This window comes from Panthera uncia (genome assembly GCF_023721935.1).
Source record: "Panthera uncia isolate 11264 chromosome A3 unlocalized genomic scaffold, Puncia_PCG_1.0 HiC_scaffold_11, whole genome shotgun sequence".
Classification (NCBI taxonomy): domain Eukaryota; kingdom Metazoa; phylum Chordata; class Mammalia; order Carnivora; family Felidae; genus Panthera; species Panthera uncia.
Genome location: NW_026057578.1, coordinates 56729056 through 56790003, shown reverse-complemented (window position 1 = coordinate 56790003; position 60948 = coordinate 56729056). Strand labels below are relative to the sequence as shown.

The following is a 60948-nucleotide window of genomic DNA, read 5'->3' as shown; positions in this document are numbered from 1 at the left end:
AAAATCATTTAGAAGTGTTTTGTTTTTGTTTTTGTTTTTTTGGTCATGAGGATTTTTATTCTCTTTACTAAATAACTTCCTTAGAATAGGGTTTTTGTTTTTCTGTTTTCTGGGTGTTTTTGTTTGGTTGGGGTTTTTGTTTTTGTTTTTGTTTTGTTTTGTTTTGTTTTTGTCTCTAGACATGTTTCTCAGTAAGGGTGCCATCTGGTGGAAAAAACATGAATATAAATTCCTGCACTGTCGCAGTTTTGAAACTAGAGCAAAGCACTTCGTTGTTTTGTGCCTCCTGTTTGCTCATTTGTGAAATAGGACAACCTAGGAAACCTGTGTTTCAAGGTTTTTATACGTGGAAAGACCCTGTCTGGTGTCTGAGAAAGAATCCCAAGATACATTTTTTAAAAAATTTTGCCTTTTGTTCAATACATATAAAACAAACTTAGTTTTAATTTTTTGGATTTTTTTATTTCAGAGAGTGGGGGGCAGAGAGCACATGGGGGGAGAGAAAGAATCTCAGGCAGGCTCTACACTCAGCATGGAACGCAAGCTAGGGCTTGATCCACAACACTGGGATCATGACCTGAGCTGCAATCAAGAGACAGGGACTGAGCCACCCAGGCGCCCCCCAATTCATTTAGCCACAACATAGCTTTTTCAGATTATGAAGTTTGGGTATGGAGGCAGAGGAGGGCATATTATCTTGGTGTTAACTTCTAAAAATGATAACTTTTACTTAATCCAGTTTTAGCAAGTCAGGATCTGACTAGTTATTTTTAATGTACACTTGACCCTGGGACAACACAGGTTTGAACTGCTCATGGTTCCAGGGTCACCTGTAGTAGGTTTCCCAAATATTAATTGGGGGACTTATAAGTATCATATGGTTATAAAATCAGATCTCCTCAAGCTAGTTTGTCAGAGGAAAATCTTTTCACCTTTGAGATGAGAATCTGTTAGTGTGGTAAATTGGGCTTGATGTGAAAGTCACAGAGGGGGTAGCAGGTGGGAAGAGAATGTTCTGGAGTTGGAATGGGGAAAGTTGTTCCTTTTTTACTTTTTTAGATGCACAAATGGATCAGGACAGTAGTCAAAATTCATAAAATACGAAAAATAGATTACACATAAAAATGTACATGGGGAGACAGGTGGGAGGGACCTCTTTTTGGTATGCCAACATTTATTTTACAACCAAAATATGACTTTGTGTGTGTGTGTGTGTGTTTATGCAAATATTAATTTTATGCAAATATTAGTTTTAGGGAGGAGAATTACAGGAAATAGAAGACACTATTTAAAGTGACTATTAGCCTTTCAAAACAAAAACATCCTCATCTAAACACATGTTGGTCAGGTTTTGGCTGATTAAAGTACATAAACCCTGTGTGTTCACCTTAAATCTGCAGCCCAAATATTAACACTGTAGTCAGGAACATGTGTAGTTGTTAGACCAGTTGAGCCTGTCCCACTTGAATCTAGCCCCACAGGATACTGTTGAGACTCCTCCAGGCTTGTGTTGGGAGTTGGGAGATTAATTTGCTCAGAGTGAAAGTCAGCGAAACTTGTTTTTCTCAGAACCTTTGACCTGGAAGTGATCCCAAGTGTAGCTTAGTTCATACTTCTGGGTCTGAGGTGAGCTGCAGGAATACCATTTCTCAAGGTTCCCTGGTTTTCCTTTCACTAAATATATCCTGAGAGAGAGAGAGACTCCTGGGACTTCTTTAGTGAGAGGGGATTGCATGTTTAACATCTTCCGTGGGAACCCCCTTCTGCTTCGCCCAAGTGGTTAATCCTGCCTGGCTGCCACTCCTGTTTCTCTCCTCTGCCATCTTACATCACTCATCCTGCTTAGCCTGAGACACATTCAGCTGCTCGGTCGCCTTCACAGCTGTGCACAGTGGCCATCCGTTTGGACACTACTGTTAAAAGGAAATGTACAATTCTGCCTTCTTCTGAGTTTTTATTTCTAAAACCTGGACCCCATGTCCTCCCTTATATTCTCAAATATAGGGGAGATATTTTTGCTCTCAAGTTTACTTTTGGATTATTTAAAAGTGTTAATGATGTGCCTCATGTTATGCCAGACACTGGGAAAATTCTAAAGTCAGAAAACACTTAAACCTTGACACAGAGAATAGTGTGAAAGGAGAAAGCACTTCGGGAAATGAATTCGTATGGTAGAGGGTCTTAAATCCCTGACTAAAATATCTGCCTTTTTTGATTCGGAGTTGGTATAAGGGAGCTATTGGAGATTTTGGATGGGAGAACATAAGGCATAAATAAAGTTGGCCGGGGGTGGGCATAATGATGCAGGGGAATTAGGGAGTAAAAGTTTAGGGAGGCTGTTGGCAAGTGGGGACAGTAATGCCTCTATGAGTTGCTTGTATGAGAACCATTTTTCTTAAATGAGTTTAAAAAAAAACCAACCTTTTTGTATTATGGAAACAGTATTGGTTTGAGAGAATGCAGAAATTTCTAAACAATACAAGTAAGAAAAATTCACCCATTATCTTACAAACTTAAAAATTATTACTAACATTTTATTGTCTTTCTATTGATAAAGCTGGGATCATATAATATGAGCAGTTTAACACCCTTACTTAGTAAAAACATTTGCCTATATTACTATTATTGGAAATGTGATTTCTGAGTGATGATTAAGCCTATCAGGTGAATGGTCTGTAATTTAGCTTTTCTGCTTTGATTGGATATTCCTTGATCTACTCCAGTAGCCTCCTACCTGGGGCCACGTTTCTCTACTTGCTACCTGATTCCTCATAACCAATTTTTCATGCTGTATCGAGAGTAAATTGCCTTTGATTTTATCTATTTATTTATTTATAAATTTTTTTTACATTTATTTATTTTTGAGAGACAGAGAGAGACAGAGTGGGAGCAGGGGAGGGGCAGAGAGAGAGAGAGAGACACAGAATCTGAAGTAGACCCCAGCCTCCGAGCTGTCAGCACAGAGCCTGATGCGGGGCTCGAACCCACGAACTGTGAGATCATGACCTGAGCCGAAGTCGGACGCTCAACCGACTGAACCACCCAGGCACCCCTGATTTTTTTTTTTAACTGAAGTATAACCTACATCTGGAAAGGAACACATACAGAAACAGGTCCATGAAGTTTCACAGACACGTTTTGTCCATACTGCCAGCATCCGAATCAAGAAAGGAAGGTGATCAGCATGGGAGCATCCCTGTTATGTGTCCCCCAAGATACTGACAGCCCCTGGCCCAATGGAAACCGCCATTCTGACTTTTGACAGCAGAGATTAATTTTTCCTGTTTTTGAAATTTTGAAATTTATGTAAATGGAATCAAGTAGTATGATGTCTGTTTTAAAATCTATTTTCTTTTGCTTGACGTTATATGGATGTGAGACTCATCTGTGAGATCTGTCCATATTGTTGCCTACACTTGGGCGTGGTTTTTATTCATGGCTCTATGGGATCCCATCGCATGAAATCAACCATACCTGTTTTATCTATGCGATTGTTGATGGGCATTTGGGTAATTTCTAGTTTTTTACAGTTATAAACACTACTGCTGTGAATATTCTAGCAAATGTCTCTTTTGTGAACATATGCATACATTTCTACTTGGTGTATCCCTCAGAGTGGATTTGCTGAGTTAGCTTCCGAAGATACTACCAAATAGTTTTCCTACGTGGTCGTGCCAATTTGTGTTCCCACTAACAGTATATGATAGCTCCATTTGTCCCGCATCCTTCTCAACACTTAGTATTAACAGTTTTTATAATTTTAGCCATTTTTATGAGTTTTTAATGCTCAATGTGACATTTAAAAATGCAAATAAGGTTATATTTCTTTTCTGCTTTAAATCTTCGAATAGCTTTTCATTTTACCTAGAATCAAATCCAACCTTCTTTTTATTGCCTATGGGCCCCTTCGGTGGTCTAGCTCCAGCCTACTCTGTGACTTCTTTTATCCAGCATTTCTGCTTATTCACTCTGTTCAATTCACACTGGCCTGGCTTCCTTTATGCTATTTTGAAACATGCAAACTCTCTCCTCCTTCAGAAATTTTGTACTAGCTCTTCCTTCTAGAAGGAGAACTCTTTCCCCAGATATCTATGAATGCTCAGTGAATGAGTGAATGAAGGGATCACCGAGCCTGGGAGGGGCAGGCCTAGCACCTCAGGAAACCCAAGCTGCTGCTTTTTCCCTCTCTGGAAGCTCATTTCATTCCAGCAACAAAAGCCTGGCACAGAATTGCTGCTGTACATTTCAAGTCTCCCAGAGACTACAAACGTGAGAGCTGAAGAACCTGAAAGGCATGAAGATCGCGGTAGAACTTCCACCCCCGCCCTCCCAACCCCAGCCTAATCCTGCATTTCAGAGCATTTGACCATTACATGTGAACATATCTCTGCTTCATCCTCACTGGGGAACTTGACGTGCGGGTTGGGTTCAGTGGGAAATCATCGGATATTTAGCTAGAACAAATAAAAGCCACTGTGTATTGTATAAAACACACATTCGTGTATATGAATACACATCACAACCTCGTCTAAGGAGCAAATAGACTGAAGGTAAAAGTCAACCCGGCTGAACTCAGTGATGCCTCCATTACAAAGATTGCTGTTTTACACCTGCTCTCAGAATGATGTAAAGGATCTGTGGAGAAATGGTTTCACTTCATAAAAATAAATTAATGAATAAATAAACCATTAGAAAGAGGCCATTAACCATGGCTTGTGCCCAATGACATTAACTTCTAAGAATCTTGCCATTGCAAAAATATCTGCAATTAGGGAAGACTGACAAGGAGGAGTCAGTGGGAGAGTGAGAATAAACTCCAGGCTCATCAAGTATCTCTTGCTGTCGGGCACCCTGCAAGGAGCGTTTCACAAATGCTACCTCTGAAAAGTGGGTCTAATCATCCCTCTGTCATACATAAGGGCTGTTGCTGGGGTTTGAACTCCCTGGCAGGGAGAGGACAGTGAGGTACCTCTATGCCTCCCTTTGAAAGCAGCTACATGAGACATCAGAGGCAGAATTTAATGAGTTCTCTGTAGATCAATAAAACGAAGGCAAATAACCAGGTGGGTAAAAGGGCAAAGCATGTGAGAAAACATTTCCCAGGGGACACATAAATGGCCAATGCACATAGGCAAAGATGTCCCATCTTACTAGGAATTCGAGAAATATAAAATAAAATCACAAGATAGCTTTTACATCACTAGACTTGCGATACTGGCAAAATGTAAAAGTCTGACATTATCAAATATTGCCAAGAACGTGAAGCAATGCAAACCTTATGCTCTAAAGGGTGTCTAATGTGGAGAAAATGAGGGATTTTCTAATACAGTCACAGATGCATCTACCCAGTGATGCCTCAATTTCACTCACTAGACAACCTCTCAAAAAAAGCCACACAAGAGAACATTACAGAAATGTCCACCACAGCACTATTTTTAAGAGCAAATATAAATTGGAAACAACCTGTATGTCTAAAGGAGAGGGATACATAAATTGGAGTACAGTCGAACAATGGAATATCATACAGTAGTGACCTTGAATGATCTAGAACTAGAACTACACTCTTCAAAATGTTTGCATTTATGTTGCTTAAGGAACACACACACACACACACACGCACACATACCGGAATGATAAGCACTAAACAGGATAGTGTGTTTGGGGGTGGGGGTGTGGGGGGGAAGGTATACAGAAACTTGGTCATTGTGATTTCTGAGTCTGGGTCTTGCTTCCATGACTTATGATTTGTTTTGAATTCGTTAGCTGTTAACCATTGCATGTTGCACCTCTAAAAGGAGAATTTTTAATGTGAAAATCAGAGAAGATGAATAAAGTGACTGAACTCAGGAAGTTCCCGCACAAAACAGCAATTTTCTCAGGGCCATCCTAAAGCAAGCCTGAGCTGAGCCACAGAAAAGCTCCATAACTACATTGTTTGAATTCCTACCTCCCCTTTTCTCATTAGCAAACAATGCTCTCCGGTTTCTCCAATCTTTCAAGGTAATTAAGGGCCTGCCCTAGATGTTTTGGCTTTCTGTTGTTTTTAATTGCAACGTTTACATCCTCCTTAAAAACATTTCCATCCTCCTGATAGGTTCTGCCTTCAGAGCCACGTGGTTCCCCCTCCACCTATCAGGAAACACAGGCCTAGAAACCATCCTCGAAAGTGTAAAGTGGCCGATCCAGAGCCTCACCAGAAAAAGGAAATACCAGAAATGTCCCTTCAAGGCACTGCAGGGGGGGGGGGGGGGGGGCTGGGAAGGCACGTTGGAACTTCTAAGCTTTGGGGCAACTATACTGATTGGATTTGGCACTCGTGACTACTGTCCAGCTATAAAAAAAGTAAGATACGACACAAACTTTTTTATAAGGCAGAAGCCGAACAAGACAATGAGAGTTAGGAAAAAAATGGAAATAACTTTTAACACTGCTTACAACAATGGTTCTGTATGTATGTCACTTGACAGTTTTTGTAGTAACACCTTTGTTTTGTTTTGGGTGGGTGTCTAGACCTTGCTGAATGTACATGTACTGAAGAACCTCATTTAATGCTGATGCTAGGGGAAAGGAATAAAGATCTCCATTTGCAGCTTACCAAAGGGGTCCTCCAAGTGTGAGAGGCCTAAGGGTTGCCAAGGTGTGTGAAATGAAAACCATTTTCATAATAGTATTCAGACCCTATTTATTGAAAGGGCGGGCCTACGCCGGTCGACTCCATCTTGTTCTGTGTCCTTCACCTTGACCAGCCTCCTCCCCTTGAGTAACCTCCCGCTCACCGGTTCAAACTTCCCGATCAAAACACGCCCGGCGACCTGCGTAACAGGACTCCGACCCTTCCCCAGCCAATCGGCCGAGGCCACAGCCATTACCTCACCAACTGCCCCTAGACCCCAATAAAACCTTTGTGCTTTTGAAACTGGATCTCTCTCCCCTATATCTCACCGCTGCGTCGGTGCAGGTAGGGGATGCTGCTGGAGCTAGCTCGAATAAAGGCTCTTTGCTTTTGCATCGGACTCGGCTCCCTGGTGGTCTTTGGGGATCACGAATTCTGGGCATAACATTTATCTTTTTAATTCTCATTCTCTCCAGTCTTTTGCTTGAAAGTGGATTTTTTCAGAGGCTACCTGACATGTTACATCCTAAGAGGTTTGATGCCGAAGCAGCTGTGAGAATCCAGCTGTCTTCTGTTAAGTCAGACATCAAAGAGACTTGGGAACATTAAGCAGGGGTATGTAGTAGTATGTAGAACAGTATGACTTTCCTCAATAAATTTGTTCTGGAAAGTTCAGTTATTTTTCATAAGATGCATGACGTTTATGTTAACACTTATGTTAAAGTCTATTGTTTGTATTTAAAATAAACAAGAAAATAAGCGTTTTAAATGCTCTCCGTCTTAATTTCTGATATAGTAAATATTGACAGCAGTAACCCACATAAACAAGCACTTTAGAATCCTCAATAATGTTTAATGAGAGTATAGCAACTTGCAAACCCCTGGCCCCCAGCTCATCACAGAAAGCTGTGCTGGTAATGAAATTGCCGAACTCCTGTCCTGTTCCTGCAGCTGCTTCTGTCTCACTCTCTCTAAAACCACAAAACCCGCCAGAGATAGCTTGGTCAGGAATCTGCTAAATGGAGATTACATTATGTATATGTGTGTGTGTGTATATATATATATATATATATATATATATATGTATTTTTTTTTCTCTTTCTTCTTCTTCTTCTCCTTCTTCTTTTCTGAGTCCCAGTGCCCTGCAGGCCTGTCTCTGGGTGTCTCCTGAAGGCCAGGGCAACCTGTCCTGGTTGATATCATCTTTGGAAATTTCACACAGGAGCCGACTTTGTGCTCAGGTATTTCAGGATCGCCCTGGGAGGTCTGCTTTACAGAAGTTAACAGCCTGACTGGGGCAGGGAAATGCTATTCCTCAGAAGCCATTTGGGACACCTTCTACGTTGGGGTATTCTGTATAGACCAAGCAGGGCATGTAATAACTGCTCAGACGGGTCTGGAAAGGCAAGAGTTCCTTTACGGGGACGATTCGGACTAGATCTAAGCAGACATGACTGCCGGTGAAAGATTTGTCAGCCGCCAGAAAATCAGGTAACAACGCCTTTAAACCCACTTCTTCCTGTGATGGCACTATTCCTTCCTACGCTCCCCTTGGGGAAGGTAGGCCTGCCCTGCCCACGGTGGCAAGGAAGTAGCGCGGTATGGAAATGCCACGCCTGGGTTCAGTGCCTGTCTCCCATTCTCCTCTCTCCACGGGATCCTGCCTGCTCCTGCCGGTCTGGCAGGTGGACACGGGCCGGGGTCTGCGGTTGAGCCAAGCGGGTGCAGCGCCGGCCGTCGGAAAGGTGTGGAGGGAAAGAGGTGTCTGGCTAACATGTGCACGACCGGGAGGGCGGCCCCCGGCCCGCCGGGCGACCTTGGGGGAGCGGGCTCCGTCTCTGGGCGAAGGTGTGCAGTTCCCGCTACCTGCCGGTCCGGCGGCGCTCTGGCTTCCTCTCCCTTTTCCGGCGGCCCTTTGCCAGGTCGGCCTAAGCTGCCTTCTCCCAGGTGAGCTGGTGGTGAGGGCTCCGTTTGGACCGCCAGGCCCAGGCGGACCCTGAGGCTAAGGCGCGCAGGGGAGAGGCTACGCGGGACGCACAGGTGGGGAGCCCAGGTGGGTGGCGTGCCGCTCACCCGGCGCAGGGCGCACACCCGCCTCGCTGCGGGTTAGCAGAGGTCACGCCACCGCGGCCGCAGGAGGGGCCAGGGCGCACCCCGGAGCTGGGAACCTCCCTCCCTACGATGATCACTTCCCGGCACCGCGCCTCCCAGCTCCTCCCGCTGATCCCTCTCCAGCCTGCAGGATTCTGGAGGTGGGGTCGGGAGCGGGGAGTCTTTGGCGGCACGTCGGGTAAATGTGGGCACCCCGCGAAGACAGGTAGGCCTGGGCTAGGACCTCTGAGATTCGTGGTCGCCGTCCCCGCCGAGCCTCATCCGCTCCCACCTTGTGTCTTCCTTGTAGCCCAACGGGGGGATGCTGGCCCTGTTGTTCTGCGGCGTGTCCATCGCGCTTCCACCCTTTGTCAGAGCAGGTACGTTGGGCCGTCCTCGGGTCTAGGCCACCCTCACCCACCTGCCTCCTTGCGGCTCTGTGGGAGCGCCTGCGCGGCCCATCTGGGGGCTCACAAGAGCCCCCAGCCTTTCTGCTACTTCCACCCCAGGGGACCAAGTGAAGTTAACGCTGAGTGGGGAAACAGCAAGTTCCCAGCATCTGACGCTCAGCCCCAAATGTCCCCTTTGGGTTTTGAGGCACCTTTGGGAGGGGGAAGGTGGGTGGGGTGAGGAGGTGTGGATAGGCAAATTTGGAAGTCTTGAGTCCAAAGGCTCAAAACCCAGCAGCAGAACAGAGTTCTCCCTAGAAGACACGCAGTGCAGTGCCATGCTATGTGGTTCAGTAGAAGCGAACTTTAACATGAGCAGATTTTTAAACAATCCTCTTTGGGATGAAATACTTGCACCTTTTATTCAAGACGGAGTGAAATAACTGGGTGGCAGAGCACAAAGAAACAGGACAAGGGGGCTCAGAATAGGAACGTGTACTCAGGCAGATAAGGACTCAGGGTCTTAGGAAAGAAGGGACAGAACAAAATCATCCCAGACAGAGAGGATGAGTCAATGTCTTTTATGGACACATTTTTGTCCATAAATCAAATCAGCAGACCATTTGAGGGAACTCCCACGCTGAGAAAACTCTCCAATACAATTTCAAATTGGCTAGAAAATTGAAGAGGCATTTGTTAAAACTGATAATAAATAGCACCAGAGTTCTCTTTCATGATTCCCCCACCCCTTTCTTTCCCTAGATGCATGCAAGGATATTAGAATGTACAAGGAGACACCTTCCGCCGGCCAGCCTTTTGCTTTTAATTGTATAAACCTGTCACCAATGTCCGGGAAAGTACATGTAACATGGTATAAATATCCTGGCAAAAGCCCAATATCCACAAATGCACAGTCCAGAATTCACCAGGAGCAAAACTGGATTTTGTTTCTCCCCCTGACACAGGAGGACACTGGGATCTACCAATGTGTCATAAAGTAAGTTGCTCATTTAAAATAGAACTAAGTCCTTCTTTCTCTCTGTCTCTTTTTCACACACACACACACACACACACACACACACGTGTGTGTATAATGTTATAACCATATATATATATGTGTATATATATATATAATTCTTTTAGGAAAATTCTTTATAAACTCTTAATAAACATAGAAAGCTCAGTGAGAAGAATAAAATACAATTTTATAACAGTTTGTTACCAGACGGTTTCCAGTGAACACATTTTACACTTGATATCAGCCAAAATGCCGAGAAGCGATCCAGTGAACACATTTTAAGACAGAACAGGTTTATAAATCAGTTGTTGGAACATGAAATGCGTCTTTTCCCATTGATCTAAGGCCACAGGCCAGACCAGCTTAAAAATCTGTTTCTCCCATTGTTATTGCTGCCTTCTTTCTTAGAATGCCAGAAGTTTTCATGACAGGTGGCACAACCAGATGGGGATAAACCTCCTTTGAGCACCTTTTTGTAATGGCACTACAATAGGAATTTAACAGTGACTGACAGATATGTTTCAGGCCCTGTGCTAAGTAAGCCTCATGTTAGGACGTAATGTAAATGAGTGACCCAGGGCTCATGGCAGGGAGACAGTTGAGCCTGGTGGGGGCTGTGGGGAACCAGAAAGCATATGTCCCACCAAAGGCAGCAATCTTTACAACTCAAGCCCATTTTCTAAGTTTTCAGGGATCCTGGAAATGGTGTGTGTGTGTGTGTGTGTGTGTGTGTGTGTGTGTGTGAGTTTTCAATAAGCTTTGTGAGTATGGCTTAAATAAAACACATTTGTGGACAAATTTTGCCCAACGGCCTCAATTTTATTACCTTTCCTTACTGGCTGGCATGCATGTCTTTAACAAATGATTTGATCTCTCTGAGCCTTGATTTTCCTGTCTGTAAAATGGAAGTAACGCCAGCCTGATAGGGTTGAAGGGACAATTAGCTGAGATTATATGTGAAATTGGTACTGGAGAAAGGTGATTGCGTTTGCCCAGTGGTACACAAGTGGGAGTGGCTGTGAGCCCCTGTTTCATGGCTCCTTTCCACAATTTCACTCACTGTATAGATTAAGGTGCTGACAAGGTGTCTTGTGGAGTCTCCTGTCCTGTTTGACTCTGGGTTATGACATAATAGAGCTGGAGATTGTGTGGCACACAAATTCATCTGGATGTCTGGGCTGGATTTAAAATACTTAAATCTGGTTGCTGTGAAACAGGGAAAGATCATCTTTCCTAGAAAGTAGACACAGATGCTGCTGTCATGGAAAAAAATAAGTGTGAATTCTCACAAATCATTAACATACAGATATGAGACATACTTAGTAAACTGTATATTTTTATGCTGAAGTAATTTCAAATTCCTGCAAAATTTGCAAGAATAGTATAAAGAACTCCCACCTATCCTTTATCTAGATTCCTCATTATTTTAACATTTGCCACATTTACCTTATAATTCTCTCTCTCTCTCTCTCTCTCTCTCTTGCTCTCTCTCCAAATATGACTGATCCCTGAACAACATGGGTTTGAATTGCATAGGCCCACTTATACATGGATATTTTTTTGATAAATATAGTACATTACTGTAAATGTATTTTCTCTTCCTTATTATTTCCTTAACATTTTCCCTCTAACTTTATTATTTTTTTCTTTTTTCATTTTAAAGAGAGAAAGAGAGAGCATGAGCAGGGGAGAGGGGCAGAGGGAGAGAGAGAGAGAATCCTAAACAGTCTCCACACTCAACGTGGAGCTCAACAGGGAGTTTGATCTCACGACCTTGGGCTCATGACTTGAGCTGAAATCAAGAGTCAGTCGCTCACCTGACTGAGCCACCCAGGTGCCTCTCTAGCTTACTTTACTGTAAGAACACAATATATAATACACATAACATACAAAATATGTGTTAATCCATTGTTTATGTTATCAGTAAGGCTTCCAGTCAACAGTGGCTATTAGTAGTTCAGGTTTGGGGGAGTCAAAAGTTCTATGTGGATTTTCAACAGTGCACGGGGTCCAGTGCCCCTAACCCCCTGGTTGTTCAAGGGTCAGCTGTGTATGTATATTACACGCAATATTTTTTTTCTAAGCCATTTCTTCTAAAACACTGGAGTTGTATGCGTCGTGTTCCTTTAGCCTTGAGTAGTTCCATGTGTGTTTGCTGCCAAGAATATTTTCTTAGTTATCATATTCAGGAACCATCATATAACATTTTTATCTAACTCCCAATTCACACTATAATTTTGTCAATCATCTCGATTTTTCTGACACATTTTGTTCCTTTCCTTTCTGGTAGAGCATCCAGTCTGGGATCATGTATTGCATGGGACTGTCACGTATTTTCAGTCTCTTTTCATCTGGAACAGGTCCTCTGTGCTTCACGACATTGACATTTTTAAGGAGTACAATTATTTTGTATACTATCCCTTCATTCGGGTTTGCCAGACATTTTCTCCTGAGTAGGATGAGGCTGAGCCTTCTTGGCTGGAATAACATGTAGTCTGTACCCTCTTCAGACAACACACTCAGCAGCTCATGGTGTCCATTTGCCCCTTGGTGGTGGTAATCGGTTGGATCACGTGGTTAAGGTGCTGTCCAGGGTTTCCACAATATAAATATTTTTTTTCCTTTTTGTAAGTAATAATTTGTGAGATGCATCCCACCTCGCTTGAGGCAGAGGGCTTGCACAATATCTTGAAGATGATTTGGCAATCTGGAGATGAGTAGATTCATTTGATTTTGTGACTGTTGGAGTTTACGAGGTTTCAATTTGCCATTTTCTTACAGCTATACAAACACCTGTCACAGAATCCATGTAAACCTAACTGTGTTAAGAAAATATTGGTATTGTTTTTCTGGAAACAGTCAACTGATTTTATCAGATGAATACAAACAAATATTACATGCCGGAAAAGACGACAGTCTTACCTGTCATCTGAACTTCCCACAGAGTTGTGTTTTGGATTCAATAACATGGTACAAGGTAAAAAAAATAATTTTCCTATGATATTTTTCTTCTTCTTTAAAACTTACTCGTTTTGGGGGGGGCCTGGGTGGCTCAGTTGGTTAAGCATCCAACTTTAGCTCAGGTCATGATCTCACAGTTCATGAGTTCGAGACCCACGACGGGCTCTGTGCTGACAGCTCAGTCTAGAGTCGGCTTCAGATTCTGTGTCTCCCTCTTTCTCTGCCCCTTCCCTGTTCTCACTCTTTCTCTGTCTCAAAAATAAATAAGCATAAAATTTTTTTAAACTTGTTTCTAGTTTAAGTTGTATCTTTTAAGGCAGAGTTGGTAAAGAGATTTGAGTACCTAGCTAATTGTTAGCTAATTGATACTGATAATTTTACCCACTGATTATTGATTTTAAAATTTATGGTTCTTATAACTTTGTAATATTTTATTCCTTGTATTCACCACCTCCCTGCTATTATATTTTTTGAGAACTATCCTTGGTTATTCTTTTATTCTAACAGATTAATAAATTTGTTTGAGTGGGCACTACATGCACATGATTCAATAATCACAAAGTATAAAAAGTCACTCCTGGAAAGTATCCTCTGCTCTCCTGAGCTGTATTTGCCCTGGGCCTGTCACACCTTTCATAGCACATGGCTGCTTTTATTGGTTTCTTCTATCTTTTGCATTATTTTTATATCATGCTATCCAAGCAAATAAAACTATTTCTTTGTCCTTCACTTTTTATGAAAACACGAAATCCTTGACTCACCTTTCTGCACCTTGTGTTTTCACCTTGGAGCATTCTCTTTTCTTGGCTGTCCCAGCAGATATTAATGTCTAAGACATAATCCTAGGCAGGGAGGAGAACAGGCTGGTTATTTAAGATAGGATTAGTCTTCCTGTAATTCTGCTTGTTAGCACCTGTCGGTACAGCCATCTGGGGCGTGATTTTTCTCTGTGGAAACCTTTTTATCACCTGATTCAATTTCATTAATGGAGAGACGCTTATACCAATTTCTCATTTCTTCCTGAAAGAGTTTTGGTAAGATTTCTTTTTTGTAGGAAATTGCTCATTTCATTTAACATTTCAGATACTCTAGCATGCAACGGTTTACCATCTTTGCTCTTTTGATGTCTGTTTCTGCCAGAAGGTTCTTCTTTTAATCCCTGTTACAATGTATTTCTCTCTCACTGTCTCACTGGATTAGTCTCTCATAAGAGAGGTGTCAGTTTTATTACTTTTTTCCAAGAATCCAGTTTTGGCCTTGTTGATCCTATTACATGTTTTGTGTTCATTTACTTTGTTTCCATTTTCTGCTCTCACAAGGCAATGAATGGCCTTATCCCCGTGTTTTAAGGCGCATTTGCCAGTGTGCAAGTTTTGTAGGCTACATTCTCATTAACCTTATAATTGTTAGATTGTAGGCTATGTATAAACTATTCAATTTCATTGACGATGCCAAGTTCCTTGACAAAATTTTTTATCAGCTTATACTCACCCCCTGCAATATCCCGGACTCCCTAAAACCTTATCTGGGACTTTGTATTATAAGACATATATTTTTTTATCAGCTTAATGGGTGTAAATGTTACTGTATTGTTGTTTTGGTTGCTTTTCCTTAATTATTAGTGTTAGTGAGATTGAACAACTTTTGCATACATTTACTGACCATTTTTGAATGCTCTGAACTGGTGACTCCTACCTTTTGCCCTATTTTTATTTTTTTCATTTTTCTTACCATTTTGTTACTGACTTACAAGAGACTTTATATATTTATATATTCTGGGTACCAATGTTTGGAATGCGTGAACAATTTCCATCGAGGTTCAGTGTATGTATAGAAAATACATGAAGCTTAAGGGGACAAGCTTGATGGATTATCAGAAAGTGAACATACCCTTTGGTTACCCCTTCCAGTGATCAAGGTCAAGAACTAAAACACCACCAGCACCTCAGAAGGCCCCCTTCTGCCATCTTCCAAAGAACTGTACTTCCCTAATCCCCTGACTTATAATAGCATAGATTAGTGTTGCCAGCTTATGAATTTCACTGAAATTTAATCATATCGTATGTAGTACATATAGGCACAAACCTGGCTTGCTTGGCGCAATAGTGAACTTGTGAGAATCATCATTTGAAGTTGGGATTGACGCGGTCTTCTTTTAGGGCCATGCTTTTAGCGGTTTAACCAAACTGTGTGGTCATTTCGATCCCAGCTGATGACTTGAGAGTTTGGCAGGACGTCAGGCCCTGACTCTAGCTTTTGTCTCCTACACCTGTATCTGTCAAAGCACTGTCTTATCAGTCTACTGGCTGTCACCTTCAGGATAATTTGGGGGGTGGGGCGCCCAGGTGACTCAGTCGGTTGAGGTTGAGCATCCGACTTTGGCTCAGGTGATGATCTCACAGTTTGTGAATTCGAGCCTTACGTCAGGCTCTGTGCTGCCAGCTCAGAGCCTGGAGCCTGCTTCGGATTCTGTGGCTCCCTCTCTCTCTGCCCCTCCCCCACTCATGCTCTGTTTCTGTCTCAGAAATAAATAAACATGTAAAAAAAAAAGAAGTATTTGGGACAGTTAGTTCTAAACACCCAGTTTTCCTTTAATGAGAAGTTCATCTTTACAGACTTTATAGCTACTGCCTCTGCCTTCTCCACTTACAATACTAATACCTGGCCCTGAGGAAATGTTCAGTAAGTTTCTACTGAATAGGTGGATGGCTTCTGAGTTCTTTCTATCTCCAATATTTTTTGTTTTTCTTATTAACTATTGGGCCAGTGGAAAAAAATTACGTGACAAGTATTCATTTAATATGTGTCGGGACATATAATAAACAGTTTGCATACTCTTTCTCATTATCCCCTTGTTAGCATTGGCTCTGACTACAATTTAAAAACTAACAACAATCCTGTTCCAAGGGAGGCCTGGCTGGCTAAGTCAGTGGAACATGCAACTCTTGATCTCAGGGTCATGAGTTCCAGCCCATGTTGGGCGTGGAGCCTACTTGGAAATAAAAAATTCCCTAACAGTATTCCTGTTCTGCTCAGAGGGTACTGATTGCCAGGCCACCGTCCCCTCAGCCTCAGGTGGCTTGGACTGCGGCATTACCCACTTTCCGAGTCCAACTTTGGCCTTCTCAGGATACGGGGTCACACGTTCTTCTCCGTGGCTTCTTGTAGACTCTTCCTCCAGCATTCTGTCTCCCACCTTTCAGCCTTGCAACAATTACCTCTTGGCACCAGCATTATGCCCCTTTAGAGTCTTATCAGTAGAACTCTTCTCGAAATTTTTTCCTCTCGGCTTGGGCCTGTTGTGGTCATAGATTTGAAAGCACTTGACATTTGTAGAGAGGTAGGTTTTTAGAATCAACTTTGTCACTACCTCAGTGTTAAGAGGATGGGTTTTTTTTTTTTTTAAAGCACTTGCTCGGACTTATCTTCTACTTCCTGAATCAGATTATCCATGGGTGAGGTTCAGGCATCTTTATTTTTAAACTATCTGCTCAGCTTGAGCAGATAGGAGGCTAGGAGTCAAGCAATATGAAGAAGAGGGATTGTTCTGAAACTGTTCCCACCAGTGACCTCAGTTATGGCTCTGTTTTTGCTACTCTCCAGTTCAGACCTTGAGTTACTTTTTGGGCCTCAGTGTCTTCTTCTGTCAAATGAGAACATTGGAATCAATTCTCCAAGCACTTAGAGCCTATTATCTGCCTGGGGCCATACCAGGAAATGCTTTGTGTAGGAGGTGAGCATTGCACTGCGTAAAGAATGAATAGCAATGAAGCTGGTGGGGAAGGGGGGGTGGGGGGCGAAAATGATGACAATTAGAAAAAACCCTAGCAGGTGCAAAGGGATCAGGTAAGAAAGAGAATGGTGTTTAGGGGCATTAGATAGAGTCTGGGGTCCATGTCAGAGTGGGGTAAGGTGATGCTAGGAAGTAGAAGATCTTGTTTGCTAACCAGCACATAGCCTTTTCCCCACTTAAAGTATGTCAACGGCCAATCACCCTATTAGGAGAATGACATACTCCACTTCTTTACGCGTTAGTGAAGTCCTCGTGGAGGCACTGCAGGGAATAAATTGGAAGGGCTTGCGGATGGTGGCGTGTGGATCATTGACGCTATTTCAGAAATTCAGTGATTAAACGAGGACCATTGAGGAGAGTGTATGAGATAGAACTGACAGAATGAGGGGAAAGGAGAGGAGAGTGAGTGGAGGGAACTCATTCCCAGTGGCCCCTCTTTTCTCCATTAATTGGAGGGAGATGTTAGGTGGAAATTTAGAAAGAACAGTGTAGGTGAGTAGGTGAATGAGGGAGTCGAAGGCAAAGAATTTCTAAGGTGAAGACCATGAATCAGTAGTGATGCCAAGACTCCTGTTGATGTGATTTTCTCTCATAATGTTCATCGGGTTGTAGGCATGTAAGAGAGGGACAATGGGACCAACCCAGGGTGGGTTTTGCAGGCTGAATATGCTGCAAGGATAAAGGGCGACAGCGTGGAGGAATTGAAAGGGGGTCAGTAAAGTGACGGCCACATGATGGGAAAGGAGATGATACCTGAAGGAAAGTGGTAATTAATACCAAATGGAGGGGTCAAGAAGACTGCTTCCAGCGAAGACAGAAAAATGGGTGTGATGGATAGAAATTTCAGGTAGAAGACTATAATGAACATGGTGGATAGATGTTCACTGTCCATGGTGAGCCTCTTTAAACACTAGAGAGGCTCTAAAGCTAAAAAGAAACAAATGAACAAACAAACAAACAAACAACCAAAGCAACCAAATACACACCCTACAGTTTTCCAGGGTTTCCTGCAGCTAATGTTCTGGATGTGACTAAGCTTCTTCAGCTGGCTTCCCTGAAGGGCTGAAAGAAGAAATTGTCTAGATTGTCTTGCTTTTTCTGCTGGACAGCATGGACATGGGGATTTTTCTGCAGCGGTGTTCCAGGGCCCAGACCTCGGCATTGTGGGAGCTGAGAAGCAGTGCATAGGCCCTCTGATGATGTATTTGTTGGTGTGGCTTTACTAGATGTGGCATGACTTCGCACGCTAGAGTTGCGTCGCGGCAACTCCTGGTGTCTGACTTTCAGGTGGGGTGTTTCAAAGTCTTGACTCCCACCTCACAGTTATGTCAGAGGTAGCAGGGATCCTGTGAGCTCGTTCACCAGCATGGTCTGGTTTAGATCTCACTGCCTGAGTGCTTCTTAAAATTTTGTAAGCACCTAATACCTGTGTTAAATCCTTTTCCCCCTAAAATAGCTGGGATGCTTTTTGCTTTATGCAACTAAAACCCGTCCAAGAGATAAGGCCTCACAGATTTGTTTTGAAGAGTGAATGAAATCATCTATCTGGTAAGCCCTTAGTTCAGTGTAGGTACATAGCAATTATTTAATAAATAAATATCACATGCTATTATTTGGTTAAAATAAAGGAATGGAAGAGATGGAATAATAAAAAATGATAATCAGAATGGTATATTTGTTTTGAGGAATTTAGAAACATAGCGGTTCTGGATAATGACAAAGCCCAGCTTGTGGCTGGGATAATTGAAGACCAAGAGGAATAGAGATGGTCCTTGAAATTGAAGGGTTATGGAGGAAAAGGTTCAGGTATTAACATATCCATTCTTGGGGTACCTGGGTGGCTCAGTTGGCTCAGGTCACGATCTCGCGGTTCATGGGTTTGAGCCCCGCATTGGGCTCTGTGCTGACAGCTCAGAGCCTGGAGCCTGCTTCAGATTCTGTGTTTCCCTCTCTCTCTGCTCCTCCCCCACTTGCATTCTCTCTCTTTCTCTCTCTCTCTCAAAAATAGACATAAACAAATTTAAAAAATAAAATATGCATTCTCATAGACAATGAAGTATTCACATTGGAAAAGCGGTGATGTCTCCATTTTTTTTTTCAATTCCAAACTACTTCTCAATACAATGATTTCTGCTCCACTATTAGGCTGTGTCTGTACTTCCTGAGATCATTCTCAAAGGCAAATATGATCGTCTCATTCCCTTGCTGGAAAAGCTGCAATGTTCGTCCCATTTTCATGGTTTTCTATGATTGGGCTCCTGGGTGCCTGACCAGTTCTATCTCTGTCATTCTCCTGTAGGTTCTGCATCTTAGCCAGACACTCTGGGCCATTCTATTCCTCCAACCACTGTACATGCTGGGCTCAAAGTGTTCTTGGTGCTTGGGAGACAAAATACATTCAAATGTTGCCTGCTCTCACTACTAATATTTTAAGTTTAGATCTTGTCAGTGAGATGTCACTTACAGATTTTTAAGTAACAGTCAAGGCCTTCTGAGAATTTAAACTCTACAATGATGCCCTAGTGGACTGTGGTAGAAGCAGTCCCAGTTACTGTAAAGGGACAGGAGCTATCAAGATTGCTTCTTAAATTATCAAGATTGGATTTCCATATGATTAAGTATTTGTACATCTTAAAAGAAAGGAAGAGTCGATCAGAAAGGGACTGGTCAATGACGGAAATGTAGAAAGGGATATATGGATCCACGTATTCTGGGCCTCCAGAGATTGCCCCTATCGAAGCCCTATCCAAGGAAGAAAGTTTTCATAGTCCAAGGACTCAATGCTTTTTGTTTGTCCCTACTCCAAAGAAGGTGGCATCACATTATGGGGTCTGATGCCTTCACCCATCTGACCCTTACTAATAATTCCCATTCTGTTTGTTAAGTAACTATCCAATTATAATTGGGTTTCCCATATGGGGAATAAGGTAAAACTTTTAGAAATTCACATGATAAATAAAGAAATGCTCGTTCTGGAGTTATTGAGTTTTAGCTTCCAAGGTGGATCCATTCACACTGTTCCCATGAAGAATGGAGTCTGCTCCTGAGCTAGCTACAGCTGACTCCGTGAGAAGAGAGCTCCAAACGCAGACAATTAAATCTTTATCAGGGTAAACCCTAAAGTTTGTCCTCTATATTACATGGTTGTGAGCTTTCTGAAGACAGGGACTGCATCTTATTCCTGCATGACACAACCTCTCACAGACTAGCAAAGAGCAGGAACTTGAATGCTTTAATGAATAAATGGGCTCAATAATTCAAGAAGTTACTCTGTTGAGTGGCACTTCCCAAAGAAAGGGGCAAAGTTTTGAGGAAATGTTCAGAAGGGGGTCTGTGAGATGGAAGAAGTGGCAGTTAGCATGAGAATGTGAGCTTCTGACAGACAGATGGAGGCTGAGGCCTGCCCTGTGGGTGGTTGCTGAGGATGACAAGCAAGAAAGGCATTCCTGAGACCAACCAAACCTCAAGCTGGTTTGGTGTGAGGTTGTTCTTGTCGATGCAGCGGCAGCGTGGGCGACGTAACAAGTTATGTGACATCTGCCCATAAGCCAAGCCATCATACTTTGACTATTGCTCAGACCACCAAGCAGAATGTTCTTGAAGAGTTATTTTGGACCTCTGTAAAGTCCAACCCCCGGCAGGTTGAGAAGGTGTATTTGGGCCTGGAACACAGTGGAAGCAGTCATTAATCACCTGGGCTTGCAGTTTTAGCAAAGGGTCATGGTGCCATGAGATGGTGGTCCACTGGGAGATATGGTCCCCTGTGAGTGGAAGGCATTCCTGCCTGTTCACATCCTCCTACTGTATTCCTCTGCGGACCCTACCCAATCCTCCTCCATCTAGTCTTCCTTCTAGCCCACTTAGGCCTCTCTCTTCTCAACCTCTGTTAGACTTAATATTTACAGCACTCACTGTAGCTTGCAACATATTCTTTGTCAGATCTTCTGTAGATATTTATCCATCTTTCTATCTATCTACAGATATAGATGGATATGGATGGATAGATAGCAGATAGATAGATAGATAGATAATCATCTTCAGTTAGATTATACATTACCCATGGTCTAGGGATCACATGTTTCTTGCATCTCCCCACAGTTCATAAGAGGTGCTAACTAGGAATGTAACTGATGCACCAAAATACTCTTTGAATTAAAACGTGTATGTATAAGGGCCCCCCGGTGGCTCAGTCAGTTGAGCGTCCGAATCTTGGTTTTGCTTCAGGTTGTGATCCCAGGGTCATGGGAATCGAGCCCCACATCAGGTTCTGCACTGAGCGCAGAGCCTGCTTGGGATTCTCTCTGTCCCTCTCCCTTCCTTGTACTCATTCTCTTTCTCAAATTAAATAAGTAAATAACTAAATAAAATATATATGTATATATATTTTTGTATTTAGGACTGTAAAGAGATTAAAGGAGGACGGTTTACTCGTTGGAGAGTTAAGCTCTCAGTGAGCAACGTTTCAGCAGAGGACGGAGGGGACTACGCATGTCAAGTCCAAATGACACACACAGGGAAGCGGTACACTATTTTAAACAGCATCACTGTGAATATCAGTAAATATGCTCATATCCATTGCCTTGGCTTCCTCTTGGCTCTGCGTGAGATGGCTGGCTTTGGGAAGCAGTGATTCTCAATCTTGATTTTCTTGAGGGTTAGCAGACTCTCAAAGTTGCCATTGTTAGAAGCAGAGGGGAGAAAGAGGGGGTGGTCAAAGGGCAGGAGGAGTTCAGTTTCTCATCTGGGAAAACAGAATACTCAACACACTTGGTGTGAAAATGAAATGAGAGCACGTATGTAAAGCAGGTACTGGGGTACCTGGCAAAGTATAGGTATTCAGGATGTGGTAGATATTATCGTTACTCTTATTTCCCTCAGCCATCATTACTGTGACTACTTTGCTGGGCCACTCCAGCTTTGGCCTCCCCTGCCCATGCATGCAGAGTTCAAGGTCTCTGGACTTGATGCTCATGGGGCATCAGTTCTCAACCCAAAGCAGCCAGTTGGCTTGAACATATGACCTGGAGACCTGAAAGCAGAATATTTGGGGTTGAAGAAACCCTAAAGATAATTCAGCTTAAGCCGTTAATTTTATAGAGACCCGGGAGGAGTAACTTATGAAACTTACAGAGCTGGTTGGTGACAGAAACAGGTCCAGGACTAAGGCTTTCAGTGGCCAGATGAGCATTCCTTCTTTTCAACACCTTCATCAAGGAGTTCTTGCTATTGCCTTTTGCTCTCTTGTCAGGAGGTAGTTGTTTTCTATGTTTATTCATCTAAATGGGAAGAACTGAAGACTGAATATTTCTTTGATTTGGACCATTATATCTGTCACTAATTTCTATCAGACTTCAAAACGCTGGGTGGTATCTAGCAATTTCTTAATGGTGTGGTTCTCTTAGGCACGTATTTAGCATGGATGGCTTCCTGCTTCCCACCTAGAACCCTTTAATTAAGAAAAATAATTGTATTACATCTGATGATTTTTATGCTTTTGGGTTTTACATCACCTGTTATCTCTCCAAAGGTAGGCGAAAGTTGTCTTGCTCAATCCCCCACACCTAGCCCAGTGCCTGGCCCAGACTAGGCACAGACCTATTTATTAACAGCATGATTGGCAACTGTCATGCTTTAGTTTTACATGGGTAGCCAAGGGATTCTTTGAAACACAACATTTCAAAGGTGAAATGAAGACTACCTCAAGAGGTCATTGAGCTTAATAGTCTATATTTCGTGCCATTGCAACAAACACTTATTTATGATCTATTATATCTCCCAAATTGTTAGAACCTGATCATTAACAAATTAAAAAAAAAACATAAACCCATTGTTTCTTCTGTTGAGAAGCTCTCAACCTGGTGGTAGTGGAGATGGAGATGTAAATGAATCATTTTAACAATTACGTGATAAGGATAGAGTTATAGATAGTGTCTGAGGAACAGTAAAAGAATCGGAAGTAGCCACGAGAGTGGCAAATAAGTGGCCTTGGAAGGCTTCCAAGAGGAAATGTCTTCTCAGCTGAATTTTGAAGGATGAGTTAGATTTATAGATGTAAAGAGTGAGACAGGGCAGAGAGAATGGTCTAAGACAAAACATAAAAGTGTCCACCAGTATAGTTTGTGTTGGATCTAAAACTAATTTTGTTGGAGCATACATAAGTATGCGGTAAGGAGCGGAGATTGCTGAGGCCATGGAGTGAAACAGGGTCAAGGTTAAGGGGCCAGTTACACGCAGGCTTTCCCATGGAGCCACTGCAGAGCCTTTGGATGCAGAGGGATGAGGCTGCATTTGTGATGGACAAGACCAGTCTTGAGATGGTTGAGCAAGAGTTGAAGAGGGTCTTGGAGCCTGCAGACCACTTTGGCAGCTGCTGCAATACCCAGAAGAGGGCTGATAATCAGAACTTGAGTGGAATTGGCAGGAGATTCTTCTTCAGGCGGTAATTTAGTGGCTCTTTACTAAGTGCCTAACAAGGCCAGGTCCTGTGCTTAGTAGAGAGAGCATGATAAGGAGGAAAACAGCCATGAGTGCTTCTCTGATGGAACTTTGAAGTCTGAGCAGGGAGGGGAGGCAGAGCTATATCAGATAAGTTGCTAGTGAGATGTGTAATTACCAAGGAGATTCAATGCAATGAGAGAATGGAAAATGTGAGATCAAACAGACAAGGACCTGTTGAGAAGTCTGTGGGTCAGGGAAAGCTTCTTGATAATAGTGACACTGATAGTCAGGAAGCATAAACTGAATGATGGAGTGGGTGAGATTTTTCCAGACTGAGGGAGCAGCCAAAATAAAGGCCTTGTAACAAAACAGACCATGGTATGTCTGAATAATGGGAAGTAGGCAGGTTGGCTGGAGCAATGCTGAGTGAGGGAGGTCGCGCTAGGTAATGAGGTTGGAGAAGTAATCAGGGGCCAGGAATTGGTGGGAACATGCAATCCAAAGCAGAGAGTGTGGAGTTTATTCCAAGAACAATGGTAAGCAGCCAGACGGGTGGAGAGCAGGAGAGTCGCATGATGTGACTTAACATTTCTGAAAGCTGAGTGTGCCTGCTGTGCACAGAATGATCCCTACAGAGGTAGGAGTGGCATGTAGGAGGCAGGTACAGAAATGCAGGTGAGATATCAGGTAGGTACAGGCAACATGGTGGCATTGAAGATGGAGAGATGTGGCTGGGTTCAAGGAATTTTAGGAGGTAAAACCCACAGGTGTTAGTGTTGGACTGAATATGGGGTAAGGGATATGGCAAGGTCAAGGGAGTTAGGCCTTTTGGCATATGCAGTGGGCTGGTTGGTGACATTATTCAATGAAATAATAGAACTCTGAAGGAAAACTGGATTTAGGAAAGAGATCATGAGCTTGGTCATGGGTAAGTTGAGTACTTGGAGGTGCCCATGTGGAGATGTCAAGTAGGCCAAGGCCATAGTCTAGAGAAAAGTCTGGAGATGCAACTTTCAAAGTCCTTGGCCTTTAGATGGTAATAGAAGGGTGGATATGAATAAGAGTACCTAGGAAAGAGTAGAGAGTGGAAAATAGAGGGGTTAGCTGTGAAGAAGGAGGCACACATGAAGAAATGTTAGGAGGTGAAATTAGTTTGACTTGGAGGTTGGTAATTTGAAGAAGTAAGAGAAGGGCTGTTGCCTAGAATGACTTCTAGATTTTAGCTGTGTGAGATCCAGAGCAAGGTGGTATATTAACTGGCCGGTGATGATTTCTGTCTGGCACACACTGAATTTGGATGCTTTGTATGTAGAATGTGCAAATATTATTGTCATTATAAAGGACATATGTTTTTGCATTTTCCTAGCTTCCCTCTTATAGCTTCTCTGTGTCCCACCCCAAATCTAGAGGAGGCACGTGGGGCTAAGCAGGTGATTGCTAAATGTTGGTGGACAAATTGGGAAGAGAAGAAGTGGAGAAAATTGAAGGGCTGACAAGTCAACACAAGGGAAGACAGTGATACAGTGGAAGTATAATGGAAGAGGATGGGATATAAAGAATGTGGAAAAGCAGGGAGAGAGGATGGAGCAGTGAGACATTAGGATCATTATCTCCCTGTAGGACCCAGGCCAGAGCTTTGCTTAGAGCCACTGCGTACAAACTGCATCTGGATTATTAGGTAATGAGATTTTAGTACACAATCTCATCAGTTTACATTTATACCAAATACAGAATGGCGAAGGGAGCTCTCGTGGTAGCCCAGTGCTTAGGGCTCTTCCTTAGCAATTCAGTTATTTCTGGTTTCAAAATAGGTATTTATGGGGTGGCATTTCATCATGCCATGAGCTTTGTGTTTTCCTCGACTAGTATTAACTGAAGATCTGCTTAGTACCGTGTTTTCTTTACACTAGCATTGGATAAGTAGTTGGGAAGGTATCATACATGATTCTAATGCAATTTCACGTGGGTTTGATTTCTTAGCAGAAACACATGGATATGCAGGAAGAATTCCTAAAATCATTTACCCAAAAAACAATTCAATTGAAGTACAACCTGGTGAGTAAAATTATTGAAGCCATTGAAATCATAAGGGGAGATTAATATACATGTTTAATATAAAACCAATTAAATTTCATTGACTGTCCTGAAATTTGACAAGGCATTTGTTAAAAATTCATGTCAAAAATGTTGGAAGAAGTTAGCAGGAAAACAATTGAATAGAAGAAATAAAGAGCGAGAAAAAGAAGAAATAGAGATCTTTTCTAGTAAATATTAAAGTATGTTTAATTATAAAGCTATAATAAATAGATACTGATATTTGTATGCAAACACAAAAATTAGATAACATAACAGAAAACAATAAGCATATGTTGGAATACACAGAAATTTAGTAAAGGAGATATGTAGAGAAAGAGATATAGTGTATGTGCAATATTAGTAAAACTTGTTAAATGTGAAGAATATGTAGTTCATTCTTTATCTCATATCAGACACAAAAATACAGTTTTGATGAATTAAAGAACTACATATAAAAATAAGTCCTCAAAAGTACCATTGAAAATAAAGATAGGGGTGCCTGAGTGGCTCAGTCAGTTAACCGTCCAACTTCGGCTCAGGTCACGATCTCGTGGTCCGTGAGTTCGAGCCCTGCGTCAGGCTCTGTGCTGACAGCTCAGAGCCTGGAGCCTGTTTCAGATTCTGTGTCTCCCTCTCTTTCTGACCCTCCCCCGTTCATGCTCTGTCTCTCTCTGTCTCAAAAATAAGTAAACATTAAAAAAAAAAAAAAGAACATAAAGATAAATCAGGGCACCTGGGTGGCTCAGTTGGTTGAGTGTCCAACTCTTGGTTTCAGCTCAGGTTATGGTCCCAGGATCATGAGATTGAGGCCCAAATCAGGCTCCATGCTAAGCATAGAACCTGCTCTGGATTCTCTTTGCCCCTCTCCTGCTCACAAGCACTTACTGTCTCTCAAATAAAATAATAATGATAATAACAAAAGATAAATTTATGTCCAACCTCAGAAGGATGTATTTTCTACACATAGAACCAGTGGAAGAAATCACAGAAGATTAAAAATTAGACTATCATAAAAAATTTAAATGTATGTATATGTAAAAAATGGTAAAATCAAAATGTGAAAGACAAACTAAGAATGTTTTGAACAGAGATATTAAAAAACAGCTAATATAATTTCTATAGAAAATTCCAAGAAATCAAAGAATATGAATAATCCAAATGGGGCAAATGAATAATTCACAGAAGAATAAAAGACTAAGAAAATATGAAAATATATTCACCTGTGATAAAAAATATACACAAAAACAATGATATCTATCCATGAAATTGGTAAGGATTAAAACATATATAATACCAAATATTAGCAAGGATACTATGGGGAGTGTTCTGATACATGACCAGCCATGAATATGAGCAATCATTTAAAAATGTTTAGGTTTAAAACTCTCCAAAGGTTTCCCATCTCAGACTAAAATTCAAATAGAAGAAATAAAGAGCGTGAAAAAGTGGGGCCCTCCAGTGGGGCCCTCCACGGTCGACTTCCCCTTGTTAGCACTTCACATGTGCTTGGACCTCATTTATTGCAGCTCTCCATTCAGTCCTTCTGTTTTGACCACACTGGTATACCTGCTGTTCCTTGAACAGTCAAGCACACTTCTACCTCAGGGACTTTGCACTTGCTGTTTCCTCTACTTGAAACGCTCTTCCACACACATCCCCATGGTCTGTTTCTTCACTTCCATCGGGTCTCCACTGAATGTCATCTCACCTGACCACCGTGTTGAAATAGCACACCTCACTCACCACCATGCTCTAGCCCTTGAGCTTTCTCTATGTTTTCATAAAGTACTTATCACTACCTCACATATTTTGAACTTGTCTTGTTATCTCTAATTCTATTTGAATCTATGCTTCTTAGGAGAAAGCTTTGCATCTGGTTTGTTCCCTCTGATATCACCAGTGCTCAGAACAATTTCTAGAACACAGAAGGTGCTTATGGTGGCTGGGTGGCTCCATCGATTAGGCACCTGACTCCTGATTTCAGCTCAGGTCATCATCTCACAGTTTGTGAGATCGAGCCCTGTGTTGGGGTCTGTGCTGACAGCTTGGAGCCTGCCTGGGATTCTCTCCCTCTCTGCCTCCTCCCTACTTGCTCTCTCTCTGTCTCTTCTTCGAAATAAATAAATAAACATTTTTTAAAAAAGATGGTGCTCAAGAAATAGTTGCTAAATAGATAAATAAGTCAATGGACTGGTATAGACTCTGCAGAGGGAAATCTAGTATGTATTCAGACCCTTCACAAATATGTATAACTTTTGACTCAGTAAATTCTAGATGGTAGACCACATACAGCAGACACAGATCCCCAGCGTCCCAGATACACACACACACACACACACACACACACACACATGTATGTATATATGTATCTATATGTATGTATACATATGTGTGTGTATATCTTAAAAATTAGACTATCATAAAAAATTTAAGTGTATGTATATGTGAAAAATGGTAAAATCAAAATGTGAATGACAAACTAAGAGAGAATGTTTGGAACAGAGGTATTAAAAAACAGGTAATATAATTTCTATGGAAAATACCAACAAATCAAGGAATGTGAATAATCCAAATGGGGCAAATGAATAATCCACAGAAGAAAAAAAAAGACTAAGAAAATATGAAAATATACTCATCTGCAATAAAAAACATACACCAAAACAATGATATATATATATATATAAATTGTGCTTACTATGTTCAAGGAAGGAAAAGACATGATTGAAATTTTCAAAAGACAATTGAAAACTTTTAAAAAGAGTAGCATATCAGATTTGAAAAAGAACAAACGAAACATCAGGACTGACAAAGACAATACCAAAACAAAAAATTCAATACAGAGTTTAATAGCCTATGAGACATTTGAAAAAAGAACTACTGAACTAAAATATAAGTCAGGAGAAAATGTCCATGATTGAGCACAGAGAGACAAAAGAATAAGAAATATAGAGGCTAGAGGAAGAGGATCTACAGAGCTAACCTGTATGTAACTACAGTCCTAGAAGAAAGAGAAAAGAGAAAAATGAGAGCAGAGGCAATATTATTTAAATGATAATCTGAGAATGTTCCAAACTGATAGACACATCAATTAAAAGACCCTGGAAGCTAAGGAGACTCAGCAGGATAAATAAAACCAAACCTGCACCTTAAAATACCACAGTGAAACTGCAGAAAACCAAAAACAAAGGAAAAGTATCTTAAAAGTTAGGGAAAAAAGAAAAAAAAAAGACACGCTCTGTGTGCAACAGTAAAACCACTGTTTGAAACTTCAATGGAAATAACAGAGGTTGTATGCTGAAAAAAAAATGCTGCTAATTTTATAATCAGTGAAAATACGGCAAACTAAAAATGACAAACTTTGCCAAGCACAGTCTTAAAAGGAACTACTGCAATGCTCTTTAAGCAGAAGGAAATGTTTCCAGATTGTGAATCAGCTATGTAGGAGGGAATGAAAGAGCAATGTTGATGTAAATATGTGAGCAGATCTAAATGAATCTTGACTGCATAAGGCAATAATAATGACGATTGTTCATGGAATTTAAAATATACATGACGTTAGAATTCCCAACAGCATTTGCCTGTATGCTAGGAGAAGGTCAAATGTAATTACATTCTAAGACTTTACATTCTCTTAGAAGAGAGTGGAGATATCAGTAATATCAGACTTTGATAAGTTTGAGGATCTATGTTTTAATATTTAAGGCAGCCCTAAGATAATAATAATTTTTAAAATATAGGGTTATATGGAGTAATAAAAAATAATCAAGAGCAAGGTAAGCAGCGATCCAAAAGAAGGAATCAAAAGAAAGCAAGGAGGAAAAGACAGATATAGGACAGTTGCTACAAATAAAATATCTATATAAGTTAGTCGATTTAAATACACATATATCACCAATTATATGATGGACTAAATGCTCCAAATTAAGATTGTCACACTGGGTTTGAACAAGAAATTAAAACTCTGGACTGTCTATAAGATGCTGGAAAAGACTGGAAAATGATATATGATATAAACACTAACCAAAGTGATGTTGGTATAATTATACTAATATCAAAGTAGATACGAAGGCAGAATGCATTATTAGAGATAAACAGGGATACTTCATAATGATTGAAAGTTCATTTTTGAACGTATTAGATACATAATAACATGGCCTTAAAGGTGTGTGTGTGTGTGTGTGTGTGTGTGTGTACATACAGAAAGAGAGAAAGTTAGTTCAGGATTACAGGGAGAAATGGACCAATTTACACTAATAATGGAAAAATAATGGGATAATACCAGCCACGGTTTTCACAATAGCTGATAGAACAGGCAAACAGAACACCCTATCATGACAAACAAAATGTGTCCAACGAATGGCCTGATGTTTATATTACAGAGCCCTGTGCCCAGCTACTACAGATTACACATTCTTTCTAAGCACAATGAAATGTTTGATAAAATAGACCATATATTGGCCTATAACAACAGATTGAAATCATTGCAACTACATATTGTCAGAAGTTAGAAATAAGTAATAAAAAGACAATTAGAATAACCATATCAAATCAAATAAACAATCAAATAAAAACAACTCCTCTCGGGGCACCTGGGTGGCTCAGTCGGTTAAGCGTCCGACTTCAGCTCAGGTCACGATCTCACGGTCCGTGAGTTTGAGCCCCGCGTCGGGCTCTGGGCTGATGGCTCAGAGCCTGGAGCCTGCTTCCGATTCTGTGTCTCCCTCTCTCTCTGCCCCTCCCCCGTTCATGCTCTGTCTCTCTCTGTCTCAAAAATAAATAAACTTAAAAAAAAATTAAAAAAAAAAACAACTCCTCTCAATAGCTGATGGATAAAAATAGAAATGAGAAAATTATTTGACAGTGAATACTAATAAAAAGATTTCAGTGAGGTTGATGAGATACAAAGATTTGATCAGAGCACGCTTGTTAACCTGAGTTAGGAAAAGAAGATGGTTGCAATATCTATGAGCAGCACGCTCACCCCCGAAGACAGAAAAGGAGAAACAAAATAAATCCAACAGAAATGGAAGAGATCGGGGCGCCTGGGTGGTTCAGTCGGTTAAGCGTCCAACTTTGACTCAGGTCATGATCTCGCAGTTTGTGAGTTTGAGCCTCGCATCAGGCTCTGTGCTGACAGCTCAGAGCCTGGAACCTGTTTCAGATTCTGTGTCTCCCTCCCTCTCTGCTCCTCCCTCACTCATGCTGTGTCTCTCTCCCAAAAATAAATAAACATTTTTAAAAAATTTAAAAAAAAGAAGTGGAAGAGATGAGGTGAAAAGTAATAGCAGAAAATAGTGAAATAGTAAATGAACGTGCAATTGAGTGATTAACAAAGAAAAAATTGTTTTTTTTGAAAGTGGGATGTGATTGGTAGCCCCCTGGATGATTAAGAAACGAGGGAAGGGACAATCTGAAGGAAAAAGAGGCTATCACCATAGATCATATACACACAAAAAAGATCACAAAAGGATATTCTGAACAACTTAGTGCCAAACAATTTGAAAATCTAAAAAGAAATGGGCATTTTATATAAAAATCAGCACAGAGGATCTGGCACAAGATTTCAGAATAGGAATAAGACTATAAATTTAAAAATCTTGCTACAAACAAAATTCTGTATCTAGTTGGCTTTTCCCATGATCTCTACAAAGCAGTTAGTAAAGAAATTTAGCAAATTTAAACAAAATGTTTCACAGAGCAGAAAAAGGAAACAGTCATTAACTCATTATATTAGGTCAGGAAACTCTTAACCCTCAAACCCAAAATGAACGTTGTTACAAAGCAAACTTCAGGCCAATCTCATTCATCAACACAGATGAAACACTCTAAGCACATTTTTAGCAAATTTATTTTAACAGCATACATAAAGAATGTTACCTTGTGGCCTAAGTTGGGTTTCTTCCTATTAGGTAATTCATTCTTTTATTTTGTATTAACAAACCAAAGGAGAAAAAATAATATATTCACCTCATAGACACCAAAAACCATGAACACCTAAATTAGAATTTTTTTAAAAATTTGTTTGTTTATTTATTTTTGAGACAGAGAGAGACAGAGCATGAATGGGAGAGGGTCAGAGAGACAGGGAGACACAGAATCCAAAGCAGGCTCCAGGCTCTGAGCTGTCAGCACAGAGCCCGACACGGGGCTTGAACTCACGGACCGTGAAATCATGACCTGAGCTGAAGTCAGACGCTTAACCGACTGAGCCACCCAGGTGCCCCAGAATTTTTTTTTTTTAAACTTCCTTTAAAACTACAAATGTAAGGGAACACCCTTAATCTGATTTTTAAAAATCTATCTTTAGAAACCTGTAGAAGAAATAACACACTCAAGACTGAACTCTTAAACCCGTTTCCTTGGTTTTGAGGGAGAGCCAAAATCTCAATAGAGTTTCATTTTTGCTGAATCTATTTATAATGTTGGTAGGGAAATGTAAAGACTGACTAATAGTTAAGACACTCTTGTCCCAAGCAGGCTCCACTCCCAGCACAGAGCCAGATGTGGGGCTCAATCCCATGACCTTGGGATCATGACCTGAGCTGAAATCAAGAGTCGGATGCTCAACCGACTGAGCCACCCGGGCACCCCCCATACTATTTTCTTGATGGGGTGAAGGTGGTATGGATATGCGCTTTATATGTATATTCTATACTTTTTACTATACATGTGTTATAATTGAGAATTTTTTTTTTTTAAAAACCTTAATTCCAGCTGGAATAAAGAAACATGAAGTAGACTATTTAGAAATAGAGTAACTTTTTATGTCGTGTAAATAGATGGAATTTATTAGGCTCATGGAACCAAACAAAAGAAAAATATAAAATAAATACATATAAAAATAAAATAAAAATATAAAATTGTTAAATATAATTTGTGAACGTGTGTGGAGTCAGGATAGGGGTCACGATTGGTAAAGTATTTGGAAGATTTGGAACTAGAAAACCAGAGCTCATGTCTCATTTCTTTCTCTAATGTGTGACCTTGGGGGCAAGTCACTAATCTATCTGAACCTCAGTGTTCTCATCTGTAATATGGACCTTATAGCACCTCCTTTTTTTTTTATTGTAGTATAGTTTTGAGGATATGAAGACCTAAGGAGACAATGTGTGTGAAATACTTTGTCAACTTTAAAGTTCTTTGCTAAGTTTCCTAAGACTAGAACTAGTATTTGTGTCCCTAATACTGTGGAAGACATTGGCCAGATATTCGGCTGTTTAGACACCCTGGAAGGCCACTTGTCCCCTATTATCTCTGTCCAAAGAGAGAATAAAGTAGATTAACGTTGACCTCCAAGGGGGTATTTTTGGTAATCAAAACATATTCCAGGCTCAGAAGCAAGAGGTTTTGTTTAGCTGATCATTTTTTATAGACTTTTCATGTAATATTTATGAATTTGTTTTTTACAGGCACTACCCTTACTGTAGACTGCAATATAACAGACACAAGGGATAATACAAATCTCCGATCCTGGAGAGTCAATGACACCTTGGTGGATGATTACTACAATGAATCCAAACGAATCAGAGAAGGATTTGAGTAGGTGTTGTGTGTTTTTCTGACTTCCCTAAAAGTTGGCAAGAATTTCTTCATTTAAATTATTTTGGGGGCGCCTGGGTGGCTCAGTTGGTTGAGCGCTGACTTTGGCTCACGTCATGATCTCGCAGTCCATAGGTTCGAGCCCCATGTCAGGTTCTGTGCTGACGGCTCAGAGCCTGGAGCCTGCTTCAGATTCTTTGTCTCCCTCCTCTCTCTGCCCCTCCCCAACTCATGCTCTCTCTCTTTCTCTCTCTCTCTCTCTCTCAAAAATAAACATGAAGTGTTTTGATGCTAGTACTGCTTTTTTTAGATGCTTCTCACTGATCCCTCATTACTCCTTTTGGCTTTGTCTCTCAAAGATCTTGCCAGTGCTATGCACAGCCAAACCTTCTTGAATCAGGGGGGTGTGAGGTGTTCATGTTATCAATCCTGCTTACACCCTAGTCAGACACATGAGGCAAAGCATCAAGTATGGCCTTCATGCAACAAGATCAATTTCTCCCAACTTAAAACCAGCCTCATTCCTGTTTAGTTATATCATGAGCTATAGACCTTCTAGGCTTCAGTAGCAAAACAGGCAGCAACACGGGGACTCTTAGGGGAGATAGGACTTAATCATTAGCTAATTGAGTGGTATAAACCCAATTTGTGATTGTTTACATTGGGTGGTATAAATCAAGACTACGGAAGGCAGAGGGCAGGAGAAATTGTGTTGAACCCTGCAGGGCTGATAAGTTAGGATAAGTGGAGAGGACCAGGCCAAGGCTCTGGAGGGCTGACGATGCTATCTGTAATGAACAGAGCCACACTTCCTTGTCACCTTCCAGAAGAAAATGAAAAATTTCCACACACCTCACTGAGCCACTCCGTGAAGCCTTCTTAGGGTAACAGGATGGCCCAAAGTGTTCTCTGGGAGAGACTTTTATTCTCTAGACTGAAGATGGTACAGTAGGCTGAGTAAATATGACTCCTGTATAACTGGGTGGTTCTTTTCTTTTACAGATCTCACATTTCTTTTCAGAAACATATTTTTTACACAGTGAACATAACCTTCTCAGAAGTGAAAATGGAAGATTATGGCCATCCTTTCATTTGCCATGCTGGAGTGTCGGCAGCGTACTTTATTTTAAAACTCCCAGGTAGTTGTTCGGTGGGGTACATGCTGTTTGGAGGGCTCAAAACAATGACAAGGAGACACATATGAAAACAGCATGGCATTAAGCACTTGGCATGAGGCAGCAGGGTGATAGTCAGTAGAAGAACTCAGCATTCATTTCCTGTTTGGAAAGGTGATGGTTTTAAATTCATTTCCAGAGCAGAGAATATCAACACTCCTGAAGGCGATGAATGACCAACTCAAGAATATCTGGCCATCACTCCTGTCTACTTACCAGGGGCTTTATGAATCTCATAAATATTGCACGACATGGTCTTCTTATCATGACCATTACAGTACCAAGATCCATGAAGTCTATACATTACAGGTTCCCAGACATGGGTCCTCCCAAAGGGAGGGGTGGCGTTGTTGTTCCAAGAGTTGGGGAAGGACAAAGAGAAGTGGAGGATGGATGGGAAGGGCGGATCTATCTAACAGAAGCTAGAGGTTCAAACAGATGGTCAGGATGAGATTGGGCACCAGCGTGCAGAGCAGATCCACTTGGTTGTGCTGGGATTTAATCAATGGGTTGCTATTTCTGTTGACCCAGAATGTGTTTTAGTCACGATGCTTTGTTGTGCCATTTATTTAAAGACATGCAGTAGTGCATGGAGATGTCTTCCACCTCAGACTGTTTGCAGTATGGTGTGACTTAGGGCAGGTCGTGATAAGATCTTTAAGGAGTATTTAAAAAAAGGGATGTGCTCTGGGAGTTCAAAGAAAAGAGAGCCCCCCCCCCCCATCCCCCCCCCCCCCCTCCCCGGCCAGGCCATCCCCTACACACACACACCTTCTAGTGGGGACTAGAGCATCAGGAAGGGGCTGATGAAGGAAGTGTTGTATGCGGTGGGTTCTAAGAATGGAGAGACTTTCTCTTCCTCTGTCCTTCTTCCACTTTTCGAATTCTCTCCTTCCTAGAGCCTCCTTCCTTCCGTGGCAGCACTGATTTGGGCTGTGGTAAGGGAGAAGGCTGTGTTCCTCTTCTCGGTGGTGGTGGTGGTGGTGGCGGCGGTGGTGATGTGGGAGCATGTCTTTAGGGACTTGACATTCCAGAGGAACTGGTTCTGCTTCTTGGTCATCTCCCACCCACTGCTTTTGCCATAATTGCTCCGCAGTGGTGTTCACAAGCAGAGCAGGGGTAGACGCCCTTTCTGAGATCGTGCCTTGCAGGCAGGCCCCCAGCCCAGACCTTGCCGGCACAAAGGGGGCAGTCTGGCTCTCTGCCAGCCTTATGGAGACAACAGAGTTGGCTTTCAGGGGAGGCCGTTGAAGGCTCTTTATTTATGACAGACATCCTGCTGCTCAATTTTTGGTGCCTGTGGAAGCAGTTATAACAGGAATAATCAGGAATGTTCAAGAGAACCACCAGGTCTTCCAATACACACGCTTAGGCTCTACCTCTGGAGAGTCTAGTGTTGACTAAGTAAGACCTGGTTGTGTGTGTTTTGGGAGCAGTTCTCATGCATAGGAACCATGCTGTATCCACCATCAGAAGCAAGAGTTCTGCAGGATTTCCTTCCCCAGGTTCCCAAGAGCACATTTGCTTCCTGAAATTCATGGTCCACGCTAGATTATTCTACTCCCATATACCTGTTATGTAACTGTAAAAAAAATATTTAAGCAGTATCCTCATTGACCTCTCACACATTTCCATTTGGTATTTGTAATGTCATCTGTATAAGTAAAGTGTATAATTGAGTCTTTGTATTATGATTATTTGATTATTTATGTATTTATTTGCTGTCATTTGTAGCCCCGGATGTTCAAGCTTACTTGATAGGAGGGCTTGTCACCCTGATAGGCGCAGCAGTGTCTGTCACATACATCTACAACATTTTTAAGATTGACATTGTACTCTGGTATCGAAGTGCCTTCCTTTCTACTGAGATCAAAGAAGGTAAGTGTGGGTAACCAATGAAAAATGCCTCATACTTGGTTGTTGCTCATCCGTATACCCATTGTAAATATACTTTCACATATTTTACTAGCTTGCCTTTCATGTTGTTGGCAAATTGGAAGGAAGGAATCTTCCTGGAACTTCTCATGCTTCAGGGAAACAATTGGTCTGTGGTCACCAGTGTTGTTCAGTTAAATAAGGCTTGCAGGCTAGTGGTGACTGAGCAAATATTTGCAAAGCAACAGGAGCAAATCATCTTCCGGGTCCCACTGTGACCATTTTAGAGCGGTTCTCACATCTTCTGGTGTTTCCAAAAGAAAACAATTTCTCCTGGAGCGACAAAGGGCTCCCCATCTGCGATGCATCTTCAACATGGTCGGCACATGAACAGAATTTACATCATGAGGAGTGATGAGCTGCCTGCGGCTGGAGCTCATTCTAGGCCCTGTGCTTGGTACCTGAAAGATTTAAGAGTCAGAGGACTCTCAAGGCTGGAGAGAGACCTGAGTTTGCATTTGGCTCTCTACTTACTCCCGTGTGATCTTAGAAAGTATTTAAGGTTCTTCTCTCTCTGGGCTATAGAATGGAAAGAAACATGAAGGAAGGAAGGAGAGAAGGGAGGAAGGAAAGAAGGAGAGAGGGAAGGGAGGAAGGAGGGAGGGAGGGAGAGAAAATGATCAGAGCCTGCCTCACAGAGTACTGTAGGAACAACTGAGTTCAAGTCCAGGAAAGCACTGAGCAAGGACCTAGGGCACAAGGGGCATCTTGTTGTCTGAAGGCCAAAGCCTTCAGCTGCCCCTGCCACTCTGCCCTGGGTTTCAGTTTGGTCTGCGAAGCGTCTGTCCTGCCAGCACTACTCAACACACAAATGCCTGTGAGATCCTGAAACTCCGAGGAGAAGGCATTTCCACCATCATGGGTTTGTTTTTTTTTTTTTAATAAAGTTTATTTATTTATTTATTTATTTATTTATTTTGAGAAAGAGCTAGAGAGCGAGCAGGGGAGGAGCGGAGAGAGGGAGACATAGAATCTGAAGCAGGTCCCAGGCTCTGAGGTGTCAGCACAGAGTCTGACGTGGGACTTGAGCTCACGAGCTGAAGTTGGATGCTCGACCGACTGAGCCACCCAGGCGCCCCTGCATTCTCTTTTGATGGCATAGCTCAGTTGCGGAAACCTGACTCTGTATGTCCAGCGCAGCCTGAAGAGCCTCTAGGTTGCGGACAGTCAGCTGAACGTGGGGTTTGTCTTTGGGGCCGCAGTCCCTGCAGAGCCTCCCTGTTGGCCACGCTCCTGCCTGCCTGTGGGGCAGGGGACCAGTGCATCACCACTTGTCTTTTCTGACACCCACACGTGAGTGGTCCAGCTGCCCTCTGTTTACTGCCTGGCAGGGAACTGCAGAGACTTCAGTGGTGTTTCCAGATCTCTGGCCCTGGTGTGTGGCTCACTCCCGGACTCACTGGGACTCCCAGGAGTCTGAGAGCTGAGGGCCTGTGTAGCTGTGGGCTGGTGAGGTGGAGTTTAGCAGGAAGAGATAAAAGGAATAGTGACTCACCCAGAGTGGGGGGGGGGGGGCGGTCGGTAGCTGAGCAGATGACAGACTCCGGGAGCCCCACCCTCTGCTGGGAGCAGGCTACAGCCCAAATTCGAGCCGAGAATTTGGACATCGGGGCTCACAGTCAAGCCAGGGTTCTATTTTTTTCTTAATTCCGAGGAGTACTTGCGTACTTTATGATTAATCTCTACAGCTCCGTCTACGAGAACTACCCTTGTAATTCCTCTCTGAGCGTTGGCTTTGACAACGAGTTAGCGATGAGACTTACGATTTGTCCCAGATGTTATTTCCAAGTATTGTATCCCTTAGGGATATTTCCTGAGTTATTTGGGAACTGTGGAGTAACGGGTGGCAAATACAAATGAGGAAATAGATGAAATGTGTCTTTCTTATGATAAGTTATGTACTCCAATGAGATTAGTTACGCTTTATAACATGAGTAATAGTTAGGTGTGTATAATTCAGTTTTATTGAGTCATCGACAGCCATAATATCCACGAGTTCTGTATGTTCTCTATTAAATTATAGGAGTTGCTTTAAAAATTCTCCTTCCAGGCTGTGCAAGTGTGTGTAAGAATATAAGAGTGATCTTACACATCTCCTAGAGAGATTTGTGTGTGCCTCACCTGCTTCCAAATAGGTTTGTAGAGAATACAACAATGAAAAACAAACAAAGCAGGTACAGTGAACAGAGGGTAGAACAATAAAATAAAGCTTGGGGGTAGAATCAATGACAAATCTTGGACACTTTTTAAAGATGAGCTTGCTTTAGAAGTAAAGGCAAAGCAATGACAAGATTCATCGTGTGCTTCTCACAAATACCCTTCAGTTGCTCGTGACAGCACATGGCTTTGTCTGGGACAATTTTCCAAGGAAAAGTTTTTGTAGGGAGGCCTTATTTTTAAAGGGTGTAATATAAGGAACCTTGTCTGCAACAGCCTTCCCATGGTAAATGTAATAGCATGCTTAATGTGGCTTTTCTTCTAGTGTCTTCCATGTTAAGGCTAAAATGCCAAACCTCATGCAATTTAGTAAAAGCACCTGAAGGCCAGATGGATTCTATCTGATTTCTCCATTGGTCCAGTTTGATCAGGTTGGAGATTTAGCAATAATATAAGAAAAGAAAATAAGGGCTTGAATAATCTTTAAGCGATCTGTCATAAATATTAATTTATGCAAACAAACTTTGTATTTTTTGCCGAGAGCCAATAAAGCCATATGCAGATGCTTTAACATCGAAAGTAGGGCTGAACCTCCTCAGGAAATTAAAAAAGTGTGGCCAGAATCTACATGAACTGTTACCCCACCACTGTATAGAGGCAGGCTATGGGGGTATCTGCCAGCAGGCCATTTTCTCAAAGAACTTACCAGTAGGTCTACATTTCCACAATTTTTGAGTGAAATAGACAGTTAAGGGGAGTGTCCAACTCATCATTATCTATTGCCATTCATTGTCACTTTCCCAATTGCTGTTCCATTTACTATGGCTAGGAAGCAAATTGCCTCAAAACTTTGTGGCACAGGGCAGCCATTTGTATTGCTAATGGGTTCTGTGGGTCAGGATGTGAACAGACACAGTGGGGATGGCCTGTCCCAGCTCCATGATGTCTGGGGACCCAGCTGGAGGACTGGCAGTTGATTCTGGCCATCAGCTGGTGGCCTCGGTTTCTCTCTCAACAGCCTCTCCTTGTGGTCTCTTGGTGTGGGCTCCTGAAGCCCACAGGAGCCCACACAGCGTGGTGATTGGCTTCCAAGGGCTAGTGTTTCAAGAACAAGAGAGCCAGGAAAAGCCATATTTTCTCTTATGACTCAGACCCGAAATTTCTAGTGTCAATTCTACCACATTCTATTTGCCAAGGCAGCTATAGAGTCCTAGCCAATTTTAAGGGAGTGGAAGTAGATTCCACCTCTTTGTGGGGGGTGTGGTCAGTTCTGAAAGAGCATGTGGAACTGGAAATACTGCTAGGGCTATTTTTGTAAAAAATGCTGTTTGCCACACTTGCTCGAGACTAATCAGGGAGAAACTTTGTGAAGTTTCCTCCTCCCAGTTCTCATCTCAGCCACACCAGAGGGGCGGTGGGCTTGGGTTTGACTCAAAGCTGTGCACTTGGCAGCTGAAAGACTGGAGAAATAACGCAGCCTTGTCTGTCTCAGCTTCCTTACCTGCAATCTGAAGGTATAAACGTGACCCTTACTGTGACTGTGAGAGACACAACCGTGCAGTGCTGGCAGGCAGTCGGCTAAGACGGCCCTTCAAAACTGCAGGCGGATGCGAAAAGCAAAATGGCGTCAGCTTGGTTTTTTGCTATATCGGGTCAATCAGTTATGAGTTGATCATTTGGAAGTGACAAGAGCCCACTACGTTTTGAGAACAAGTCGTGAACATAAACATTTCTACTCAAAAGCTTCGAAAGAAAAAAAAGATGACTGAAAAATTGGGAGCATTTTATATTTTGAGTTTTTAAAAGGTGTGAGTCCTTCACTGCCCAAGTCTCTTCTGTCCCGAAGTCTGCACGTTGCACAGCACAGAGCAGCTGTATGTTCAGACTCCTCACATAAAAACACAGAATTGGAACACTGTCAAAAGAGAGAATTCAGGGGGCGCCTGGGTGACTCGGTTAAGCGTCTGACTTTGGCTCAGGTCATGATCTTGTGGTTCGTGCGTTTGAGCCCTGCATCGGCCTCTCCACTGTCAGCACAGAGCCTGCTTCGGGTTCTCTGTCTCCCTCTCTGCTCTTCTCCCTTTCACACATACTCTCTCTCTCTCAAAATAAATAAATAAATAAACATTAAAAAAAGAGGAGAGAGTTCACTTAACAAACATAGTTTTTCATTTTGTTACTTTATTTTATTTTGTTTTATTTTGTTTTGTTTTATTTTATTTTATTTTATTTTATTTTATTTTATTGTATTTTATTGTTTGAATGAGAAGGAAGAAAGAGAAACAGCCTGAGGGAAGAGAGACACCGGTGGCAGGGGTTCCAACAGAGGTGGTGATGAACATGGATGTTCGTTGTAGTTTCTAGACCAGGAAATACTGTATTCACTGGGGAGGCTCTGTTATGTGGCAAAGAAAGTACCAAGCCAACCACCCCTTTACCATAAAAAGGATAAATATTATCATATTTTTAAGTGAGAAGATTTAATTCCTTCCTAAAGTGGTTAAAAGCATAAAGCCTTTATGAAATCTTAAAAAAAAAAGTTCACATGTCCCCCAGCTTTAGAAAATCAAGTGTATGACATTAAATTTGATACAGAAAAATATCCACTTATGGAGTAGCGGTATAGACTAGTAACATTGAAGACATTGCACAAGGAGTTTTAGCTCGGTTGGGTTTTTGCCAACTCTAGACACAAATTCATCATCCCTTTGGCACATGACTTATGACCCTGATTTATTAAAAAGCAAAATCTGCTCATGATCTAAAACTTCTCTCTGTCCTACATAGATGTAACCTCCTTGAGCCTCTGCAAAATCAAGCCCCATGCAGATATTTGGCAGTGACTGATAGAGACCTCCTCTGTCCTGTTTTTCTTGCTCCAGACACTGAAGATAGAATCACACCAAAAGAAGCCCCCATTTTCACACAGTTTCCTTTTATTACAGGGGGTAGAGAGACTGAGGAAGAGTGTGCCTGTGTGCACATGTGTGTATATTACCATTTTCCACAGGATGACCAGGAAGGGTAGGCAGAGACCAGAAGGTTGTCAGTGGTTGGGGTGAGAATTTATGGAAAATGAGAAAAGGCTACATGTAAACTCTAAAGTTCTGTGCACATTTTCCCTACAGATCTTCCTTGATTTATGATGGGGTTGCATCCCAATAAACCCATCATGAATTAAAAATATCATAAGCTGGGGCTCCTGGGTGGCTCAGTCGGTTGAGCATCCGACTTCAGCTCAGGTCACCATCTCACGGTTTGTGAGTTTGAGCCCCGCGTCGGGCTCTGGGCTGATGGCTCAGAGCCTGGAGCCTGCTTCCGATTCTGTGTCTCCCTCTCTCTCTGCCCCTCCTCTATTCATGCTCTGTCTCTCTCTGTCTCAAAAATAAACATTAAAAAAAATATCATAAGCTGAAAATACATTCAATGCACTTAACCTGCAGAACATGATAGCTTAGCCCAGCCCAACTTAGACGTTCTCAGAACTCTTACATTAGCCTACAGTTGGGCAGAATCATCTAACACAACACCTATTTTATAATAAAGTATTGACTGTCTCATGTGATTGACTGGATATGGCCCTGAAAGTGGAAAACAGCAGGTGTATGGGTACCGCATGGTTGTCTGTATATGGATTGTTGACCCTCCAGATCACGTGGCTGACTGGGACCTGTGACTTTTGGGTCTGCCCAGCATCAGAGAGAGGAGAGGAAAACATATCACCAGTCTAGAAAACATCAAAATTCAAAATGTGAAGTATGGTTTCTCCTGAATGTGTATAGCTTTCAGACCATCATAAAGTAAAAAAATCATCAATCGAACCATCCTAAGTTGGGGACAGTCTTTAGACAAATACTAGACGAATACAAAATTCTACCTTCTTTTGTTGGGCTTAGAGCCAACCCTCTTTTCAAGTCTATTCAATCCAACAAACTTCCATAAAAGAGGAATAGAAAGGGATGGCTCTCTCTTCGGTTCCTGTTAGGTTGGCTATGAATTTCTTAATAGCCCGAAGGTCAAAAATCACATTTTCTTTTTTTTTTTTTTTTTGAGTTTATTTTCATTTATTTTGAGAGAGACAGAGACAATGCGAATGGGGGAGGGGCCTTGAGAGAGAGAGAGGAGACAGAAAATCCCAAGCAGGCTCCGAGCTCCAGCGCCGGAGCCCGATGTGGGGCTCAAACTCAGGAAACCTCGAGATAATGACCTGAGCCGAAACCAAGAGTCGGATGCTTAACCGAATGAACCACGCAGGCACCCCTCAAAAACCACATTTTTCTAATGAGATGGTCACTCAAGCCTTCTAGCATGCTAAAGCTTCTTACTTGTTCATATGACCCCTGAGTAGAGCATAAACATTCCCCTTCCATGCCCTTCTCAAACTCTTTCTCTCCTTGATCTCTTTACCCTCCGCTACCAGCCCATTTTTTTCCTTAAGTCCATTAATATCCAGGAGCTGCCCTACATCATTTGTGAATGTTTCTCAAGAGCTCCAGGCCATGGGGAAGTTTCTTTTCTTTCTGTTTCTCCAGTTCATGAGGCCATTTGTTATCTTGCAGTGCCTCGTGTTTCTATTTCCAAGTCTGTGAATGGTCTTTCCAGTTAGATGTGTCTTGTTCATCTGTACGCAGGTGAGCACAGTGACTGTTACATGTGGTTAGTTGCTCAATAAATGCTTGGCTCATCCTGGTGATGACGAAATGTGCTGCCGTGTTTGGCTTCTCAGTTTCACACAGGAAGTTCCTAGAGTCTGCTCAGAGGCTTGGTCTCTAGAGTGCTATGCGCAATTGCAGTGATGGAATTCACTAATGGGTCTGAATTGTGAGACACTTGGTCGGTTTTGCCAGGTACAGTTACGAAAATCCGCCATTGCACAGGACCCATGGAAACTCCTGCCTTCAGTTCTCATTTTCACCACAGGGAGTGGTGGACTTAGAGTCAAAGGAGTCAGGTTGCAATTGGGGCTGTGTCATCTTGGAGAAGTGATGCTTATGTAATGGTGAAAAGACCATCCTCCTCATAGATCGATGTCCATGGGGTAGGAAACTCTGAACTGTAATTGACAAATCACTGGAGGCTCAATATGGACAAATCTGAGACTTAAAATCTTCACAAGGACCTAGTCAGAAGGGGTCAAAACCCACACTTTTGTGAGTGTTACCTCCTGGAAGCCTGACCTGGCTTACAGTAAATATCCTGCCCCCAGAAGGGGGAGGAGAAAAATCATTCTGAAATATCCTAGAGCACTGTGTTCTTATTAACAATGCCTGCCCTCAGGATAAACTAGTTAATGAAAGCCTTACCTGCTAGGGTGTTATCAGAGCCTAACTGACCTGTGCAGAGAGAAATACCCAACTCCAGCCCAATCTAGCCATCCTGCCCCACCTAAGTGGGGATAAAAAACTGAGCAATGCTTGTGAAGTTCATAATCCAGAGTCACTGAAGGACTGAGATCTAATCATAGGGACCATAGACTGCACACCTCACCACCCTGTTACTAAAGGGCGTTTTTTTTTTTTTTTTTTTTTTTTTTTTTAGCTCTTTCTTTTACCTTGCACATTCTATCCAGCTATCAGGAAAAAGTATGAGTCATATTGAAAGGCAAAAACACAATTCGAAGAGACAGCAAACATCAGAGCCAGATATGGCAGGAATGTTGGCATTATCAGACTGGGAATTTAAAATATTCCTGATTAGACTATAGATGCTGGTGAGGATGTGGAGAAATGGGAACCCTCTTGCACTGTTGGTGGGAATGCAAATTGGTGCAGCCATTCTGGAAAACAGTGTGGAGGTTCCTCAAAAAATTAAAAATAGAACTACCCTATGACCCAGCAATAGCACTGCTAGGAATTTATCCAAGGAATACAGGAGTGTTGATGCATTGGGGCACATGTACCCCAATGTTTATAGCAGCACTCTCTATAATAGCCAAATTATGGAAAGAGCCTAAATGTCCATCAACTGATGAATGGATAAAGAAATTGTGGTTTATATACACAATGGACTACTATGTGGCAATGAGAAAGAATGAAATATGGCCCTTTGTAGCAACATGGATGGAACTGGAGAGTGTGATGCTAAGTGAAATAAGCCATACAGAGAAAGACAGATACCATATAGTTTCACTCTTATGTGGATCCTGAGAAACTTAACAGAAACCCATGGGGGAGGGGAAGGAAAAAAAAAAAAAGAGGTTAGAGTGGGAGAGAGCCAAAGCATAAGAGACTCTTAAAAACTGAGAACAAACTGAGGGTTGATGGGGGGTGGGAGGGAGGGGAGGGTGGGTGATGGGTATTGAGGGCACCTTTTGGGATGAGCACTGGGTGTTGTATGGAAACCAATTTGACAATTAACTTCATATATTGAAAAAAATAAAAATAAAAAATAAAATAAAATATTCCTGATTAGTATGCCAAGGGATCTCATGGATAAAACCAGACAGCATGTAACAACAGACAGGTGATGTAAGCAGAGAGAAGAAAATCCTAAAAAGAACCAAAAAGAAAGCTAGCAATTAAAAACAAGCAAACAAACAGCTGTAACAAAAATGAAGAGTGCATCTGATGGGCTTCTTAGTGGAGTGGATATGGCTGATCAGAGAATCTCTGAGCTTGAGGATATCACTCTAGAAACCTCTGAAACTGAAAAGCTAGAGAACAAAGACTGAAAAAAAAAAAGAAGAAGAAGATATCCAACGAGTGTGGGACTACCACAGAAGGTGTAACATAAGTGTAATGGGAATACCAAAGGAGGAGAAAGAAAGGAACATAAATATCTGAAACACGACTGAGAATTTCCCCGAATTAATGTCAGACACTTCTGAGAGTACCAAGCAGAATAAACAAACAAAGAAACAAAGAAACACCTAGACCTATCATTTTCAAACTGTAGAAGATCAAAGACAAGAAAATCCAAACACCCTAAAAGAAGCCAGACGAAAAGACACCTCACCTGTCAAGAAACAAAGATGTGTGCTTCATCAACCTGCCCTCAGAAACGACACAAGCAAAAGACAGTGAAGAGGAACGTTTCAAGCCCTGAAAGAATGAGAGTTGCCTGGTGTGGCAGTGCTTGGCACTGAGCCAGCCAGTTGGCACTCCAAAGTCAACAAGCCCAAGGGAAGGATGTCAGGGTAGCAGCTCAGAGTTTCGCCCTGTTAGCATAAAAGAATGTGGTAGGAATAATCCCACGACTGTATCCCATTTCCTTTTCAGATGGGAAGCTGTATGATGCCTATGTCTTGTACCCCAAGCCCCAAAGAGAAATCCAGAGTCCTGAGGTGGACACACTGGTGTTGAAGATTCTGCCCGAGGTGCTGGAGAGGCAGTGTGGATACAAATTATTTATATTTGGTAGGGATGAATTTCCTGGACAAGGTAAATTTTGAGTATCAAAGGTATAAAAGCAGCAGATAAAGAGGGAGAGGGAGGTCTCTGTTCCTTCACTTTACAAATGGTGGGGTGGGGGACTCTCCTTTCCTTCTCCATGGAAACATGGAGAGTCCTTTACCTCCCCAAGCCACAGCCCCTGAGCCAAGTTAGGACCGGGCCTCTTATCTCTGGGGCCCATTCCTGCAGGAGGGTGACTGGGATGCCTGGTTGAAATAATGTGACTCTGGGGTGCCTGGGTGGCTCAGTCGGTTAAGCGTCCGACTTCAGCTCAGGTCACGATCTCGCGCTCTGTGATTTCGAGCCCCGCGTTGGGCTCTGGGCTGATGGCTCAGAGCCTGGAACATGCTTCCGATTCTGTGTCTCCCTCTCTCTCTGCCCCTCCCCCGTTCATGCACTGTCTCTCTCTGTCTCAAAAAATAAATAAACGTTAAAAAAATTAAAAAAAGAAATAATGTGACTCTTGGCAGCCTTGGCCAAGAGACTGAAAGGAGACAAGGGCTCATTTGCCCTCAAGCCCTTGAGACTAACTGCTGAACATATTCCACCAGCTTGAATTTATCAATCCGCTCATGTTTAAAGCTGAGCTTATAAACCTCACCCCCCCAGGCTTTTCCTGCATAAGTAAAATAGAATTCATTTATTTATGTCTCCCATTGGACAGGAGTGAAGCTTTGGGCTATGCAGGCAACCTCTCTGAACCTCAGTTGTCTCATCTGTCAAATGGGGAAGAGAATGCTTCCCTGACTTGGCCAAGAGAATGAAATGAGGCAAAACCTGAGCGGAGACCAGTATGGAGCTTAGCACATATGAGACATTCAGCAGATAAAAGTTTCCCTTTTGACCTACAAATTTTCCTTCCTGGAACTCTATACAATAAATGGCTGAATTTTGAAATAAACATCCTTTACTGGTCAAAAGGAAACCAAAATTACTTTACAACATTTGCTAGTGGCCTGTTCTGGGTCGTTTGCAAAGGTTGCTAAGTACTTTGGATTTGTAGGCTGCTCATATCCATGGTGAGCTACAACTATATCTCAGCCCTCATCTTCTCAAGTCATAAAATCATCCTCCATGAGGAAATGAAAATTTGATCTAACGCTTGCCATAAACATGTGGGAGAGCTAAGATTTCATAAGCACATTCTGTCGCTTACTTACTCAGCAAAATATTTATTGAGCGCCTACTATGTGCCAGTTAATATTCTAGGCACTAGAAATATAAAAATAAACCAAAGGGAAGAAAAACATGACCTTGGGAAGGCCACAATCTGTTTTTATATTCTAGGAATAAGGAGGATATAAAAATTAATCTTTATTGCTAAAAAAGACCAAGTTGCATCCATAGCTGGATATTTCAAGAACTCTCCCCAAGAAATCATCAGGGGATGTTATTCATTTTCACATTAGTTCTATAAGTCCTGGGCCTTTAAGTAGCTGTGAAGCACAAAAGGAAAACACCGATAAAGATTAATACAATGTTTGAGCTATCTACATTTTCCCTATCCTTTTAAAATCTATTTATTTAAAAAATGTGTTAATCATCTAATATATGCCAGCCCTTCGGCTAAGTTGGAGATATCAACTTGGGGATGATAAAGCCCTTGTTCGGAGTAGTTCACAACGTGGAGCCTGAGGAAAGTGACAGCTAACCACCAAAAAATAAGACTTATGAATACCAAGGACCAATTTTTCAGGGAAAGTCAGGAAGGTTTCACAGAGGATGCGATAAATGTTTGGAAAAAAAAACTTTCACTGAGGAGGTTGGGTGGCTCAGTCAGTTAAGTGTCTGACTCTTGATTTCAGCTCAGGTCATGATCTCACAGTTGTGAGATCGAGCCCCATGAGATCCCCATGAGATCAAGAATGGAGCCAGCTTAGGATTCTCTCTCTTTCCCTGTCTCTCTGTCCCTTCCCCGCTCGCTTTCTCTCTTTCAAAATAAAGAAATAAACTTAAAACAAGTTTATTAATCCATTCCTAAGTCACCTTTATTTTAAAGCCCACATTGTCTTTCTGGGTCCCCTTTCTGATATTCTCAATAGCACTGAGGCCTGGGCTGTTTCACTCATGAGATAATCCACCTCTCCTTTCTTTATTTCCAGCTGTGGCCAATGTCATTGATGAAAACATCAAGCTGTGCAGGAGGCTGATCATCATCATAGTTCCTGAATTCCTGAGCTTTGACCTGTTAAAGAACATGTCCGAAGAACAAATCGCAGTCTATAATGCGCTCATCCAGGATGGGATGAAGGTCATTCTGATTGAACTGGAGAAGGTCAAGGACTACACGGCCATGCCAGAGTCAATTCAGTACATCAAGCAGAAGCACGGGGCTATCCAGTGGAGTGGGGACTTCACAGAGCAGTCACAGTGCGCAAAGACCAAGTTCTGGAAAAAAGTGAGATATCACATGCCACCCAAAAGGCCTCCACCGTCTTCTTCCGCCCAGATGCTGAAGCACACGTACTGAGACCTCATAGCCGGCAAGTGGGGGGCCAAGGTGGGTTCATCACCAGTGATGGCATTGTGGGCACAGGGTGACTTACAGATGGACAACGATGCATCACACTTGGACCATCTGCTTGAAGCTTGCTACCGTATATATACTTGTTGTGAGAGGGCCTGTGTCTGTTGCTTGTTTTGATCAGAGCTACTTCTTAAGGGAAAGACGTCACCTTTCCAGAAGGCCCTCCTTCACTTACAGGCTCTCATGAACACTCCCTGAATGCAGAGATGTAGTACGTGAGCCCTGGGGTAATGGGACGCGAGAGTTGTAGAGTGGCGGTTAAGATGTCAGGAAGTTTGGCATGTAGTGTAGCATCCGTGGGGCCAGAGACGGAAGTCAGGGAATGGCGGGGAGGGCAGGCGAGGATAATGGCACTTTTTTCATGATCACGGTCTTAGCACATTGATACTGGAAGCCACCTAAAGGTCACACAGACTAGTGGGGACCAAGTGTGGCGCCACTGGGATTGCACATTAGTTACCCTCCTGCTGGACTCCAGTCTTGAAAGACTTTACCCACCAAATCAAAAATAAGTAACAATTCGCTTGTTTTTCCAGCTGGCCTATGAAGGCCAGAATTCTTAGAAGCATGTGAGAGACACAGCTGGCACACCAAGATGACGCAATTCTAGTCCACGTCAAACAAAGCCATCTGTCAGTTAGCCGGTGTCCCCTCATCACAGGTCAATCTATGTTTGAACAAGGCATGAGGATTTTTGATGCTAAAAATTAGCTGTAAACTCATCTGTAAACTACTTTCAAAGACCTGACCTGAGGCTTAGATAGCGTCCAAGTTCTGTGGTTTTGATGACATCAAACCCAAACAAGTGACCTGCTATGGTCAGAATGTTGTATCTCCCAAATTTACATGTTGCAACCCTAATACCCAATGTCATGGTATTGGGAGGTGAGGCCTTTGAGGAGGAGGTGAGGTGATAGGTCATAACGGTGGAGACCTCACGAATAGGATTAGTACTCTCATAAAAGATACCCCAAGAGGTCCCTTGCCCCTTTGGCTATGTGAGGACACAGCTAGAAGTCTGTGATCTGAAAGAAAGCCCTCACCTGACCATGAGGGCACCCAGTGTTAATAAGCCACCCAGTGTATTGTGCTTCATTATAGCAGCCCAGACAGACTAAGGCATGGCCCGAAGGGTCATGGGGACTGGAAGGGAATCAGCCAATGGGCAGGACAGGGGCTGGGGAGGGGGAGGAGGAGCAGGAGGGGTGAGTTGGGAGAACAAAGACCCCAGCATGCAGGAATGAGCAGAGTGGACGGAGTCTGGGGGATGGGGGACAGGAATAGGTGGCTGTGTGACCTTCTTGACAGGCTGCAGACAGCATAAAGTGTCTGGTGGGATCTTACGTCACGAGGAGCCCCCTCAAGTCTTTTAGAATTTAGGTTCCCAGGTGACCTAAGGTTACACATTTCTTTGCCATCATACGCCAGTTCTCACTTAGCGTCAAGCCCCTCTTTATTTTACTTAACGTTTGCTCTTTGAAAAATTTTTTATTGTGCTAAAGTATATATAATGTGAAATTTACCATCTCAACCATTTGTAGCTGTATACTTTAGTGGCAGTAAATACATTCACCTTGTACAACCATTAGAACCATCTGGTTCCAGAACTTTATCATCTTCCCCAACTGGAACTCTGTCCCCATTAAACACTAACTCTCCCTCCCCGCTGTCACAGCCCCTTCAATGTTCTGCTTTCTATGTCTATGATTTTGGCTATGCTAGGTCCTGCATATGAGTGGAATCATACAGGATTTGGCCTTTTGTGACTGGCTTATTTCACTTAGCCACATGTCACTAAGATTCATGTGTAATATTTGCTTTTTGTTTCATTATTTTTATTTAGTCCCTCCCTCCCTTCTTTATTTCTTATCTGCTTGAAGAGTAGCATGTGTCTATTTTATTACGGGGACTAGGGACAACCACCAGAAGTAATAAGCTTATTAGGGTCCTTCTAATCAGGTGTTTGTAAACTCTTGGCTTCTTGGTTTCTGTAGAACACGGGAGTCCGAATTCCTCATGGAGGATTTGCCAGTTTAAGGAAAAGAAGCTATTTCTCTGGATGTACCCAGGAGCAAAGCAATGGCCACTGATGTGTTCCTCATTCTGTTCCCCTCGCTGCCTCAGTTTTCTCTTCTCTGCTTTATACCTGGAGATTGCTATCGATGCTGGAGAAGGCTTGTTGGCTGCGGGGGTCAGACAGGCATTTTGTCCTTCACTTTGGCTTATGTGGAGTCCATGCCCCAAAGCCTCCCCCTTCCTTCCAAGCCCTTTCTTTCCAGGGGATGAAGAGAGACAGAGAAGCCCCAAGAGTCAGGATACACTTGAAAGAACTCTGGCCATGATATTCAGGGAAAAAAATTTTAACTGAAGAGGGGAAAAAAAATCAATCGGCATTGAACGTTTTGCAGTAGGCAGCTCACAGTTTTTGGAGAATCCTAAGCTTTCTACTACCTTCTTAAAGTCACACAAAGAATGCCCTTGGAGACAGGTGCTCCTATTGAGACCCAAGGCATCCACGACTGGAGCCCATGCTGTGAGTTGGAGTAACTTTCCAAACCGTACTGCCCTGCCTGCTGGCTGGTGTCCTCTTCTTTAGGCAAGGACCCCGAGCCTTCCTGATCCCCTGAGTATCCACACAGGGCTACCGGCTCCCATGGGGGCTTTGAATGTTGTCCCCGCTTGCAGCTTGGTCTTGATTATGAGGAGCTCAGGGAGTTTCGAAGCCTAATCCTGGGAGGTAGGTGCCAGGAATAACCTTCCGCCGGGCTCACTCTACCACGCAGTATCCCAGGCCGGAAGAGTGTTTGAAGGAAGTACCTGAACTGGGGAGACCCAGCTGAGGCCTATCCTGGGCCTCCGGAGGACCGTGCTGTCACCCCTCCTCCAGCCTCAAGCCAGTCCTACTACCTCTCAGATCATGTTCCATTCTCCCTGAGACACTCAGTGGCTGTGAGTCCAAGCACCCTGGTATGGTACCGGAAGTTGCTCACTTCTTGCCATTATTTCATCGGAATGCCCCTGAAATGAAACTCGACAATATGTCCTGAAGACTCTACTTGCCTCAGAGCCTTCCAGAATTTCTGTAACAGGAGTTCAGAGGCATTGTTTGGTTGGGGTAGTGGTGGTGGGAGAAAAGGGCTTGAAGTAGCGTCTGTGCAGATAGCCCTTGGCCGAGGATGGAGAGACCATTAATTCTGCGGGTCAGAGAATGGGCTGGTCCCTAACAGAGATTTCAGGGAAGGGGTGCTGGGATTCCACTGAGGATCCTCAATTTTATCCACAATGCAGCCCCCGAAATGTGCATTTCCACTGTTTTGTAGGTGTTCTTTAACATTACATCTCAGCACTTGGACCCGTAATTAAGTTGCTCGCGATCATGAAGTGTAAGCTTCATACTTAGTACTCGCCCATCTCATTCTCAATTTTATTATTAGTAGTTTCCTGGTTCCAGCAGTTCCATTTTTAATTTCTACCAGTTTTTAGTGGAATAAAGGGATACAATGTGGTAAAAATGTAAGTGATTGAATTAGCCTGGCTTTGCCACTGAAACAGATTAGAAGGTAAAAGCAAAAAATATTCAGTTGTCAGCTGTGGACTCATGTCTAAGTTTGCACAACTAGGAAGGTTTAGGTGTCACCGGAGAGTGGATAGAAAGGCAGATTATATGAAAGCTGAGGGCCACCACTGATTCTCTCCTGTTTTCCCCAGTGGGGCGTGGTGAGGTAAATGGGGCTCCGGATAACCTGAGGGGACAGGACTCACCTGGGGGCAGGGGTGAGAGGTGAATAGGTCAAAGAAAAGATGAAACACATGTGTTGAACCCCTCTGTTACCTTTTGGTCCGCCTTCCTATAATGACTGAATCAACCACAGGACCCACTTCCTTTGGTTTCTCCCCTCAAATACTGTGAGTCTGCCTGTGAGAAAGTCCTGGGTGAAGACTGAGTCACATTAAATAGAGGGTCCAGGAAGGTCTGGTCTTTTCCCAGAAGGTCAACCGAGATAAAGACACATATGCGAAAGTGCCTGGCACAGGCCATAGAGTCACGAGGAGTCGTCTGACCTACCTGGGGCTGGGGGGCACAATCCCCCAGCGCCTTCTGCCCCTGCCAAACTGCGGTGACTCAGAGGTCTGCCTGCTCTGGCCCAGTCGGTTGACCTTTCTTTGGCTCTTGATCCTGACTCATTTTTTAATAAACTTTCCTCCAACAGATGCTTTGGTTGATTTATCCAGGGCCGCGTCTGGAAAGTTAAAGTGGAAAATTCCTCCCTGGTTTCCTTCTTTGAATAAAGACTGTTCTATAGATGACGAATCTGCAATGTCTAGAAGTGATGGGGGCGACGGTGGCCCTCATAGCGGCAGCACATCTGTTGTGACGGCTAAAGGCCACTCTTCTCAGATCTCAGATGGATTCCTCTGGGGCCTTCGTGGATGGGGCTCTGTACACATCTGTCTCCCTCTCCCCTCCCTCCCCAGGTAGCTTTGAAGGGATGCTGCCATTTGTTTTAATCAAAATCAAACCCCAGACCTCTGAGAGAGAGAGAGATTCTTCCCTCGAGAAGGGAAATCGGTGCTTGTGGCTCTGGCCCTGCTCTCCAGAGTCACCTTTCCTCAGAGGTTCTTATATTAACAACAGTTGCCACTGCCCACCGCGGATGCTCTGGCCTGTCCACCCTTGACTAATTCCTAGAAGCGCAGCTGACACCTGCAAGGACCAAAAAAGATTTTACAGGACGGGAAGGGATAACAAAAGAGAGTGAAAGTCTCCTGGGTGGCTCTGTCGGTTAGCGTCTGACTCTTGATCTGGGCGCAGGTCACGATCTCACGGCTTCGTCGGTTCGAGCCCCGCATCTGGCTCCGGCGACTGGGCCTGCTTGGGATTCTTTCTCTCCCTCTGTCTCTGCCCCTCCCCTGCTCTCTCTCTCTCTCAAAATAAATAGACATTTAAAAAGAGAGAGAGAGAATGAAATCCACAGGGATATACCATCAGATGGTCCGACTACAGGATGGAGTTTTTCTTGTCCTCATCAGAATGCTTTTGCCTCACCTCCCACCATCTCAGAAGAGGACCAGGCACGTCGTTTCTGATTCGGGCCCCGAATGCGCTCAAGGGAGACACAGGTGCACTCACACCCCGCGGAGAGACCTCGCACCAAATGCTTGGCCGGAGTGTGCTGTGTTTTGCAATCTCTGGCTGTGCGGTGAGGCTGGTGTTGGGATTCTAGCAGCTCCGCCAAAGAGAGCTGGACGTGGCGAGAGCAGGTGGGGCATCCCTGTGGGCCGCAGCCGGCTGAATCGGACACAGAGGCCCGTCCCTGAACAGCACACGCCCCTTCCCCCTTCTGGCCACGAGAAAACATGAAGCTGCAAGTCTTGCAACGATCAGAAGTCCATCAAGTAAATTCAGAACTCTCAATTCTGAAACCTAAATCTCGCTTTTGTTTGTTCAGAGCTCATATGAAAAGGACAATTCTATCAATCTAGAAATTAAAAACCCTTTTCTACTACAACCAGGTTACCAGTGTGTCGCCATTCTAATATTTATAACTTGACGACACGACCCGGGTGACTGTGTCCACTGAAAAACTGGGCAAAACCCAAACTGCGATTATAGTTACAGAAAAATGTGAGAATAATGCGCAGTGGCTTTTTTTCCCTCCTACTCAATGGCTGTATTAGTTCTTAATCTGAGTCACCGATACCTACTGTTCTATTTGATTTATTCACGTTGTCCCTTAACTTACCCAGAGAAGCTCTGGAGACCAAAGGTTTACACAGTGATGGTTTTGTGGTCACACCCTCCTTTCTCCCTATTTCCCTCCTGCTCTGTGTGTTATCAGCCCTCCCGCTCCTCGCTCTTCACCACCGCCAGCACTCTGCTTAGCATCTTTCTAGAAAAGAAAAACATAAGGAGTGAAGGTTGTTGGACAGGGGCTGGATGAGTTTTCAATACATCCGTCGAATGTGGTCAGCCCAGAGAGCCATGATTTATTGTCTCCCCATCCCAGATGGAGCCACATGCAGGACAAACCAGGGGTGCAGACCTTAGAGACACGCAGCTTAGGTCGTACATGAAGTGCTGGCCTCTGCTACCAAAGGTGTTCATGTTTTGTAAACGGCAAACTGCAGGATTAACTACATTTTACATTGCAACTCCGTACACACACACACACACACACACACACACACGCGTGCGCGCGCGCGGAGAGAATGAAAAAAACAATTCCGTTTTTTGTTATATGTTCGATTCTGTTTTGTTCTCCTCTCGTTCAGTTTTTAAAAATGCGAGGTCACGGCCCACCGACTTAAGGACCAACTTCTGGTTTTCCAAAGCAATTTGAAAAACACAGCACCAGCTTCCCAGCCTACTGGTGACCCAGCCAATCATGACATTCTGCTTTCTTTAATCAACAAGGCTTTATCAAGAACTTATTATGTTCTTCAAGAACTTATTAAGTTCTTCTTTATCTAACTTCCGGATCAATTAGCTTTGTTTGTTATTTTAAATGACCCCAGGACCGGCAGAAGTCTCTCCCACGGCAGTTTTAAATGAACATAATCTCCTGCCTGAGTAAAAGGATGACAAGAGGAAAAGAAAGCGGGTGAAGGCCTTTGAGAAAGAGAGAAGCATTTCTTCTCAAGAGACACAGGAGAAAATGACGTTCACGCCTTAACCTGGCAAAAAAGAAAGGACGCTGGTGCCTCCCCACGGCTCCACTGCGCCCTCTGCTGGCGGCTGAAGGAATGCTCTCCATCTGGCACCTTGCTCAAGAGATGGATGTTCACCGGTGCGTGTAAGCTTTCGGAGGGTCTTTAACTTAAGGCCAAGAATGGCTTTCCTTTTCTTAGGCCGTGGCAAAGGTTGAAGTATTCAGTGCCATTTTTCTAAGTCTGTCACTATGTTCTTAACCCTTGCGCTTCAGAGATGGCAGTACTGAGCCCAAGAGTTGTGATGGGGGCCAGAAGGTCCTCCTCCTTCTGTGTCCACAAGACAGAGCTCTAAGCGTAATGGCTCCAGAAGGGTGTCCCTGACTTCAGACTGCAGTCACAACCCCACCGCCTGCTGAGTACGTCTGCACAACTGGTGATTTTCTCAGGCAAGTCACAAACTCTGTGCCTCAGTTGCTTTAGGTATAAAAAGAGGACAATAAAAGCACCTATGCTGTAGGATGACCAGCAAGTAAATATAATGCCTATTGGCACCTAGTAAGACCTCAGTGGACATTGGCTCTTACTACATTGTAATAACAATAATATTATTTTTTACTATATTGTCATTTTTACCAAAATTATTATTCTTTTGCACTCATGATTTTTACTCCTGCGTTAGTGCTCATGATGATAATGATAGTTAACGTTTACAGAGCACTTACAACACTCCAGATATTCTCCTACATGCTTTATATGCATTACTTCATTTTCGGCGCTGTGGGGCAGGCATGCTAAGGAAGTCTGCTTTGAGGAAGAAAGAGAGGCAGAATATGGGTTCAAGCTTTCTAATCTCTTTGTTCCATCAGCCACAGGTCTCATTTCCAGAACCCGGGTGAGGATAGTACTTCCTTGATAGGTTGGTTTTGAGTATTATATATGTGAAAAGCACTTTAGACCCTAGAGAAAAACTGGTTGTTGGTATCACCATAAATATGGGGAACCCCAAATTATCATACATAATTTATAGAGTTGTTCCACTTTAAGAAAAACCTGATTCTATAAAATATATAAGCTCATGGATTAGAGAATGATTACATTGTTTTGCATTTTAAATGAAAGAATAGATTATAGGGCTCATTTAAAGAGTATTTCTCAAAGTTAATATGTGCTAAATAAAAAAAAACAGGAAAACACAAAATATTAGAAAATGGAGATGTATATCATACTGGGTCAAAACAAAGGAAAAGAAAGACTGACATATTTTACTACATAATCATAAGTGACATAAAAAAGTAGGGGTGGCCGGGTGGCTCAGTCTGTTAAGTGTCCAACCTCAGCTCAGGTCATGAACTCATGGCTCGTGAGTTCGAGTCCCATGTCGGGTTCTGTGCTGACAGCTCAGAGCCTGGGGCCTGCTTTGCATTCTCTCTCTCTCTCTCTCTCTCTCTTTCCCTCCCCTGCAGACACTCTGTCTCTCTCTCAAAAATAAATAAACATTAGAAAAATTTTTTAAAAAGCATAGAATAAACCAAAAAACTGTGGGCAAAAGTATGAAGTTAAGGGTTGATATCCACAATGCACCCTAGAAAAAGGGCCAAAGGAAATGAACAGGTAATTTACAGTATAAGGGCAAATTCATATAAATACCCAGGGAGTGAGAAAGTGTATAATGTCACAAATCATCTGTGCCAGATACCATGCTAACCTCTTTAAATACATTATCTCATTTAATACTTTCAATTATCCTATATATTCTCTTTACAAAAAAAAAAAAAAAAAGAAAGAAACCAAAGATATAAAAGATTAGGTAACCTATCCAGGAGGTAACACAGTTATAAGAAATGGCCTTAGGGAAATTTATCGCTGATTGGGTGTTTTATGACATTGGAGCATTACTGTTAATTTTTTTTTATGATAATGGTAGTATTGGTATGTTTCCAAAACAGTCCTTGTGTTTCAGAAGTGATATGTTGAAACGCTTATGAGTTAAGCATTATGATGTCTGAGATTTGTCCCAAAATAATCCAGTGCAGGGAGAGGTGGAGACCATGGAAGAATTGATGGCTATGAATGAGGTTCATGGGGGTCCAGCATACTATTTTCTCAACTTTTTTATGTTTAAAATTTTCTCCAGAAAAGTTTGAAAACCAGAGTAGTTAAAAGAAAATTTTTAAAAACCCCACCCAATTCTCGGACATTTAAGCCAGTTTGCCTGTGAAAACAACAAAGACTGTGTTCTATAGGGTAGGATGAAGCTAGAGAAGGAGGCATTTCGCTTTGTTTTGTTCGGACAATGTAGACAGCTCTTGCTTTTCTCGACTTTCTGCCCACTAGAAAAACTCATAAAACGGGAAGTTATTTAAAACCAATATTTATTAGCATTTTAGCCTACATATGGATATTTACAAAGATTTGATCTTGAAATACATACCTAAATGTTCTCTAGTAAAATACTAATATACCAATATAGCAACAGCACATGGACATAGTTACGAGCCAATAAACACAAAGCTCCATTTTTATTCAGGTATAATTGACATACAACATGATATTAGTTTTAGGTGTACAACATAATGATTTGATATTTGTATGTATTGTAAAATGGTCACCACAATAAGCCAACATCTTGTGATGAGAACTTTTAGGATCTACTCTCTTAGCAAGTTTTGAATATGCAATAAAGTATTATTAACTATAGTCACCGTGCATCGCTTTTAACGGTAGCATAGCATTCCATTGGATAGAGGTATTATACTTTATTTAACCCCTTGACTTATGGATGTTTAGGTTGTTTCCAGTCTGTAACTTTGGCAAACACGGCTCATTCACCTGATGATTTGCCTTGGGTAAATTACTGGAAATAGGATTTCCAGATGAAGACATCTGGTACCTCCTTCCAAATTCCCCTCCAGAGAGCTTGTACAAGTGGTGACTCACACCATGTTGACCGAAGATGCCAGAAAGTGAAATAGTCTAAGGTGTCTCAGTGGAGAATTTTAGGCTCGTATTTGAGTTCCTATTTTGGTAATGACAATGGGAAACTTCTTGTTTTATACATTTTTGTACATTTCAAAAGAAATGATCGACAAGATAGGGTGGGATGTTTTTTTTTTATTCTTATTTTTTAATGTTTATTTATTTATTTTTTAAATATGAAATTTATTGTCACATTGGTTTCCATCCAACACCCACTGCTCCTCCCAACAGGTGCCCTCCTCACCCACTTTCCCCTCCCTCCCACCCCCCATCGACCTTCAGTTTATTCTCAGTTTTCAAGAGTCTCTTATGGTTTGGCTCCCTCCCTCTCTCTCTCTCTCTCTCTCTCTCTTTTTTTTTTTTTCCTTCTAGGGTGGGATGTTTTTGATCTGGCAGGACCCAGTAGCACACGTCTCCATTCTGGGGTGAGGCTGTGTAATTCCCAGGCCTGTCTAGTGCACCTGTCAGAAGTGCATGCCATGTTCCTGGTGACTCCTATCAGGGCGCTTCTCCAGCAGGGTCATGGTGTCTGGGGCACTCCTGCGGATTTGGGCTCTTCTACTGCTCCGTCCAGTTGGGGGCATCTTAAAAACTTGATGGGTCATACTACAGAGGTGAGGAAAAGCCCAAGGCTCCACACGGAAAGAGAGAAACTTCTAGCCTCCCACTAACCATGCTGGTAGAGTAAATTACTTCAACAACAGTGATGACAAAACCCGCCAAGGGCAGAAGAGGCTGATGGTGTGTTTGGGGGTCTTTTGTATTAAGGGCCCAGTGGGGAAGACTGCTCTCCCCAGACAGGAAGAGGACAGAGCCTGACTGAGTCAGGCAGGCTGCAGTGGAGGGCTGACCTCCTATGGGGAGGTTGAGCTCCCCTAAAACTAAAAGAAGGTTTGGGATTTTAGGATGTTTCTGGCCCTGCTCTGATGTCATCCTCTTTATTTCATTTCCTATACCACAGTTGACAGGCCACAGATATTCTTTTTTTTTTCTTTTTAGGTTTATTTATTTATTTTTTAGTAATCTCTACACCCAACACGGGGCTTGAGCTCATGACTCTGAGATCAAAAGTCTCACGCTCTTCCGACGAAACCAGCCAAGTGCCCCAGGACACAGATATTCTTGAGAAATTTCTTGAGACATTCTTGGGAAGAGATGCTTGAGGCCTTGAGAGGGTCTTCTTAGTAGGCACTCCATGTCTGTTGGAATAAATCAACAAAACCAAATATCTCATTGAAGGCGGGTGGACAAGGGCTGGAAATTCACCCCTAACCTTCGTGCTTGAAAACAGATTCCCTTCTCAGTTTTCCAACTTTTTTCTTCAGCAGTGCAAGCTAGCTTTGAAAATCCCCACAAATGACCTTATGCATGTTAGACAGGCTTTGTCTCTCTTACACAAGGGGAAAATAGCCGTCGTACGTCTCAACTGTGACAGTAGCCAGTTTGTGCACCAACAGGTACAGACATTGCCTTGTCCTGGCGCCTTCGCAGGTGTCTGCCAAATGATGAATAACGGGATCCAACTTGGGGCCCAGGAGCATCAGTGACATTGGCTCGCGGGCTCCTTCCTGTCCAAGTTTTTTGTTGTTGTTGTTGTTTTTTTTTTTTTTTTGTGACTCTACATAATGGCTTCCAAGCAAAATAAGGATAATCTGGCCTGGTTTTATTTGTATCATATTTTGAGATGGAGTTTGAAGGACGAATAGCAAACGGGAAGCAGATTTCTGTTCCTCTGTTGCAGCGTCCATTCCTCCAGGACTTTGCCCAGTGACGCTCCAAGTGGGCTGTACCTGTCCCACATCTCAAGGGTGGGACCTGAGACAGAGAATCCAAAAGATGTGCTTTGCCTGGCTTCCTGAAAGTTCTTTAAAACTCCTTGCGGATGAGCCGCGAGGATATCCCCCAAACCCATAAACCTCGTGAGGTCTGAGGCCACCTGAGTGGTGCCCATGATTGCTCCAAGTGTCCTGCAGAGGGCGCCCTGGGATTTTTTTCCCCCCTTCTATCTCAAAGGGCTTCTCATTAGAATTGATTTGACACAAAGCAATACAAATCTATACTGGTGAATTATACACCGTGGAGAGTAGATGAGCACGCTGATCCTAATCCCCTTCTTGCTTCAGAAACACACAAAAAAGATCCCTTAAAGGCATAACATGCAGCCTTGGGCTTCTTACATGATTGAATGCGTAAGTGTTTTGCTGTAAGACTTTTCTAGAGATGTCTCATCAAGGAAGGAAAAGTGCAAAATGAAATCTCACCTTATCACCACAAGCATTCTGTAAGACTGTTGCAGCAGGTGGACGATGGGGGGTAGCCAGGTAACTGAGCTCAATGAGTGTGGTACAAATATATTCCCCCCCCCAGTGCTGAGTCCCCTTTCCCATCAGGTCCTTTAATTATGATCTAGCTAATTTTATACATTGCTAGTCATTTTGGGTATTTTGGAGAATTATTTGGGATTTATAGGATGCAGCTCTAGTCCATATTAAAATGTTGGCCATTTTTTAAAAAAATTTTAACGTTTATTTATTTTTGAGGGAGACAGAGAGCAAGCTGGGGAGGAGCAGACAGAGAGGGAGACAATCTGAAGCAGGCTCCAGGCTCTGAGTTGTCAGCAAAGATCCCAACATGGGGCTTGAACTCACGAGCGGTGAGATCAAGTTGGACACGTCACCAACTGAGCCAACCAGGTGCCCCTCAGTCATTGTTTTTTTAACGTTTATTTACTTTGATAGAGAGCAAGCGGGGGAGGAGTAGACAGAGAGGGAGAGAGACAACCTCAGGCCGGCTCTGTGCTGCCAGTGCAGAACCCACGCAGGGCCCGATCTCATGAACCATGAGATCATGACCTGAGCCGAAATCATGCTGAACTGACTGAGCCACCCAGGCGCCCCCAAACATCAGTCATTTGATTCAAAGCCTTTCTTTTTCTTTTGCTCTCTCAGCAGAGAGGGGAGATGAGTCTCGGGACTGGTGTGAAGGTGGGCGTCATGTGCTATCAGGCACCTGTCCTCTTGCTCTGTGTCTCATGCCCTAGTTGGAGCAGTGAGAGACAGAAAGAGAGATGTCTCCGTCTTTGCACACGGTGGCAGCTGCCTCCCTGGGGCATCTCCACTGCTCTCCTAGCTTGTCCAAGGTCCTCAGGTAGGTGGGTGGTGACACCTCCGTGTCCCACTTACCAGGAGCTCTCATCTGGCTATTCTTTCCTGCTGATG

General features: G+C 42.8%; 1 protein-coding gene across 3 annotated transcripts; it reads left to right on the top strand.

Annotated features, from left to right (window-relative positions):
• Positions 1–7703: 7703 nt before the first annotated feature.
• IL1RL2 (interleukin 1 receptor like 2) lies at positions 7704–48089 on the top strand. 3 transcript variants are annotated; one of them, XM_049651284.1, is made up of 10 exons: positions 7704–9084; positions 9856–10090; positions 12893–13088; positions 21262–21421; positions 25284–25358; positions 32789–32918; positions 33921–34057; positions 35828–35971; positions 45403–45564; positions 46241–47319. In XM_049651284.1, exons 1-10 carry the CDS (start codon positions 9027–9029, stop codon positions 46321–46323), a joined length of 1380 nt encoding a protein of 459 aa, XP_049507241.1. In that variant the 5' UTR covers positions 7704–9026; the 3' UTR covers positions 46324–47319. The 3 variants fall into 3 exon arrangements, with proteins under 3 accessions (XP_049507241.1, XP_049507240.1, XP_049507242.1); XM_049651283.1 differs by lacking the exon at positions 46241–47319 and adding an exon at positions 47679–48089 and having other exon boundaries at positions 8766–9084; XM_049651285.1 differs by lacking the exons at positions 7704–9084; positions 12893–13088; positions 46241–47319 and adding an exon at positions 47679–48089 and having other exon boundaries at positions 9989–10090.
• Positions 48090–60948: the final 12859 nt, after the last annotated feature.

Bases quoted from the DNA above. Each gene is read 5' to 3' on its own strand.
- IL1RL2 (XM_049651283.1), top strand. From the start codon at position 9,027: ATGCTGGCCCTGTTGTTCTGCGGCGTGTCCATCGCGCTTCCACCCTTT. The intron at 21,422-25,283 runs GTAAATATGCTC...TTGATTTCTTAG, and splicing joins CAGCATCACTGTGAATATCA to CAGAAACACATGGATATGCA. The intron at 45,565-47,678 runs GTAAATTTTGAG...CTTTATTTCCAG, and splicing joins GGATGAATTTCCTGGACAAG to CTGTGGCCAATGTCATTGAT.